The sequence below is a fragment of the Sander vitreus genome, unplaced genomic scaffold (genome assembly GCF_031162955.1).
Source record: "Sander vitreus isolate 19-12246 unplaced genomic scaffold, sanVit1 ctg129_0, whole genome shotgun sequence".
Taxonomy (NCBI): Eukaryota; Metazoa; Chordata; class Actinopteri; order Perciformes; family Percidae; genus Sander; species Sander vitreus.
Genome location: NW_027595401.1, coordinates 1 through 60,890, shown reverse-complemented (window position 1 = coordinate 60,890; position 60,890 = coordinate 1). Strand labels below are relative to the sequence as shown.

Sequence of the window (60,890 nt, the reverse complement as noted above, 5' to 3'; positions counted from 1 at the left end):
TTAAAATCTTGAAAGCTACATTCAATAGTGAAATAGGCCTGTAACTGCTAAAAAGAAGAGGGTCTTTGTCCTTTAACAATAAAGAAATAGAGGCCTCTGACAACTTGGGGGGTAGGTGCCCCTTCAATACCGCTTCATTAAAAACTCTGACCAAGTAAGGGGCAAGTACAGAAGAAAAAGCTTTATACAATTCTATGGTGTATTGGGTCCGGGTGATTTGTTACTTTGTAAGGATTTAATAGCTTCTTTTATTTCAGAAACAGTTAAGGGTGCACCAATAGTACCATCAAGCTCTTCATTAACCTGGGGATATATTAGATGATCAAGGGGGTTAGGCCAGTTACACACTGCCTGCGTGGCGTGAGCATGGCGTTTCTGTTGCGTGTCAGCTGCGTGACGGGTGTGTGGATTTTTGTCTGGACACATGTATGTTTCCCATTGATAAAATGAAATACCATGTTAAACATAAATATATACTGATTTGATTACAGCAAAGACAATGTCGGCAGTTTTGACGGAACTTCTACTACTACAGAATATTTCGTTCTGTATTGACAGGTGCAATATTAGAATTTTTTTTTTTATTACATTTATATCTGCATTTATATCAAAAGCTAGAGACTTTCAAACATCAACATGTCATTTATTAATATGTATTTGTGTCTAAGCGACATATAAACATCTTTTCCTATTCTATTTTGCCTGGAAACGCTTCCAACACGCTTGCGTGAAAAATAGGCATCGGTTCTATTTCTAGCAGGTCTCCCACAGTGTGTTGTTACCGATGTCTGGCGCGTCATTAACGTCGAAGAAAAACTGAAGAAAATAAGAGAATTTGGGCTTGCATAGCAAATGGGAGTTGAATCTCCAGAATTTAGAGGGCTGGCTGCCGTGAGGAAAATGGACTTCTATGGAAATAGGGGCATGATCGCAGGAAATTATGTTGTGCAGAAGCCTTTTGTCAATAAAAAAATAGTCAATTCGTGAATAAGTGTGATGGACGTGCGAGAAGAACAAAAACAATTTTCTGGTAGGGAATTTGGTCCTCCAGGGATCTGCTAGGCCCAGTTGTGCCGCATGGAACTTTAATGAGTTAGCGGCTTTTGACAGAGCCAGTCGTGATGTGGAGGATTTGTCAAGTTCATTGAAATCACCACTAAGAATGATGTTATGATCATTGAGATTAGGAATAGCAGCGACAAAAGTATTTATAAATTTCTCATCATCCCAAGTCGGGGCATATATCAAGGCCAGGACCACCAAAGTACTTTATAACTTGCCTGATACTATTACATATCGGCCGTTGGGATCAGTACGTCACCTGCCCCACTCAGGGGAACAGATTATTGGATCTCTGCTATGGCTCTATCAAGGGAGCCTATAAGTCTGTTGCAGGTCCCCCTATAGGATTTTCTGACCATAATGTGGTACATCTCCCCACATACAGACCTGTGCTGCATAGAGACAAAGTGCAGGCACGTGTGGTCCAGGTGTGGAATGAGGAGAGCACTTTGGCCCTACAGGGATGTGTTGACTGTACCGACTGGTTCGTATTTCAAGAATCATCCAACAACATTGATGAATTGACAGATGCTGTATGCAGTTACATCTTCTTTTGTGGACAGTGTGATCCCAACCAAGACTGTTGTTCCATATCCCTATATAACAATAAGCCTTGGGTATCTAAAGAACTGAAACATATGTTAAGAGAAAAGAGGACTATTTTCAATAGTGGCGAAAAGAGTGCATATGCTGAAATTAGGAAGGTTGTGCGAGCTGAAAGCGCAAAGGCTAAACTTCAGTATAAGAGGAAAATTGAGTCCAAATTCAGTGAGTCTGATCTTAGATCTGTGTGGAATGGCATGAAACTAATGACAGGTCTACATCTCTCACCTCATTGGTGATGAAGACCTTCGAGAAGCTGGTTAAGCAGGAGTTACTGAAGAGGGTGGAGCAACAGTTAGACCCTCTCCAGTTTGCTTACAGGGCTGGCAGAGGTTTAGAGAATGCAATACTTACAAAGTTAAATTCCCTTTACCAACATTTGGAATCCTCAAAAACTCATGCAAGGTTAATTTCTATTGGCTTTTCTTCAGCGTGCAATACCATTCAGCCCTACCTGTTGGCTGAGAAACTTCAGGCTATTTTTAACTTGAACGCTAACTTAATCGGCTGGATACTGGATTTTCTGTCGAATAGGTCGCAGTGTTAGGGTTAATGGTGTCTTATCTTCAAATGCCTTTTCGTCTACAGGCTCTCCACAGGCCTGTGTTCTTTCACCATTGCTTTTTATTTTATATACAAATGACTGTAGGAGTAAGTATGAGAATAGGCAGTGTGAAATTTGCAGATGACACTGTTATAGTGAGCCTTTTGAATAATGATGTGGTGGGACATGGTCCTGTTGTTGATGATTTCATTGTTTGGTGTGAAAACTCTTATCTGTCTATCAATGTTTAAGACGAAGGATATAATGATTAATTTCCGTAGATCACAGCACAATGTTTCACCAACTGTTATTCAGAAAATTAATGACAGTAGATGAATATAAATATTTAGGAACCATCATTGACAGCAAATTATCTTTTGAGAGCAACACAGATGCTGCCTGTAAAAAGGCCCAACAGAGACTTTTCTTCTTGAGGAAGATGAAATCATTCAGTGTGTGCAGACTCCATTGATTGATGTGTGTCCTGTGTTGTGTTTACAATGTTCTTGCCATCTGAGGATATATGTGTTTTAGACATCCTGCTGCACACTAAATTTCCTTTTTTAAGGATAAATAAAGTGGAACTAGAAATAACGGTGGAGGGTTCGAAAGCAATGTCCCTGTGTATAATAAGAGCCCCTCCTCTAGCCCTCTCGGAAAGTCTAGCATGAAAGAAGTGGCCCATCCATGGCTTTTTAATACGTGAGATTTCAGAAGTACGAAGGTGGGTCTCTTGTAAAAAGAGAATGTCCCCTTTAAGCTGCTGTAAGTGTGAAATGACCTTATTGGCTTTAGTGGTATTGTTTAAGCCTTTGACGTTCCAAGAAATGAAACGTACCGCCCTACCACTCACTGACATGGCATCCTACATTGTAGAGTAGTTGCCTGAGCTGGAAAAGAAAAGAAAAAGGAGGTGGGGGGAGAATAAATACACACACACACACACAAACACAAAATAAAAAATAAAAATATCCCTCCTGGGAACCTTAGACATTTGTATTTCCCTACATACATTCCTAAGTAGCAGAAAATTCTGTCCTTTCAAAAAACTACCGTCCCCAGAATAATAACCCAACTCCAACTTTATAAGAGAATGGAGATAAACAGAACTCACAAATTTACTGAATGAAACATACACAATACCCACACCTATCTCAAAAGAAGCAGTAGGGTGTAGCAGTTTGGAGGTGAATTTCCCTATAAGACTATATACATAAATACACAAAAAAAACAGCACCCCTAAAACAACAGGGTGGATGTGCATTCAAATATTGTAATACGGACACCTCAGAGATCCAAGGCCACTGTAAATAACAGTAGTAACCGCTATAGAGAGAAAAAGAAAAACTAAAAGAAAAAGAAGCGACTACTGAAATGAAAAATCTGCAGCCAGCTCTAGTTTAGAGGCATTACCCACCATGCTGCCACATTGGCCAAAAATACAATAAAACATGACTGTGGAGAACAACATGAGACCAATACGCAGCAGTGAAGTCCAAAGTCCAGGCTCTAATTCAGTTAGCCAGAGCTGGCAATACAGCTAGTTAGCATTCAAGCTGTTAAGTGTTACCCTGTCAGATCATGCTAGGTGTCTCGGGCGGAGAGAAACTTCTCGGCTTCTTTCATGGATGATAGCCGAACTCTGTCACCGTCCTCCGCCGTGATCACTAGCCTGGCAGGGTACTGGATGGCAGGTCTGAGTCCTCGCTGGTATAGCTTGGCCATGATATCTCGATAGGCTGCCCGTTGTTCCATAACTTCGGGTGTATAGTCCTCATAAAAGGCTATAGGTTTACCCTGATAGCGTAGCTCCGCTCTTCTCTTCCGCGCCTCACGAATTACTTTCTTTGGTCTGGTAGCTGTGGAACCGGATGATTACGTGCCTTGGCCTCTCGCCCTCCTTCGGTTTGGCTGTTAGTGACCTGTGTGCACGGTCTAGATCGGGAGGGGAGGGCAGTGTCTGCTCACCCAGAAGCTAGGGTAGAGGTGTGGAGAGAAAGGCAATTGGTTGAGGGCCCTGGATCGACTCCGGGAGTCCGACTATGTGAATGTTATTATGGCGGCTGCGGGCCTCCAGTTCCGATGCTTTGTTTTTCAACTTGGCGTTGCTAGCAGCTAGCTCAGCACACGTAGCTTCCACGGATGACAGCCTTTCGTCAAATAGGTCGGCGCTGGACTCCAGTGAAGTAATACGTTGCCTGTGATTACACACAGTCGCTTGCACCAGGTCAATTTTAGACTCAAGGGCAGAGATGGTTGTTGTAAATTCAGTGGAGAGATCTGCTTTGTGGCGCTCCAGCAAGTTGGTCAGTGCAGCCATGCTCACGTCGCTAGCGGCTACATTGTCCTTTGGCAAAATATCTTTTTTATTTTGTTTTGCAGCCTTAGAAGCCATATCTGCGAAGGTCATGCGATGTTCACAAGTTATATAAACTTGTTGCAAAAGCTGGATATGGGAATACGGATTTTTAGAGATGAAAGTATATGAAAGGGCTTGGGAACGGAAGTCAAACGCGTCTACTACTCGTCCGCCATCTTGTCTCCCTCCTATCCTTTTTTTTTTTTAAACGCCATTTAAAACATGCAGCGTATTCATTCAGCTGCATTTCCTGTCCCTCCCTTCCTTTCTCTCACACACACACACACACACACACACACACACACAGCCCCTGCCCTCCGTGCACGCCGTGTCTGTCTCCATGAAAACGAGATCATCCCGGGAAGCGTGGGAGCTTGGCCTATTTGGTGCAGATAGAACGGCTGGCGAAATTCACAAGTTCATGAAAGGTTGGTATCTTGTGAACACTTTTACACAATCACACATTAAAAAGTGCTATAAAACATATTTTATATATACAAACAAGTACAAACAAGCGAATGGCCTGCTTTAGAAAGTTAAGTAGTCACAAGTTTGCGGTAAAATGCAGCTGGGTTGTCGAGGTCAAAACACCATATGTAGCAGCTGTGAATCAAATAAACTTATTATAAATAATGTTATGTCATTTCGTACTCTCACACTGAACGTTTGCTGCTTCAATCCAGATGAGTATTGGAAAGTATTTTCCGCGACTGAAAAAGGCACGTGTTGAGGATGAGGACCAGCCTGAACCAGAGGTATCAGTCTGAAACAGAGCTCAACAGTCCGACTAGTGGAATTAGTTATGTTATTAATTTGTTTACAATATTTTCAGGCTTCAACCAGTGCTGCTCAAGCAGAAAGACAGGGTCAGGGAGAGAGAGAGATAGATTCCTTAGGCACTGAAGAAAGAGTAGGAGAGGTGGAGAGCATCCAACATGATTTTGTAGGTAAAGAAATTTGAATGGGTTGGCCGTGTGGATTTGGTGAAGGTGTGAAAGCATTTTTGATTAATTAATATAATAAAGTTCTGTGTAACAAATTATTAACGAAGGAATTATTGTGGACCCCCCCGGTCAGACACAGGGCGTTTTTGTTGTGTATTTTTGTATGTTGTTCGAAATAAAAACATTCATTCATTCATGTCTTTGATGGGCTTACCTGAGCAGGTGAGATTATGGAAGGAGTAAGAGGAATCTGATGTTGCACACTCCCTCAGAGCAGATCCAGACTCAACACAGTCAGACCAGATCACCCACACACATCTGCCTGAGGATGCTTCTCTCGCTACAGAAACAGCAGAGCCACAGTCTAACTCTCTGCAGGCAGCAGCTGCTATCTTCAGGCTCCAGCCAGAGTTATAATAATCCACTCGTCTCCACTCTCCGTTATGTTTCACCTCCAGTGATCCTCCACAGCGACTGGCTCCTCCCACCAACTTGACAGGCTCTAAACAGAAACCAAAGAGTCATCAGCAAAAGAACAAAGTGAGTTTCATTAGAACAGAAATGAACCAAATCAGAGCTGCAGCTCCTCTTCTACCTGAGCAGGTGAGTCCAACAGCTTTTGCACGTGAGCAGGTGTTTCTCACTTCTCCATAGAGTGCCCCCTGCAGGACTGAAGGAGCCCCACAGCCAAGCTCCCTACAGACCACCTCTGCATCCTGCTGGTCAAAGTCATCTTCACACACTGAGGACCAGCGCTGGGTAGACTGGTTAGTCTTCACCTCCAGTCTGCCTGAGCACAGACTGGTCCCATTCACCAGCCTGACAGAGTCTGGAGAGATGATAGAAGATACAATAGAGAGAGAGAAAAGACACCAGACATCATTAACAACAGAACTCATCTTTATACCGTGGTCACACCGCCCCGGTAAAGTGTGAATTCGGTGGCGTGAAAACATACAAACTCAATAGAAATACGCAAATAGACAAAATTTGTGTCATTCAAGCCGGTGCCGTGTATTTGTCCATCCATCCATCCATCTTCATCCGCTTATCCGGGTCGGGTCGCGGGGGTAGCAGCTCCAGCAGGGGACCCCAAACTTCCCTTTCCCGGGCCACATTAACCAGCTCCGACTGGGGGGATCCCGAGGCGCTCCCAGGCCAGGTTAGAGATATAATCCCTCCACCTAGTCCTGGGTCTCCCCGAGGCCTCCTCCCAGCTGGACGTGCCTGAACACCTCCCTAGGGAGGCGCCCAGGGGGCATCCTTACCAGATGCCCGAACCACCTCAACTGGCTCCTTTCGACGCAAAGGAGCAGTGGCTCTACTCCGAGCTCCTCACGGATAACTGAGCTTCTCACCCTATCTCTAAGGGAGACGCCAGCTACCCTCCTGAGGAAACCCATTTCGGCCGCTTGTACCCTGGATCTTGTTCTTCGGTCATGACCCAGCCTTCATGACCATAGGTGAGGGTAGGAACAAAAACTGACCGGGTAGATTGAGAGCTTTGCCTTCTGGCTCAGCTCTCTTTTCGTCACAACGGTGCAATAAATTGAATGTAATACCGCACCTGCTGTGCCGATTCTCCGACCAATCTCCCGCTCCATTGTCCCCTCACTCGCGAACAAGACCCCAAGGTACTTGAACTCCTTCACTTGGGGTAAGGACTCATTCCCTACCTGGAGAAGGCACTCCATCGGTTTCCTGCTGAGAACCATGGCCTCCGATTTAGAGGTGCTGATCCTCATCCCAGCCGCTTCACACTCGGCTGCGAACTGATCCAGTGAGTGCTGAAGGTCACAGGCCAATGATGCCATCAGGACCACATCATCTGCAAAAAGCAGCGATGAGATCCCCAGCCCACCGAACTGCAACCCCTCTCCACCCCGACTACGCTCGATATCCTGTCCATAAATACTACAAACAGGATTGGTGACAAAGCGCAGCCCTGGAGGCCAACTCTCACCTGAAACGAGTCCGACTTACTGCCGAGAACCCGGACACAGCTCTCGCTTTGGTCGTACAGAGATTGGATGGCCCTGAGAAGGGACCCTCACCCCGCACTCCCGCAGCACCTCCCACAGTATCTCCCGGGCACCCGGTCATACGCCTTCTCCAGATCCACAAAACACATGTAGACTGGTTGGGCATACTCCCAGGCTCCCTCCAGGATCCTTGCGAGAGTAAAGATCTGGTCCGTTGTTCCACGACCAGGACGGAATCCGCATTGTTCCTCTTCAACCTGAGATTCGACTATCGACCGAACCCTCCTTTCCAGCACCTTGGAGTAGACTTTACTGGGGAGGCTGAGAAGTGTGATACCCCTGTAATTGGCACACACCCTCTGGTCCCCCCTTTTTAAAAAGGGGAACCACCACCCCGGTCTGCCACTCCTTAGGCACCGTCCCAGACTTCCACGCAATGCCGTGTATTTGTGTGATTTGAAATATTTGAACTGGAGAAAGAAATGTGTGTGACGCTGTGTCTTGAAAGTGTTTAGATCCTCCTGATGTCCTCATATTGTTGAAGCAGAAATGGAGGAACAGATGATTGTAGCTGTCTGTAGCTCCTCATTATTTACAGAGAGCAGATGCAACAGGAGCTTTCTTTGGGAAGAGTAAAACTACCTATTAAGTTCTGAAATAATGTGTCTGTTGTGTTGATGGAGCAGCTGCAATGTTAGCATAGCTATGATCGATCCAAACTCCATTCAGAAAAACATTTTAAAAATTGTTTGCTTGTCATCTTGCAGACAGACCTGATGAAGAATGGATTCATACCTTTTACAAATTTGCCTCATTATCTTGTTATTTCGACAACATTTTATTTGTTTATTACAATTACAAAACAGGGAAATGTGAACCTCAAGTAGCGTCATCAACTATACCCTGGGCAATGACGACTGTAGTTTTTACGATAGAAAGTGACGCTATACTCCAATACAGTCAGTCTTCAGCTGTAATAACAGACAGGAAGCCTGAGGTGTTGATGCCTGCACAGGATGCTGTGTGTTGATGTCGACATGTATCAGGTGTGATCTAGCATATACTGATGATCTGGGCCACACGGGATCTTTAAAACAATTAAAAATCAAAGACAGAATGTTTGAAGCTTCTAGTAACAAGTCCACATCTCTACACTTTAAGATGTCATTGTCCTGGATAACTTTACAGTTCAATCCAATGGAAACCACTGACTGTCACTGGGACAGAGGAAGGAGCACACATGAGAGTATATAATGTAGGTCATTGTGAGCAAACTAATGTACTATTCTTCAATTCTGTCTGCTATGTCACCCTTTTGGGACAAATGAGCATCGTCAATTTGGTCCACTAAAAGTTCTGTTTTTTGCAGCTGACCGATTATTTTTCAGTGTCTGACAACATTATGGAAAGGATCCCTACAGAGATAGACCTTTAAAACCTCTTTAAGAACTTTCTGTTAAACCAGAAACAGCTCTGAGGTCGCTAACACTAAACCCACCAGACTCCATTTAGAAAAACAGTACTTTTAGCGTGTATAGAGCCAGACTATTTTCACATGTAAATCGGGTAAACTATGTGTTTCATTTCAACCAAAACTAGAGTTGTGATGGTTGGAAAAGTGGAAAGACGACCCAAAACGGGTTTTCATAGTTTTATTTTGTTTCTCTCGACTTTAAAAGCAGTGTATTTTACGATGACAATTACTGTTTATTTTCATGGAGTCTGGTGGGTTTATAGAACACAATTTTGTGGATGTTTTTATGTGTAAAAAAAAGAATCATAATCTTTAACATTAATCCTTTCCATAATGTTGTCAGAGACTTAGAATATTAATATGAGCCTGGCAGTGGTAAAAACAGAACTTTTGTGAAGGTACAATACAATACAAGCTGAACAGTTGTCCTATTAACTTACATTGTAGCTTGTTTCACCGCTGATGACTGCAGCGATCTCTCTTAATACTGGACCAATGTCAGATTATTGTTCCCATTAGTCACTTAGACACAAAAACAGTGTTTCCCACACAGACTAGTTTGTGGCGGTGCGCCACAGAATCATCACGGGCCGCCACATATTGCGTTTCGTTATTCTTTTTTGTTTTTTAAACACTATTTAAAAACACGCAGCGTATTCATTCAGCTGCATTTCCTTTCCTTGCTCTCCCTCCATCTCTCAGTCACTAACACATCTCTCTCACACACACACACACACACACACACACACACACACACACCATTTTAAAACAACACGTCTTCACTGTCTCCTCCTGCTCTGCATCTCTTCATTCTCGCTGTCAAGGCAACCCTTTACTAGAAAGAAAGTCGGAAATGTTCGTTGCATTGGTTTGTATCACTGCGGATTGTAGATTCACACAATTCACCGTCACCTGCAACTGGTCAACAGTGTGATATAGGGCTGCAACTAACAATTGTTTTCATTATCAATTCATCTGTTGATTATTTTCTTGATTAATGGATTAGATGCTTGGTCTATAAAATGTCAGAAATGGTAAAAATATGTGGATCAGTGTTTCCCAAAGTCCCAGATGTCGTCCCTCAAACGTCTTGTTTAGTCCACAACTCAAAGATATTCAGTTTACTGTCACAGACACTGAAAACCAGGAAAATATGGTTCAGGTTGAAAAACTGTAGTCACCCTTTAAAGTACAAAGTGAGAAATAATAAACTTCCTGGCAACATTAAAAAAAATGCTCCAGGACAGAGGAGGGGGCTATAATTTAAAAGGGAAACTTAAAACTTAATGTATAACAACTGTGTCGTCTTCGGTATTGCTCTATACACTGACAGCCAGCTAAACTCGCTCCTAACATCAAGACTCTAAAGACAAGTCAAAGACAGACAAAGTCGTTCCCACGTCCACAGGTTTAATGACGTTGCAAGGAAAGTGTGAAACTGTAACATACAAAGAAAGACTAATCAATTCTATGCTAGCTTTTAACATACATTATAGCCTAATGTTCAGAATGTAATTTCATCAATTCAAATATTTCCTGTCTACCATTACACCATATAATTCATGACTTTTAAACAAATAGTGAGTGTGATTATGCTGTACAAAGACATTTTTACATGTAAACAATATTACATTCATACGAGTGTAGCCTGTCCTATGACTTATAGTTGCCTAGCAACCATGCAACGTTAGTCACAGCACAAACGCCAGCGATCACGGACATTTCTAATATAAACTTAACACAAAATAACATTGACATCAAACTAATGATCTAATGAACCTATGTAATTATTTAAAAACAGTGAATGAATACATACCAACGATGCTACTCTAGGCATAAATGTAGGCAAATGTAACTGTAGTTGGCTTGCTACACTTACAACCATAAATCACTGAACCGTTTGTTTGTAGCATTCGCTTTACTTCCTAACTACGGCTCACTGTGGATTTCCGCTGGATGCGGAACATTTGAGGACCGGCTCTGCTGCGGAACGGCTGCGTGCTCCGCCATCCGTCAATACCCACTCGGTCCGGATTTGTTGCGGCACGGCTGTGGCCATGACTGACAGCTGTAGTCACGAGGACCCACAATATCTCGTGAATTCACGTAGAATAGAACCACAAAACCAACAACAATTTGTTTCCATCCAGAGGAGTAGAGGGAAACAACTCTGTGCAGTGTTTTCAAGGTGTAGTGCAGGGCAATATGATCCGCCGTGAGCACGGTGTATTTTACTTTGAAAATTAACCGGATTTTTTATTTAGTTTCTGTGCTCGACTTCCTGTCCCACACTATCTGCCCTGTGCTGAATTGCTGCGGAGCTCTCCGGCGTCCGGCAAAAATAAAAGCTCTGCGTATCTGCTCCGGAGGGCTGCGGACCGCCGGAGCTGGGACGGAGTAGGGACGCAGACGTTCCGCAGTCAGTGGAAATACACACATTGACTTTAATGGAAACCTAATGACTCCGTCGACGTTCCGAGCCGTTACGCAGCCGTTACGCAGCCAGTGGAAATTGCCGGTCACACGACAGAGCAGTTACCAGCTGAGAGTATTAAAGTGACAGCAACGTAAATAGAGAACTCATTAAGACTTGAGGCAAATTAACTTCTTACTTTTAACACTTTATTTATAACAAAACAACAACCGTATGCCCCCACTACTCTGTCAGTATTTACATTCTTCCTACTTTCTTTCACACTAAATCATTTATTCAACAGTTTTTATTTATTTTGCTTTTTATTTTTTACAGTGAAATACTTTGTGTCTTTTATTTTAAGTTGTTGTTGTGTATTTTTGTATGTTGTTCAAAATAAAAGCATTCATTCATTCATGTCTTTGATGGGGTTACCTGAGCAGGTGAGATGAAGGAAGGAGGAAGAGGAAGATGATTCAGCACACTCCCTCAGAGCAGATCCAGACTCAACACAGTCAGACCTGATCCTCCACACAGATCTGACTGAGGACTCTTTTCTCTCTACAGAAACAGCAGAGCCACAGCCTGACTCTCTGCAGGCAGCAGCTGCTGTCTTCAGGGTCCAGCCAGAGTAATCATCATTCACTGGTCTCCATTCTCCGTTATGTTTCACCTCCAGTGATCCTGCACAGCGACTGGCTCCTCCCACCAACCTGACAGCATCAGGCTCTGAACAGAAACCAGAGAGTCATCAGCAAAAGAACAAAGTGAGTTTCATTAGAACAGAAATGAACCAAATCAGAGCTGCAGCTCCTCTCCTACCTGAGCAGGTGAGTCCAACAGCTTTTCCAGGTGAGCAGGTGTTTCTATCTGAGCCTGAGCTTCTACAGTCCAGGAGAGCAGACTCATGGCCTCCACACTGGAACTCTTTGGTCCTCATTGGAGGCTCCACTTCTCCATAGAGCGCCCCCTGGAGGACTGAAGGAGCCCCACAGCCAAGCTCCCTACAGACCACCTCTGCATCCTGCTGGTCAAAGTCACCTTCACACACTGAGGACCAGCGCTGGATAGACTGGTTGGTCTTCACCTCCAGTCTGCCTGAGCACAGACTTGTCCCATCCACCAGCCTGACAGAGTCTGGAGAGATGATAGAAGATACAATAGAGAGAGAGAAAAGACACCAGACATCATTAACAACACAACTCATCTTCATACCGTGGTCACACCGCCCGGGTAAAGTGGCAATTTGGTGACGTGACAACATACAAAGTCAATAGAAATACGGAAACAGACGCAAAATCTTTGTCATCCAAACCGGCGCCGTGTATTTGTGAGTTGAAATATTTGAACTGGAGTAAGAAATATGTGTGACGCTGTGTCTTGAAAGTGTTTAGATCCTCCTGATGTCCTCACGTTGTTGAAGCAGAAATGGAGGAACAGATGATTGTAGCTGTCTGTAGCTCCTCATTATTTACAGACAGCAGATGCAAAAGGAGCTTTCTTTGGGAAGAGTGAAACTACCTATGAAGTTCTGAAATAATGTGTCTGTTGTGTTGATGGAGCAGCTACAATGTTAGCATAGCTCTGATCCATCCAAACTCCATTCAGAAAACAAACATTTTAAAAAGTTGTTTGCTTGTCGTCTTGCAGACAGACCTGATGAAGAATGGATTCATACTTCTTACAAATCTGCATCATTAACTTGTTATTTGGACTCACATTTTATTTGTTTATTACAATTACAAAACAGGGAAATCTGAACCTCAGGTAGTGCTGGAAGTGGCAGTCATCAACTACACCCTGGCCCCTGAAGACTGTAGTCTTTGGTCTAGATGTCCTTGTTGGTGATTTATACGGTAGAAAGTGACGCTATACTCCATTACAGTCAGTCTTCAGCTGTAATGACAGACAGGAAGCCTGAAGTGTTGACGCCTGAACAGGATGCTGTGTGTTGATGTTGACACGTGTATCAGGTGTGATCTAGCATCTACCGATGATCTGGGTACGGTGGCCGACAGGGGCAAACGCCCTGCAACTTAAGAAAACACACGCAAATAGACAAAACACAAGCAAATTAAAAAATCAACTTCATTAATTTGACAACACATGCAGCATTCAGCAAAAGGACTGCAAATACACACAACCAAATACATAAACGCGCTGCAAATACACACAACCAAATACATAAACGCGCTGCAAATACACACAACACAACCAAATAGATAAAGAGCGAGAGAGAGAGAGAGAGAGAGAGAGACACACTGCATAGACATATTGTGGAGCAATTCGCTCTTGAAATACAAAAAAACAGACAGGATTTACAGTCCCTCCCTGTTTAGTAAACCAGCCGACTTTACCGTGGGATTTATCAAACTGAATAAATCCCGCTCGCACATATAAACACAAAACTGCTTTGCTAACTCCAACGTGTTGTAAGTAAGACATCTGCTGAAAAAAGTTATTGTATTCATTAGCATGATTGCCGTACTGTTTAGTTCACAAACATCCAACACACCAAAGTACAAACACATAGCGGACCAGACGCAAGCTTTTTATTTTGAAAAGCCGAAGCTCGGGGACGGCACCAGCCGGGAGGGCATGAGACGGGAGCATAGACTGTATATTATTAATATATTATGTTATTAATAATAATAATATGAATGTAATATACAGTCTATGGAGTTCTCCAGGCTGCAGCCATACCCAACTCTAATAAAAAAGGCAGAGCGCCTCTCTCCCCCTTTGTCGAAAAATCCAGCTGTTCCACCAGGTGCTCCTCTAGAGGTCTGGAGAACTTCCGTTGTGTAATCTGGATGCTGCGTTTTTTTGTTGCATTTGTTTTCTGGGTTTGTGTGCTTCTCTTTTGCATCGTTTCATATTTGCAGCGTTTATGTATTTGGTTGTGTTGTGTGTATTTGCAGTGCGTTTGCTGAGTGCTGTGCATGTGTTGTCAAATTAATGAAGATGTTTTCTTAATTTGCTTGAGTTTTGTCTATTTGCGTGTGTTTTCTGAAGTTGCAGGGCGTTTGCCCTCTGTCGGCCACCGTATATGAGCCACACGGGATCTTTAAAACAATTAAAAATCAAAGACAGAATGTTTGAAGCTTCTAGTAACAAGTCCACATCTCTACACTTTAAGATGTCATTGTCCTGGATAACTTTACAGTTCAATCCAATGGAAACCACTGACTGTCACTGGGACAGAGGAAGGAGCACACATGAGAGTATATAATGTAGGTCATTGTGAGCAAACTAATGTACTATTCTTCAATTCTGTCTGCTATGTCACCCTTTGAGACAAATGTACAACGTCAATGTTGTTGTCAAGTGACAACATTATGGAAAGGATCCCTACAGAGATAGACCTTTAAAACCTCTTTAAGAACTTTCTGTTAAACCAGAAACAGCTCAGAGGTCGCTAGCGCTAAACCCACCATACTCTATTTAGAAAAACAGTACTTTTAGCGTGTATAGAGCCAGACTATTTTTACATGTAAATCGGTAAACTATGTGTTTATTTCAACCAAAACGAGTTGTGATAGTTGGAAAAGTGGAAAGACAACCCAAAACAGGTTTTCATAGTTTTATTTTGTTTCTCTCGACTTTAAAAGCAGTGTATTTTACGATGATAAAATTACTGTTTATTTACATGGAGTCTGGTGGGTTTACAGAACACAATTTTGCGGATGTTTTCATGTGTAAAAAAAGGATCATACTCTAACATTAATCCTTTCCATAATGTTCTCAGACACTTAGAATATTAATCTGAGTCTGTCAGCGGTAAAAACAACTTTTGTGAAGGTACAATACACAATACAATACAAGCTGAACAGTTGTCCTATTAACTTACATTGTAGCTTGTTTCGCTGCTGCCGACTGCAGCGATCTCTCTTAATACTGGACCAATGTCAAAGATTGTTGTTCTCATCAGTCACTTAGACACAAATACAGTGTTTCCCACACAGACGGCGGTGCGCCACAGTATCAACACCAGCTGCCACATATTCCATCCATCCATCCATCCATCTTCATCCGCTTATCCGGGTCGGGGTCGCGGGGGTAGCAGCTCCAGCAGGGGACCCCCAAACTTCCCTTTCCCGGGCCACATTAACCAGCTCCGACTGGGGGATCCCGAGCGTTCCCAGGCCAGGTTAGAGATATAATCCCTCCACCTAGTCCTGGGTCTCCCCCGAGGCCTCCTCCCAGCTGGACGTGCCTGGAACACCTCCCTAGGGAGGCGCCCAGGGGGCATCCTTACCAGATGCCCGAACCACCTCAACTGGCTCCTTTCGACGCAAAGGAGCAGCGGCTCTACTCCGAGCTCCTCACGGATAACTGAGCTTCTCACCCTATCTCTAAGGGAGACGCCAGCTACCCTCCTGAGGAAACCCATTTCGGCCGCTTGTACCCTGGATCTTGTTCTTTCGGTCATGACCCAGCCTTCATGACCATAGGTGAGGGTAGGAACAAAAACTGACCGGTAGATTGAGAGCTTTGCCTTCTGGCTCAGCTCTCTTTTCGTCACAACGGTGCGATAAATTGAATGTAATACCGCACCTGCTGTGCCGATTCTCCGACCAATCTCCCGCTCCATTGTCCCCTCACTCGCGAACAAGACCCCAAGGTACTTGAACTCCTTCACTTGGGGTAAGGACTCATTCCCTACCTGGAGAAGGCACTCCATCGGTTTCCTGCTGAGAACCATGGCCTCCGATTTAGAGGTGCTGATCCTCATCCCAGCCGCTTCACACTCGGCTGCGAACCGATCCAGTGAGTGCTGAAGGTCACAGGCCGATGATGCCATCAGGACCACATCATCTGCAAAAGCAGCGATGAGATCCCCAGCCCACCGAACTGCAACCCCTCTCCACCCCGACTACGCCTCGATATCCTGTCCATAAATACTACAAACAGGATTGGTGACAAAGCGCAGCCCTGGCGGAGGCCAACTCTCACCTGAAACGAGTCCGACTTACTGCCGAGAACCCGGACACAGCTTCTCGCTTTGGTCGTACAGAGATTGGATGGCCCTGAGAAGGGACCCCTCACCCTGTACTCCCGCAGCACCTCCCACAGTATCTCCCGGGCACCCGGTCATACGCCTTCTCCAGATCCACAAAACACATGTAGACTGGTTGGGCATACTCCCAGGCTCCCTCCAGGATCCTTGCGAGAGTAAAGATCTGGTCCGTTGAGCTGCCACATATTGCGTTTTGTTATTCTTTTTTTTTTAAACGCTGTTTAAAACACGCAATGTATTCGTTCAGCTGCATTTCCTTTCCCTCCCTTCCTTTCTCTGTCACTCACACGTCACACACACAAGCTGTGAATCAAGTAAACTTATTATAAATAATGTTATGTTATTTTTTACTCTTACACTGAACGTTTGCTGCTTCAATCCAGATGAGTATTGGAAAGTATTTTCCGCGACTGAAAAAGGCACGTGTTGAGGATGAGGACCAGCCTGAACCAGAGGTATCAGTCTGAAACAAAGCTCAACAGTCCGACTAGTGGAATTAGTTATGTTATTAATTTGTTTACAATATTTTCAGGCTTCAACCAGTGCTGCTCAAGCAGAAAGACAGGGTCAGGGAGAGAGAGAGAGATAGATTCCTTAGGCACTGAAGAAAGAATAGGAGAGGAGGAGAGCATCCAACATGATTTTGTAGGTAAAGAAATTTGAATGGGTTGGCCGTGTGGATTTTGTGAAGGTTTGAAATATTTTTTCATTAATATAATAAAGTTCTGTGTAACAAATTATTAACGAAGGATCAGACACAGACACAGGGTGACCCCCCCGCCACCAGAAATTGCTTTCTAATCTTTGGGAAACACTGACAAACAGGAAAATATGGTCCAGGTTGAAAAATGGTAGTTAACCTTAGTAGAAAGTAGAAAGTGAGAAATAATTAACTTCCTGGCAACATTCTGTTCCAGGACAGAAGTGTGTGTGGGGGGCTATGATTTAAAGGGAAACTTAATGTATAACATCCGTATGCCCCCACTACTCTGTAAGTATTTAGATTCTTCCTACTTTCTTTCAGACAAAATTATTTATTTAACAGTTTTTATTTATTTTGCTTTTTCTTTTTTACAGTGAAATACATTGTGTCTTTTATTTTAAGTTTTTGTTTTGTATTTTTGTATGTTGTTCGAAATAAAAGTATTCATTCATGTCTTTGATGGGCTTACCTGAGCAGGTGAGATTATGGAAGGAGTAAGAGGAATCTGATGTTGCACACTCCCTCAGAGCAGATCCAGACTTAACACAGTCAGACCTGATCACCCACATAGATCTGCCTGAGGACTCTTTTCTCTCTACAGAAACAGCAGAGCCACAGTCTAACTCTCTGCAGGCAGCAGCTGCTATCTTCAGGGTCAAGTCAGGGTAACCAATCACTGGTCTCCATTCTCCGTTATGTTTCACCTCCAGTGTTCCTCCACAGCGACTGGCTCCTCTCACCAACGTGACAGACTCTGAACAGAAACCAGAGAGTCATCAGCAGAATGAGTGAAAAGATCAGAAACTGAGCAGAAAAGATGAAACTGTAAATTATGTTTCTTCATTTGTCTTTTCTGTCTCTGTGTACCTGTTGAGGTGAGTTCTCCTTCAGCCTGGAGTCCTGAGGATAAATCAGAAGGTAAACATCAGTAGAAAGCAGCATGATTGGATCACACACACTGAGACACAGAGACACATACGGACACACAGTCACTCACACACACACACAGAGAGAGACACACACACACAGAGAGACACACACACACACACACACACACACACACACAGAGAGACACACACACACTTAAATGCTTTTATTTGGATCTGATAGGCATCACAAGAAAAGAACAAGATCCAGAGCCTGTGGGAAGAGTGATTGACGAGGTGACAGGTCTACATGGCTCACATACTTTTACAGCTCTTTCCATTCTCATAATAACACATTAAGGATAAACTAAGCATCTCCATATTTACATGCTCCCTATGATGGCTGAAACAGAGCAACATTTTGCAAGTCTTTTTTGCCTCCTTTCTGCAGCCCCCCCTAGCTGCTCCCCCCTTACGACATTCTTATGGACATGGGCTAAACTTCCAAATACCAGAGTTATTAGTTTACAGGTGTAGCCAAGTTGGTGACTGTACAAAAATGAATGGAAGCCATTGGCTGCCTGTAAGGTGAGGAAAACTACATTTCACAAACACAATATATTGCAGCATGGTTTGCTAAATGGTTCACTGTACTGTTAAAAACGGACTGGCGTGCTGACGTTTACGGTAAGCGTATTGTGTCACTTCCGATGTTCCTGTATACAGACGCTAGTTTGCTGCTCCAGCAAAAACATACTCAACTCTACTTTATTGTTTAAAATTATTTGCCTGGATTGCAATTAAACTACAGTTGCTTTGCTTAAAGCCTGCATCAACGGGGCATAAGCGTAAGCATTTGTTTAATTTAGCATTCAATTTAAACAGCGTTTAATTTAGCGGCTATAGCTAAATTTAAGGAAGATATTCCAACAGCATTTAACTCAATGTCATGCCTTAATAATACAGAGGACCTCTGTGTTAACTTTAGTCCCCCCCAAACTGAGAAATTTGTAGACGGTGTTGCGGCCTGCCTACGGACGACTTTAGACTGTTGCTCCCCTCAAAAAGAAGATGATGAAGCAAAGGAAACTAGCACCTTGGTATAACTCCCAAACTCGCATATTAAAACAAATCTCGCGAAAAGTAAATGGCGTTCCACCAAACTGGAAGAATCTCGTTTAGATTGGCAAGACAGTCTGAAAACCTATAGGAAAGGAAAAATACACTTAAAATCAGCTCATTCACAGAGTGTTGAACCTCCAGCAAACACGAGTCCTGAAAGTACTTTGTTAAAGTGGTACTAGTACTGCTAGTTTAGTTTAGTTTTTATTCTGTCATAAACATGTTCTTATGTTTCCCCTTCTCTCCCCCAGCTGAACAAACTAAAGACGTGTTTAGACCAGACTGTTTCCTGTGACTGCTTCACAATAAAAGCCTCCTGTGTTTGTCCAGTTGAGGTTGTTTTAATGTGAAGCAGCAGCAGGAAGTGTTGTGTTAGCGTTAATATTCAGATAACAATCAGCTGTAATACGGCTGAAGGAGAGAGAACCAGAAACACAGATATCAACCTGATCAACTCCCACTCAGTAACACTGATCACACGCTGCAGCGGTTCCTATAAAGCTGTCATGATGAGGCGTCACCGCAAAACATTCTGCACAATTTCCCGCTTATCGATGAAAACCACACAGATGATTACTGATTATCAGCAGCATCACACAAAATTTGTCTACGCAGAATTTTCCACAGACTTATTTTAAACAAATTAAAAACATTAAAACAAAAAAAGTATTAAATCTCCACCCCAAACAGAAAAACACTTGGCTAAATTCTGCAGATTTTCATTCTGGATCATCTCTGATAACTGTTAAATAATCTGCAGATTCTGTTTGGTTCTGATGATGAGTAAAGTTATAATTTATGATATGTTATCATTAGTTCAGTGTTTTGTTAAATAATTAGGGTTAAGGTTGGATATTACAGAAATAACAACGGACTAAAAATAGAATCAGAAACATGGTTTGATTTGATGAAAATCTGAAGTATTATAACGATTTGACTAAATCCATTTTCCCTTTTTGTCTTTTCTTTTTCTGTCTCTGATTTAAAGATTGACATGTGAATATGAAATGTTTTAACACTGCAATATGAAACTTTGGTTTGTTATAAAGCCACGAGGCACTTTGTGTGGAAATAAAGAATCAATGAATGATAAGAAGAGACAATGTTTAAAGCAGAGTGGTACCTGAGCTCCACAGCAGCAGCAGCAGCAGCAGCAGCAGCAGCAGGTGATCCATTTCCATGTGGAGCGTCTCTCTGCGTCCGTCTTCCCATCTGTCTGCTCTCTGCTCTGATCATCACATGTGCTGTCCTCAGGTTGGATCTGCATACAGGAAGAGGCGGAGCTTTACTGGAATACATCTCATTTATAGTGCGTTCCATTTGTACTCGGAACTCGGATATTCCGAGGTCAAAGTTGGAAACGCCCCACTGACCTCGGATTTAACTATAGGCTACTTGTCTTGCATGTGTGTGTGAACATATAACAAAATAAAAGCACTACATTTCTGTCTCTGTCTCTGCCTCGTTAAACTCCAGTCACCTGCTGGATTGCTGGCAGCTGGCTATCACTATGCTGACCTGGGTGTTGTAGTTTTAGGCTAGAGGCCATCTTGGTTGTAGGCTGTTGCAGCCACCTTGGCCTGATGTTCCTTCCATCCAGCTCACAGCTTCTCAGGATGAAGTTTGACAGAACTAAAGAAGTAGGAAAAAGAGTGTGATTGCGTGTGAGGCTGTTGTGTGTCTGTGTGTCTGATGGCTCCATTAAAGATGATGTTTCCACTCTGTGGACTGAAGGGAACTTCTCTGAACTGAATATCTGTGAAACTGATGCTATGATAAGGAGCTGCACACAGATGACAGATTGTAGGACTGTGGTTTCTGACATGTTCCATCAGATTAACGCTAGCACAGTCTCGTTGCCATGTGAACATCAGCAGACAGTCTTTTACACGCAACTCAACTACAGCTCGACTAAACTTTATATTGATTGGTGAACCATTGATTTTTTCAGGGATCAGCAACCTTTACTATCAAGAGACTTTTTAGAGATCCAGCATGTTGCTCTGCTTCTTCAATCTATTGGTTATTCTTTTTGTTAATTAACAGCAACTCACTGATAAAATAAGTTACTGTTTTGATATATTTTTTTAATAATTCAAATCTGACCACATTGCTTCATTAATAAACAAGTTGTTCTACTGTGGTATCTGAAGATTTACAACTTTGACTTAAGGTTTGCCATATAAGGGAATTCCTATGAACTTTATCCTACTGTTGCTGAAACATTTGGAAACTGTTAACATTAGAAGGGGCCCCCTAAGACAGAAGATATTTTGTTGGAGCTATACCATGTATGGGGCCTTAAATGGTCAGTTCCCTACTCCAAGCATATACTCACACCCCCACTAAATGCACAGAATATATACAATGAAGAGAACTTCAGAGCGACAATATTTGAAGATTGGGTTGGTCGTCTCTCCGAGCTCCTGCAGAAGCTTGTAAATTGATGCTGGAATCTTTGATGTAATAAACCTTTTTATAATCAAGAACAGTGTCAACGAAGTTCCTTCTCCACACATCGGCAACGCAGCGCTGCAACTTAAATATACCACAATACTATTGTTGCTGACATTAAAGTATTGATTCAGGCACCATTTAGGGAAAATAAACAACCGATACCCAACCTGTGTAAAGACACAGAACAATTAGTTCCACAGAAACACACAGAAACAACACACATGAAATGTCCTGAAGCTGTCACAGTGACCACAATTTGATCCCACACAGCTGACAGACCGTCGTCTTTATTAGAACTACAGTACACATGAGCCTCAGCTGGAGCTCCAGCTGTCACAATCAGGGCTGAAAATCGCTGCTGATTTCTTGAATCGATTCAATTCTGATTCACACAATCCCTATTTGATTACATTTCTGATCCCAATGTTAATTCTTGATTCTTCATATTTCAGTTGCAAAACCAACTTAGTTTGGATATAAAAGAGATTCTACAATTGTACAAGGTTCCCTCTATTCTGCTGCATTATTAAAAGTATCAATCTTTAGAGAAAAGCAGATACATTTATGTACCTTTTATTAATGGGGATTTAACAAACATGAACACAAAATAAAGTTAAACTGCAGACTTTACAGTATGTGAGTTTTGTGACATTTCATTCAGATATCTGGTGGTCAGAGGTCAATGGAGCCCTTTGAAAATGCCTCACCAAAATAAAAGCCTAACTTTGGAGCCTATTTTGATCACTTCCCAACAAACTAGCATGACATAGTTGATACCAATTGGTTCCTTAAGTTTTCTACACTGCAAAAAGCAGCATCTTATCAAGTATAATCCTCTTATTTCTAGTAGATACATTACACAGCAGCATCTAAAGTAATCTCAATTGAGGATAAAATTTAGTCAAGCAGTTTAACCACCATTTGTTGTCGCATTTTGCTGTCCCAAGTCTCTGAAGTTCCTGTCTTCATGAAGGAGTATTTACATGCTGCTTAGCTCAAACACAACAGGCTTTCTGAGGACATTTTACACACAATGTAACAGTTTCTTGTCGGGACCAGTTTGGTCCAAAATGTTTCACACACAGTTTCTACTCAGACACTGACCAAATGTGTGCTGTTGGGACATTGTCAGTGTCCATAAAACAGTAATGTGCAACATACTTGTGTTCTTCACCTCCATAGTCACACGTAATTTCCTCTCTTTTAATGTTGAAATGACCGATCTTCTCTCGAAGCATTAATACTTAAAATAGAAACATGAGAAAGGAGGAAATACATACATCACAAAATATCACCACAAAATCAGTGCCTCACTTAGAGAGTATAGTATAGGTACAAGTTGACGTCTTACCACCATGTTTTCCCTTTCCACTTAAACACAAACATAAAAACAGCACAGTGGATGGTAAAGTTTTCGTATTCCCTGAGATTCTGCGCCATTTATATCTCCCCTGTATTCCTAAACTTAATCTCCTTTGCAAATAGAGGATTCTGCAAATATGCCACGTCCTGTGAAAGACAACAAAAGCATTTTCAACAGAACAGGAAAACCTATACATTCTTTCATATTAGTCTAGACCTTAACATATAGTAGCAAATTTGAGATCATCAATTTACCCTGACATTCTGCATTAGATGTTCATCAAATAATTATTGTATACATTATAATGATTATCTGATAAATCACATCAGACACCATCTTACCTTTAACTGCATTCATATACTTCACCTCTAATGCGGATGTCTTTTCAGACATCGAAAGAACATAGGGATGCCACAGGAAGTGACATCCTTAAGGGGGCTGATCCGTGGTGCCAATTTTATACTGCAGGAAAAAGGTTTAAAATTGCATTAAATTAAGTTTCAGTAATTGTATGAATGCTGATTCAACAGCATTCACAGTATTGTTATTGTTTTCATTATTCTTATTATTATTCCACTTCTTCTCCCGTATGTTTTTGGTCTTCAACAACCTCAGCATACTTTCAGCTAGAAAAACCCTTCAAATATCAAAATGTTCAGCTCTTTCAGCACATGATGGGAATTCTTCAACTTTTGTTCTGCTATTTATATTTTTAAATATTAAGCTTTTAAACACGCAAACCTAGCTTCAATGTAATCTAATAAAGGGAAGTATGCCGTCTAGCTTTTTATGCACTAAAAGTGATATTTTTGTTTTTGCTGCTGGCAGGCTGATTGTTACTAAAAGTGTCTGACAACATTATTGATCTCAGGACATGACTTTTTGTCTGAAGACAGCGGTGTGGAGAGTGGAACACAACTCAAGAAAAAGGCATTCAGGAGGTCTGTTTTTTCGGAGTAGGCTACAGAAATCATAGGCTCCTGTTAATAAAAGTTTGTCAGTGCCATGGGGGGTGAAGCAGCGGCTGGAGGGCTGCGGGGCTTGGGATACTGGTAGTGCTCCGGTGGGTGCTGTGCCCTGTCTGTTATCACACAACAGGCCTTGTGGGGACATTTTACACACATGTGTAACACATGTTAGCCTACAGTTTATTGTGGGGACCAGTTTTGTCCAATGCTTCACACACAGTTTCTACTCAGACACTGACAAAAGGTGTACTGTGGGGAAAAAAGACCCTTAGTTGATTAAGACAACAAAAAAACCCAAAACCTGAAAACAAAAAGAGACTGTAGAATGAAATCTGAAGTAATGAACATGAATGCACAAATCCAATCTGATCACTAACAAATAACAGTGCAGGAACTCTGGTTAAACATATCTGATTTGCCTGGAGTCTGAACATAGCCTTAGATTGATATCTTCTAACATATGCTAATAGCAGTGCTACAGTACAGCAATGTAACGTGTATACATTTATTTATTGTGGGTGGTGATGGCACAGTGGATATGACACATTCCTTTGGTGTGGGAGACCTGGGTTCAATTCCCACTGCATTACATCAACCAATGTGTTCCTGAGCAAGATACTTAACCCATAGTTGCTTCAGAGGCATGTGGCCTCTGACCTATGTAGCAATTGTAAGTCGCTTTAGATAAAAGTGTCAGCTAAATGACATGTAATTGTTATGAATACTCTTGTTTTCTTTACAGGTGCTTGCAGCCACTATCCACCTGAGCACATGTCTGTAACGCAGCTCGGACGAGGGAAAACACACTGCAACAACAAAGAAATTAATAAATTTAACTCAGTTAAACCCTCGGAGTGTTCATTTAACTTTATCAATAACTGTCACCACTCTTTAGCAACGCACTGGTTGGATGCATTCCTCCATTAGCCTCAATTCCATCAGCATGCTTTGACGGAAGCTAACTGTTAAGGTTCCCTAAGTGAAGGTACATTTTACTTCCTTTGGGATTTCAAATTAAAAGCCCCAAAACGAAAGTCAGTCACACTTTTGTATTTTCGTGTAAAATAGTGCCGCTATTTTAATCTGCCCTGTGAAATTTTGTCATTTAAAATTACTTCAAATTTTTCTTTAAAGCACCTTGGTTAAGTTTAAGTTTATTACTTTATACATTAACTTAAATATACCATCATTGCAAATATTGATCAGGAATACATCACAGCAAAATAATAAAACACACATTCATAAAAGCTAGAATATTATCATAAAATCAATTTAACACAATAATCAGTAATCAATTAGACTAAATAATTAGCAGTGTCTTTTTAGTTTGCATTCAACAACTTAACAATAAATTGTTTACAAAAAAATTGAGGCTTATAATCTTTGTCTACAGTAAGCCTAATCATAACTAGCTATTATGCAAACTATTTAGAGTTAATTAACCTATTTTGAACAATAAACACTGGTGGTTATATTGGTTTGTCTTATGCCTACAAATATCCCACTACCACTAATACATGCACTTACCTTACTTTAGTTTCTCTGTACAAATCATTAGCCCATTATATATATATATATATATATATATATATATATATATATATATATACAGTCATGTGAAAAAATTAGGACACCCATGCTAAAGTTGACTAAAAAGAGGAATAACAAAATCATCTTTTGCAAATTGATCTTAATGCCTTAATTAAAAAAATGAGGAAAAATCAAATCTTTAAGGACACCAATTTTCTTTGTGAATGATTAATGTATCGTAAATAAATAAATGTTCTTCCTTAAAATACAGGGGGCATAAGTAAGTACACCCCTATGTTAAATTCCCATAGAGGCAGGCAGATTTTTATTTTTAAAGGCCAGTTATTTCATGGATCCAGGATACTATGCATCCTGATTAAGTTCCCTTGGTCTTTGGAATTAAAATAGCCCCACATCATCACATACCGTTCACCATACCTAGAGATTGGCATGGGGTACTTTCCATAAAATCATCTCTGAATGCAAATCAAACCAGCTATTAGGCTAAATGAAATAAAACCATGCCAATCTCTAGGTATGGTGAAGGGTATGTGATGATGTGGGGCTATTTTAATTCCAAAGGCCAAAGGAACTTTATCAGGATGCATAGTATCCTGGATCCATGAAATAACTGTCCTTTAAAAATAAAAATCTGCCTGCCTCTATGGGAATTTAACATAGGGGTGTACTTACTTATGCCCCCTGTATTTTAAGGAAGAACATTTATTTATTTACGATACATTATTCATTCACAAACAAAATTGGTGTCCTTAAAGGTTGGATATTTCCTCATTTTTTTAATTAAGGCATTAAGATCAATTTCCAAAAGATGATTTTTGTATTCCTCTTTTTAGTCACCTTTAGCATGGGTGTCCTAATTTTTTCACATGACTGTATATATATAAAAATCTGAAAATAAAATAACAATATAACCCTATAGAAAAGCTTTAGCATTAGCTGGCATCTTCTGCAAACAATCTTCCTCGTCCACCATGTGAATTGTGAGCTTTTACAATGATAATTACTTTTTGCTGCTGGAATCTTTCCCAAGGAGGACCAGGAAGTGGGCGGTAAATAACCATATTTGGAATATGTGTGTGTGAAGCAATGAGTGCATTACCAATCTGAAAGTACAGGGGCGCTAGTGAGCACACCACACACACACACACACACACACACACACACACACACACACACTGATTGAAAAACATGTTTTATGGGCCAATGCTAAAAATCACACAGGCTTCTTCAGAATAACTTCAGCATTTATATAAAAGGGTTTCCCTTATGGGGACTTCATTTTTTGTCACCCACACGCAAGAGGTCCCCATGACGTGACTGTGTAAACAGACTTTTGTCCCCACAACATGATGATTACCAGAACACACACACAAACACAGACACACACACACACACACACACACACACACACACACACATACGGGTCTATGTGGATTAGCTGGACTTTTTCTCCAAACAGGCCCGGTGGTGGTTTAGATGGACTACCCTTTCCTGAGGTCCTAGAGCTATGGGAGTTAGATTAAAACACTCCAAAAAATCTGAAAAAAATTCAGGTCACTTTAGACTTCAGATACACCCTTCAGAGCGTGATACACACCACCCTAAAACTATTGTGGTTTATAGAGACAGTTCTCCTTTTGAAAAATATGTGACTTATAAGGTCCAAATAAACATTATTGGGACTTTAAAGGGACAATGACGTCACTGCTCATTAACATAAATACACATTAACCTGACACCACCAAGCATTAATGGGACTTAATTATTATTTTATTGTACAACTCAAATATCACCATTGTTAGACTAACAGACTAACAGCCAGATAGCAGCCTGGAACAGCTAAACAATAGATTGTCACACAACACAAGTGCCATGACAATAACTTATTTTAGATTTTTTGCTTGATTCTCATTCTTACCCAACTTCAAAAGACCCATGGTTGCTCATAACAAAAATAAATTAATAACATGTAAAAAAAATAAAAGTGTTGGTTTACAGTTTGTTGTTGTGATGGCCTCTTTGTATAATTCAACCTTCTATTTTTGTACTGAACCTTTAAAATGTCATTATTACAACCTATAACAGGCAGATAACTTGTAACACAAGAGCCACACTTTTTAAAACATTAACACAAACACCACCACAACTGTCAGTGTATTTAAACCTTTTCTTTTTGTGACTGCCTCTTTGCAGTTATTCCTCTATTTCTAACAAAGTCCCGTATATTTTGCACTGTTCTTTGTGCCAACGCGGGGTCTTCCACCAGTTTGCAGTGACTGCATTCAGTTTTGGTGGCCAGTTTTCCCCTGCTTATATGATCTTTGAAGTGTCGCATTACTGCGGCGACCTCAGCCTTAGACCACACTTTCTTTGCCACTCTTCTGGATCCATGTTCTTCATCAGCATAATTCCCTGGAAGATAGGCAAACAAGAACAAAATATATCACAAACAAAATGTGTTTTTTGCTTAATAATTCACTTTGGGTATCAGTTGATTGCTGACTCGATGTGATTTCACCAACTTTACTAGCCCACATTAGAGTGGGACAATATGGAGGGTATTAAAGTCATCAGCATTAAAACAACATTTTTAGAATCAGTTCATCTATTTAAGGGGCTAAACCTTTTGATATTTGAATTAATTAAAGTACAGTTAGTAATACTACAATTAGTAACATGTCTTAAGTTGTTTTGGCATTGTACTTCAACACACCTTATTTTAAATGAAACAGACTGGGGGTTTAAGGTCTGATTCTCAGTTTAAATCTGATTTCATAGAGTTAGCTGAAATAGTGTAGGAACTTGGTCTGAAAGTTTAGTCTTGATATTGAAACATAACACAAAGTACGTAACAATCAGCCTAGTACTACTTTTAACCTCTTAATCTTCCAGATTTTGTGGCATTTTGTGACTCATTCATTTTTAGTCTTTTAACCAACTTGCCAATAAGAGAATGAATAGAAAGTACTCATGGGCAATCCAGAGAACATATGAAGAGAAGGAGGTAACTTTACTTTTATCTCAAATTCAGTATACATTTCCTGATTATAAATTAAGTGTATATGCTCCCTTGCAGACAAGATGTTTTGTACAAATGCAGTACAGTTAAATTTAGGGCTATTTATTTATATCCCTTTCTTTAAGATTACTCTCTTTCTGATAGTTGAAAACTTCAGAGACAGGAAACATCACAGAGACGTGCATAAATATCCTTGGATGGAGTCAAACTGTGGATGTTGCAGTTTTGTGGCATGTGTAGAATACACTGCAAAGTCATTTTTTGGTCTTTGTTTTTTTTTCCTATACTTAATTTTATTCTTTTTAAAATGGTATGAGTTTTTATTTAGCTTTTTCTTCCTTTCATACCTGGCCTAAAAAGGATGCATCTTATTCAAGGCACATTAAGGTGCTTCACAATTCAACGTGGTGCCCACAGTGGACTTGGTGTTTGCTTCGCTCTCCCGACACTGACGCAACTTTGTTTATTTTGTTATTCATCTTCATCTTACACGCACAGCTTGTGTGTGCGACACTAAGATACAGCAGGGAAGAACTTCTGGACATTGGCAATGTCAACACGAGCTTACAACACCGCCTCTTGAACTTTGACTTTCTCCTACGCCTGGACCAAGCCCACTCCAGCTGGCAGGACACAGCAACACCGGTGCGCCCACAGCGGAGACGAGGCAAGAGAGGTAGGCTCCATGCTAGGCTGAGCTACAGGACCATGCTCGCTAATGTCCGCCCTCTTGACAAATAAGATAGACGAGCCAAGAACTAGGACTACAACTCAGCGTGAGATAAGGGAATGTTGTGCTCTTATTCTCACTGAGATGTGGCTCTCTGACAGCACGCCAAACTCGGTTCTCCTGCTCCACACACACTCCATCCGCCACGGAGACTGCACAGAGGCCTCGAGAGAGACCAGGGGAGGCGGTGTGTGTACATTAACAAAAGATGGTGTGGGAATGTGCAAGATGTTGAAAAGCACGGTTCACCAGACATTGAACTTTTAATGCTAAAGTGCACCTTTATCTACTAAAGACCCTTTTGTCTACCAAGCGAGTTCAGCACTGTGCCTCTGCTCGCTGTTTACATTCCGCCACGGGCCAATCACGTGACGGCGAGGGGATGCTACAGGACCTCATCAGCAAGCTGGAGACTGCACACCCAGATGCCGTCCTTCATCGTGGCCGGTGATTTTAACTACTGCAACCTTAGGGAGCGTCCTACCAAAGTACCATCAACACATGAGCTTTCCTTCGAGGGAGAAGAATACCAAGTGTACAGCAACGTGAAGAACACTTACAAGGCTGTGCCTCAGCTGCACTTTGGACTATCAGACCACATCTCAGTGTTCCTCTACCCAGTCTACAGGCAACTCCTCAAATGAGCTCCCCCAGTAAGTAAAATTATTAAAGTGTGGAATGAAGGATCTGAACTAGTGCTTCAGGACTGCTTTAACAGTACAGACCAGGGGTGTGTTTAAAACTCCTGCTCTGAGAGGGGACTGTACTGTGTACCTATAGGAATATGCTGCAGCTGTAACTGGCTACATTCGCAAATACACTGAGAAAATGATCCCCACTAAACGCTGCAAGACCTACGCCAACGATAAACCCTGGATTAACTGAAGTGTGGTCCATGCTATGTGCGTGCTCTACTGCATGTGTCTCGGGTGACACTGAGGACTAGAGAAAGGCCAGATATGACCTGCGTAGATCAATCAGACAGGCCAAGAGACAATACAGACTGAAGCTGGAGGGATATTACACCACTGCTTATCCCAGGAGCATGTGGTAAGGTCTGCAACACATCACAAACTGCAAACAGAAAACAAACCGCTCACTTCGAAGCCCTCAACACCAGCTGAAAGGGAGGGGCTACGGCCAACAAGGGCATACTGGACACACCACTCTGTGTCAGTGTGTCACCATTCGGTCCCCACCTGCTTCAAGTCCACCACCATCGTGCCCCTCCCAAAGAAGGACACTGTGACTTGTCTGAATGACCATCGGCATCTTAACTGTGAGGCACAGAGCACCTTATTCAACTCAGGTTTCTTTTTTTCTTTTAATTCCAACTTAGGTTTACTGTACACTGTAAGTTACAGTTTAATTTTATATATATTTTTTAACTTTATTCTATTTGTGTTGTGTATTTGTCTTATTATTGAACTGTTCTGTTAAGGGACTTGGGTAAAGTAAGAATTTCATTGTATGGTATAAACCACTGTTTCTTCTGTGCATAAGACAATAAACCTCTTGAATCTGAATCTTACCTTCAGAGGGAGGTACACACTCATTTACTGTGGACGACACAAATGACACTGATCCTGTTGAACACACAATTTAACAAAAGTTACTTTTGTCACAGGAAAAAATACATTTTATCAGCAGTGACTATGAAGTGAGTTAACATACCAAAGCCTCCAATGTCATGGTCTTGCTCTGTGGTTGTAGAGTCAAAATCCACAGTTCCAAACTCTGATGTTGTGACTTCTGTGTTGCTGTTATCAGATTTGCTCCCACTGTCTTCAGCGTCACTTAACGCAATCTCATCTGGAAAATGGCATTAGTAAAACTCACATAAATAGCTGGACATACAAATCTGTGGTTGAAATAGCCACATCAAATAAAAAGACCTAGGGAAAAAAATAGTAGGCCTGTGGTTTTGTACTTGCCACTTTTTGCAAAGTAACTATTTTTACTTGAGTAGTTTTGAGCTATTATACCTGTGTTTATGTTTAATGTGGTCCATGAGCACATAAGATAAAACAATCCATGTAAAATGATTACACAATATATTATGTTAATATTTAACGTAATTCGACTGCACCTCCACAAACATAATTTTGAATTACTGTCCAGCCATACTGTAGACTTATGCTTATATTTCTGAATAGTAGTCCTCAACCATATTTGGACATGAAAGGTGATTTTTTTTTTTCTTGGAAAAGGATGCTGACTACGCCAAGTCTAGATGTTTAGAAATTAACAGTCAAAGGAAAAAACAAACACTCAGATAATATCTACAAGGGCTAATTTCTGTACAAACCTTCAATTTCAGTCTCATCCAGTGACTTCCCCTGCATGCTGGAAAGGTGTCCTTTCTCCACTGACAAAAGCAGTTTGGAAATCTTAGCCAGTTGTGTTGTGGGAAATCTGCAACCTGATCAAGTTCATTGTTTTTTAAATTAAGGACTTGTGAGAGTGTGGCAACATGTTTCCTGAGTTGTGTTGACCTGAGGTACTCTGGGTGCTTTGCTCCACACTGGCTTGCATGAACACACAAACAGTCCTGTCGTCTGTAGTGGCTCATTGACGTTGGTCTTGCAAACAGGAAGACATTTGTGGCACAAACGCCACATTCAGTTCTTCTACTGGCAAGTAGTGACAAAGCATCCACCACACTTGGTGTGAGCAGAACTGCAACCTTTCTGCCCCTTTTCCCCATTATTTCAATTTGGGCTGAAATAGTTGCAGAGCTTCTGTTCAGTCTTCGAGAACCCCATGGCAACATCTTCATGGAGCTTTGTGTTGTCCCTTTCATGAAAACTTTTGAGGCGCATTTTTGAAACTTCCCCAGCACGTCTTCGATTGAACACCATGATTTGTGCAAGTGTGAGTTTTGCAAGTTGAGCATAGTTCTGAGAGGTGGCCTCTTCCTTCAAGCTGCAGGAGGCACTTTCTGCTGATTTCTCAAGGTACTGATGAAGGCTCTGAACATCTTCAGTGAAGGGCAATGTTGATGGTTTGTTGTATTTTGCATCACTCAGTGTTTTCAGGGCACTGTGAGACACCAACTCAGACCACCTGGAGGTGTACAACTTCTTGAATATGTCAGTGTACCTGATCAACTCTTCATCTTCTGCCATGAGTGCCCTACAATGAATAATGTCAGCGATTTTCTGCAGTGTATGCCCCAGTTACAGCGCAAGCCTTGATTTCTGGTACGATTGTTTTTCTTCATCAAAACCTGAAACTTTCTTTACTGCTTGCACAACTCTCTGGAAGTTAGCAGGTTTAACAGCCTCCTCTAGGGTTATGTACTGAGAATTCTGTACGCAGGCATAACAACAAACGCCCCACTTCACGGAGCTTCTGTCGAATGTATTCATATTTTGTAGGGTCTTGTCCATGTTTGTTGTAGAGTGACTGGGCAAACTGAATAATAGAGAGGTCATTTCGCACAACTGAGGCCACCTCATCTTGTTTCATGACACTAAGGAGCTTCCACACTCCACTTGAGATCTGCTGACAGAATGTAGACTGCAGAGCTACAGCCAAGCCCAGTACTTTGGTTCTCCCAGGTTTATCATCCAAATCTTCGTTTTTTGGCTTAAAGGGGCATCTGCGGACATGTCTCCAAAGCTCCTTACGTATGTACATCCCTTGACAATACATACTGTGAATAAACTTTCCTGCCAGTGTTTTAGCTTTTGGCTTTCTCTTCACTTTCAGTGATCCGGTTCCATCTTGCAAAACTGCAGTGTTATGTTTAAAATTTCCCTTATTCCTCATTTTTTCTAATAATATCTTGCGCTCTTTTGAGTCCTCAGGAAGGGAAAATGCATGGACAATTTCAGCATGTGTCTTGTGTGTTTTCAAGTGGCGGGAAATTTTGCTTTGTGGCTTACCACGAACATAACAGTAATTGTTTTTTACTGATAATCAGATGTGGTAATTCTTGTTCATGAGTCACAGCTTCATCCTCTGGCTTTTCCTTTGATGAGTCTTTGATAGAATACGCTGAATTAGATGTGTCAGCAGCATTGGGAATCATCTTATTTTTAAGGGGTGGCCAACATTTTGATGTACTGGGCACAACTGGGGCCTCTGTGTCTGACCCATAAGATGTTCCAACATCAGGTATTACGGGTTTTACTTGAATATGTGCAGCTCTTGCCTGACTTGAGATTAAGGGTATGCTGGCATCTGAATCATATTCATCATCCTCCGAGTCAGGTATGTATTCCTTGTCAGACATGTCCTCAGCATCATCAGATGATATTTGGTCCAATTCTGGATGTGGAATTTTGTCCTGATCTGACAGCAGTTCATCCTCAGAAGCCTCAGAAGACTGCTGCGCCTGAATTGGTGAGAAAGCAAATTATTTTACAGGGTGATTGAATCTTATAGACAGTTCAAGTTCAACACTCACTCAGTAGATACTCACCTGTGCTGTGCTGTGAAAGTAATCTCCTGTAATTTGCTTTAGGCAGGATTTATGCCAGACCCCTGAACAAACTGTAACACATTTTGAGTAAAATAATGTTGACACTGCAGGTCTATTTAAGTGGTTAGAGCACAACACATGTACACTCTATACTAATTCACTAAATATCTAACCTGTGCATCGATAGCCAAGCCACTTGAAGGAAGATACGGGTCCCACACAATTAACACACTTGTCCAAGGAGGATACTGTTGCGCACACCAGGCGGTGTTTCTGACACTGTTGGCGAAAAATGTAATTGTAATATTTATTATTTATGCCACATAGTTTGGACAGAAAGATATTTCATATTTACATGTTGATATCTAATCACTTTAAATCCAATACCAATGTGACATTTAATTTACTTCATACATATTATTACCCTTTTATTGCATTGTTTTTTATTGTTATTTATAGTGTAACTTATTTATACCTGCTTATTTATAGCGTATCCTATATGAAGATATACCTTCTTCATATTTTTGAATTGTAGATGGGGAATTTGTGGTTAGCCTCAGTGCCAGGAGCTGACTTGTTGTAGCCCAGTATAACTAATAGGATGCCTATCCATTACATGTAACCAAACAACTTACCATTCACATTAAACCAACATACAGATCAAATGCAGGCAGTCCAAGTGTTCTTAAAAACCAAAGTGATGTCTCTGGTGACAGGACCCTCTAAACTGTATGGACCTCCCAAGTCATATTTGGGTGGGGTTCACCGTTTGATACACATACACTCAGATATTATACTGACTGAAGCTTGAAAAAGCATGTTTAGACAATGTCCTTCCAAATCATTGTCCACATAAAGCATGTTCTACTCAGGCGACTGCACACACACACACACACACACACACTTGAAATAGGTCGGTAGATTTAACATTTTGCCACAAATAACTTCACTAAGTTGTACATGAGATTTAATTTACCTCTCCAACCTTGGTGAGTGGGCCGAGCTCTGGACTGGTCTGATTCGGGTGGCTGATGGCTGTATGGATGCACTTGCTCTCAGTGGTCAGCTGTAGAAGATGAAACAGAGACAAAGGACAATAAAGAGAAAGTCCTGGGAACGTACTACTAGAGAGGATATTTGACATCTGAATAAAAAAAAGAAACCATTCTACTGGTGACAGACAGACAGAGGAAAACCTTGTTTAAAACTCACTGACAACATTTCTAAGATATTAACAATCAGAGCAAGATATTTATAAAAATATATCTTTTGTGAATATATACCTCTTCAGTATCATCAACTGTGGATGGGGGATTTGTGGCACCACAAATCTTTGGAGCCATTTCATCATCAAGAGCCTGTAAAAAGGAAAAAAACAAAAAATATATATTATCATAAATATCTTGAAGACAAGATGTTCCCTATGTAGCATTCTGTGAAAAGATATCATGGCTGTATTTCTGTGAGTGTTTTGTGGAAAACACGTAGTCTCTGAAATGGTTATTTAATCACTGAACAGGCCACATGACTACAGTCTGTAGACTATGTAAACTATACTCTGATGAATACAGCATTTGATTACTTCGTTGTTTATCTATTGCCAGCCCACTTGCTAGAATGATCGCACTCCTTGAATAAGTGGCTGTAAGCTTTTACATGGAGTGACTTTTTAGTCTTTTTATATTTCTTAGATCTGCTATGATTCTTTTTAAATGACATCTTGTCATGAATTTTTGTCAGTGCTGTTGAGCGAGTGCTCATCCACTAGATGTACCTAAAAAAACGTATCATTCACATTAAACCAACATACAGATCAAATGCAGGGAGTCCAAGTGTTCTTAAAAACCAAAGTGATGTCTCTGGTGACAGGACCCTCTAAACTGTATGGACCTCCCAAGTCATATTTGGGTGGGGTTCACCGTTTGATACACATACACTCAGATATTATACTGACTGAAGCTTGAAAAAGCATGTTTAGACAATGTCCTTCCATTTCATTGTCCACATAAAGCATGTTCTACTCAACATTGTCCACATAAAGCAGGTTCTACTCAGGCGACTGCACACACACACACACACACACACACACACACACACTTGAAATAGGTCGGTACATTTAACATTTTGCCACAAATAACTTCACTAAGTTGTACATGAGATTTAATTTACCTCTCCAACCTTGGTGAGTGGGCCGAGCTCTGGACTGGTCTGATTCGGGTGGCTGATGGCTGTATGGATGCACTTGCTCTCAGTGGTCAGCTGTAGAAGATGAAACAGAGACAAAGGACAATAAAGAGAAAGTCCTGGGAACGTACTACTAGAGAGGATATTTGACATCTGAATAAAAAAAAGAAACCATTCTACTGGTGACAGACAGACAGAGGAAAACCTTGTTTAAAACTCACTGACAACATTTCTAAGATATTAACAATCAGAGCAAGATATTTATAAAAATATATCTTTTGTGAATATATACCTCTTCAGTATCATCAACTGTGGATGGGGGATTTGTGGCACCACAAATCTTTGGAGCCATTTCATCATCAAGAGCCTGTAAAAAGGAAAAAAAAAATCAAAAAATATTTTAGACCGTGGTCTATGAAAACTATACTATACTATACTCTGATTACATTACATTACATTTGACGACTTCTTTGTTTTTGTTCTACCAGTCTGTAGTGGTCAGTATCATCTTTGCTATGGTGTGCTGGGCAGGTGGCATCGCGACTGGTGGTGCTAATGAACTGCTAACAAAAGCTATAAAAATCATGTTCTACCTGAAGCTAGATGGAAAAATGTACAGTGTTTTGGTATATGAAATGTTCTATGGTTAAAGCAGTTCTTATATGAGAACTATCAATTTCACAAAGTCAAATTTTGACCACCTTGCATCTCCACGGCCAGTCTGAGTCACCATAATTATAGGTGATCTCCTCTCCTGGACTTATGTCTCGAACTGCAAACAAACAGAGATGGGGCTTCCCTTGCACAGTGAGGTACTTCATCTTGGCATTAGGGTTTATATGGTCGTCATTTACAAGTCTGCCAAGTGACCCATTCTCTGTTGCTGCATCAACACTACAAAAACACAAGTAACATTTTCAAAACAATCAGTTTTTATACTAATGCAATGTAAATTAACCTGACGTGAGAAAAAAGAGTCATATAACTCTGATTAGATTAACCAGCGACATATATACGTACCACCACAGTTTTCCATTAAAATGGAACTCAAACATAAACAGTTTGAGGAGGTCATGGTAAATTATCTGTCTCCGCTCACATTCTTCATTGCTTATTAGATCACCTCTGTATTCCAATAGAAAGTCTCCCTTTTCAAATGGAACAGAGGTGAAGATGCCACGACCTAATTCATCAAAGACAAAACAACAAATAAGTGACAAAAAGTGATATGTATTAAAGTTGAATCATGATTAAACAGTCAGAAGATTCAACTTACCTTTTACAGCATTGATGTACTTGATGTCAAGTCCCACTTTGTCACTTTCAGCAGTAACATAAAATCTTGCATCATCCTTTGGATTAATGCGTCTACGCCGCTGCATGTTTACTGTTTACAGGTGTCACAGCCTAAATTACCAAAAGTGATTGTCAGGATTACAATGTTCACTGGGACAAGCATGATCAGAAAACAAAAGCCTGGGTAAATTAGTAATGTACAAGCCACATCTGGACAGAAGCCAAATGATGTGCTCATAACTGCAACATGCATATTTTATTGATTCTTTTAAGAATACATTAAAAAGTGTAACAACATCTTTCTCACAAAGTAACAGGGTGGTGGGAGTCTGTACTACATAACAGGAGGAGGATGACAGTTGCTTTAATCTCCAGCTGTGCTGGACCACATTCAGACTAAACTTCATCCTGCCTCCAACTGACTTTGTTTTCTGATTTATTAGAAAGTCACTGACCACATAATATAATTTCTCTAGTCAAAAACCAAATCGAGCGAATCTCTAGTAGGCTTCATAGACCATGTTGCTCAGTGTTATCATCCAAAAATAACAGACAGGTAGCAACAGCAGCTGTGTTTAGTTTTCCAGTATAAAATCTTAGATTGATACATATTCTGTCTGATTCTCTTCTCTTTATATCATACTCTCTACATTTTCTCTTTCTTCATGCGACAGTAATGGGATTTACATTGTGTTTTGGGGTTCAAAGTCCTTTAAAATTTGGTTTCTTTGGTCAATATGAATTACAGATTATTATGACATTAAAAAGAACCAGGGCATGACATGTTATCACTGTGATGCTTCTGACATTAGATCTGTTTTAGAATAATTCAAATTAACATGCACCTGTCAAAGAATGGTCAAAAGTATGTAAAACTACAAGAGAAAAGGCATTCCCATCCCCTCTACAAGTTTACTAGATTCAACATAGTCATATCTTTGGAAAGTAGTCTAAACCCAGACATTTGCAGGAGGCTCAGTAAGCAGCTAACTAAATGAACAGTGTGAAGATCTATATGAAATAACACTACACACTGCACCAGATACCTATTAATGATATATCTTCCAGCCTTCCTGTGTCACTGCAACTTCATATTTAAACAAAAATGTTGGGCTACTAAGAAAATATTAAAATTCTCTAAAACAAACACAATGTCTGTGGTAAAAGTTAAGGCTACCAGGTCCAGACCTCAGCAATTACAAAGGCTACAGGTGGATACAGACAGGCAGTTACATAAACTTGTTAATCAACTTAGTACTTACAGACCAGGAAAACCAAAGATGATATCAATACATCCTCTTAGTTCTTTTTTGTTCCAATTCCAAAAAACAGAGCTGCCAACTAGCTGCTTTCTAGTCCTCCTCTCCTGTCCTCTCTGCAGGCATCCACTTCACGTAAAAGCTAAACGAGGCTTAACGAGCAGGGCATGTGGCTACGCTCTGCTAGTGAAGCCATGCCGTAGCCACAGCTCAACTTAACCTAGCTAGCTTTCATTTTAAAAACAAAACTACCAAATTTGCCCGACGAGGAAGCGGAGGAACAAGTATATTCAGGAATAAACAAACGTCCAGTAATCAAAGTCACATGATATTAAAATATAAATGATTTCTGGATCTCAGCCACAGTTCATATTTCATTCTTTATGAAGTGTTTCTAAATCAGAATAAAATACTGTTTTTTTTTGAAAGATTATTGTTCTTGATCTGACCTGAGAGTCTCCAGTGTGCAGTGTGGACTCTTCAGTCCAACAGAGATCAGCTTCCCTCCTGAATCCTGCAGGTCGTTGTTACTCAGGTCCAGCTCTCTCAGACTAGAGGACTGGGAGCTGAGAACTGAGGACAGAGCTTCACAGCTTCTCTCTGACAGGTTACAGCCACTCAGTCTGGAGAGACAACAGGAAGGAAACAAGTTATTTATATTTAACTCCTGTTGAAAGAGAGTATTTAATGATGAATAAATTACACTTACAGAGCTTTGTTGGAGGGATGGTAATGAAGAAGACACATAACGATTGTGTTTAAATGTTAAGTCTGAACTGTTGGTGATACAGAATATAAAATCCATTTTCTAAACAAGTTGGAAACATGTTAACTAATTGTGAATGAGGAGTAAAAAGACATTCAGTCTTCAAATTCATTTAAGATAAAAAAAAGCCATAGTTCATACTTTGTTTTTACAACATCTTATAAATAACAATAAAATGCTTTGAAAACATTTAAAGATTTCCGAGTTGCTAAATTTTAATTCCTGACATGAGAAGGGCGGTTTAAATTGAATAAAGCTTAAAGTTTAGAGAAATGTCATATAAGAAGACAAATAACGATTGTGTTCATATGTTGAGTCTGGACTTTTGGTGATACAGCATATGAAATCCCTTCTCAGCTTGTTTAAAGTGCCCATATTATGAAAAAAAACACTTTTTCTGGGATTTGGGGAGTTATTTTGTGTCTCTGGTGCTTCCACACGCATACCAACTTTGTAAAAAATCCATTCATGCTGTTCTGAGTGAGATACGGTTTCTGAATGTGTCCTGCCTTCAGTCTCCGGGTGAGCTGTTCAAAATCGGCACGGCTTGTGATGTCACAAGCCGAAACGAGCTGGCTTACCGCAACCATTAGCTCATAACGCTAGCATGCTACCTCGTTCTCAATAGCAAAGCACTGCTACAACACACACAAGTTCACCATAATCTACTAAAGAACTACTTCCATGTGCGCCCTCATTTAGAAGAAGTCTCCCAGCTAATCCTGCCTTGTAACTGACTGAAGTTGTAGAAACAGCCTTTCTTTTACTGTCTATGGAGCTAGCTAGCTGACATGATCTACATCTGAGCTACTGCGCATGTGCGAGTGCAATCAAAGATAGTACAGAAGAAGAAGAAGAAAAGAGGTCTCACTCTGTAGCTAAAACAGAGACCAGCTGAAAAGAGGATCTGCAGCAGTGAGAGAGAGCTGTGCAGTACAACAAAAATATGGTGTTTTTTGAAAATGAAACCCATGTAAACCTATTCTGGTACAACCTTAAAATACAATTATGAACCTGAAAATGAGCATAATATGGGTGCTTTAAATATCTGCTGCTCTACTCTAAACAAGTTGGAAACATGATAATTAATCGTGACTGAATTAAGCAATATTACACGAGAGGGTTTGATTTAACGTCATTATGATGAATAAATCACACTTACAGAGCTTTTTTGGAGGCTTTGACCACTGGCAGCAGCCTCAGAAGAGCCTCCTCTGAAGCAGAGTATTTCTTCAGGTCAAACACGTCCAGATCTTTTTCAGATGACAGTAAGATGAAGACCAGAGCTGACCACTGAGCAGGAGATAGTTTATCTGTGGAGAGACTTCCTGAACTCAGGGACTTTTGGATCTCCTCCACTAGAGAACAATCATTCAGTTCATTCAGACAGTGGAACAGATTGATGCTTCTCTCTGAAGACAGATCCTCACTGAACTTCTTCTTGATGTACTTCGACTGATTCCTGATTGGTCTCTGAGGTACTTCCTGTCTGTGTCATCAGACCTCGTAGGAGACTCTGATTAGTCTGCAGTGAAAGACCCAGGAGGAAGCGGAGGAACAAGTCCAGGTGTCCATTTGGACTCTCTAAGGCCTTGTCCACAGCACTCTGATGGAGACATTTTAGTTCAGGTTTGAGTCTGAAGACATTAGGCAACCAGGAGGTTGTTTGTTCTTCTGACAGCAGATTGACTCCAGAGTTGATGAATGTCAGATGAACATGAAGAGCAGCCAGGAACTCCTGAACACTCAGATGGACGAAGCAGAACACCTTGTCCTGGTACAGTCCACTCTCCTCTTTAAAGATCTGTGTGAACACTCCTGAGTAAACTGAGGCTGAGCTGATATCGATGCCACACTCTGTCAGGTCAGATTCATAGAAGATCAGGTTGCCTTTCTGCAGCTGCTCAAAAGCCAGTTTTCCCAGAGACTCGACCATCTTCTTTGTCTCTTTATTCCAGTTTGAATCGGTCCCAGCTCCTCCACCGTATTTTATGTTCTTCAGTTTGGACTGAACCACCAGGAAGTGGATGTACATCTCAGTCAGGGTCTTTGGCAGCTCTCGTCCCTCTCTGATCTTCAACATGTCCTCCAGAACTGTAGCAGTGATCCAGCAGAAGACTGGGATGTGGCACATGATGTGGAGGCTTCGTGATGTCTTGATGTGGGAGATGATTCTGCTTTCCTGCTTCTTGTCTCTGAATCTCTTCCTGAAGTACTCCTCCTTCTGTGGGTCAGTGAAGCCTCTGACCTCTGACACCATGTCAACACACTCAGGAGGGATCTGATTGGCTGCAGCAGGTCGTGTGGTTATCCAGAGGCGAGCAGAGGGAAGCAAATTCCCTCTGATAAGGTTTGTCAGCAGCACATCCACTGAGGCGGACTCTGTAACATCAGTCAGGATCTCAGTGTTGAGGAAGTCCAGAGGAAGTCGACACTCATCCAGACCGTCAAAGATAAAGACAACCTGGAACTCGTCAAACCTGCAGATTCCTGCTTCTTTGGTTTCACTGAAGAAGTGATCAACAAGTTCCACCAAGCTGTACTTTTTCTCTTTCAGCACGTTCAGCTCTCTGAAAGTGAATGGAAATATGAACTGGATGTCCTTGTTGGCTTTGCCTTCAGCCCAGTCCAGAGTGAACTTCTGTGTTAAGACTGTTTTCCCGATGCCAGCCACTCCCTTAGTCATCACTGTTCTGATTGGTTCCTCTCTTCCAGGTGGGGCTTTAAAGATGTCTTCTTGTCTGATTATTGTTTCTGGTCTGTTTGGTTTTCTGGACGCTGTTTCAATCTGTCTGACCTCATGTTCATCATTGACCTCCGCAGTCCCTCCCTCCATGATGTAGATCTCTGTGAACATCTGATGCAGACGGGTTTGGTTTCCTGCTTTAGCAATCCCCTCAAACACACACTGGAACTTCTTGTTTAGGTTAGTCTTGAGTTTACGTTTACAAACTCCAGAAGAGCTTCCTGAATGAATACATAATAAAAAAGCTCATTAAGTAATTTTGTAAAGAAAACAGAACATATTTTCGTCCATCTCTGGAGACATTAGTAAACGTCCCATTAGTCCAGTAAGTTAAATCTTTAGAGAAATCCTCTTACTGCGCTGCAGACAGTCAGCCAGCTCCTCCTGCTTCATTCTCCTCAGGAAGTGCAGTGTGATCCTCAGAAATGCCTCTCTGCTGCTCCTCTGCTCTTCATCCTCATCCTCACCCTCCCTCTGACTCTCTGAGCATTCTGGGTAATCTGGATTCAGAACCTTCTGGATCTTCTTCAGCTCATTCTTCACAAAAGTGACGATGTTCTCCTCCAACAGCTGCAACAAAATATTATAGGAATGACACAATCAAACTAAAATCATTAAAGCAAACATCAGATACTTGTTGGACAGACTGACAATCCACTGGTCTGAAAAGTGCAGCATGGAGATGATTGTGAACAGAATATATGTAAAAGTAGTTGTTGTACATGTACAGACCATAAATATGGAGTCCAGGTGTGTTTGATGCTGCTGGGCAGACTGACCATTGGGAACCTCTGAGTTCTCCTGGTCCACTCTGTGGAGGAATCAGAAGAATTAGCTCACATCATGTCTGTCCACACAGAGACAAACACAAGATAAAGGTCCTGTGACTTAAAGTGTTGATTACAACACAGAATCAGATGGTTTCCCTTGACATGAAAGTGTTGGTGGTGCTGCTGACCCCAAAGTGAATCAACAGAAAGAACTAAGAAGTAAACAAGGGCTACAACATGGTTGGTCTAAAGGTCTCCTGAAGCAGCAGACTGGTATCATGATGCCAGGAGGTCTGCAGCTTCTGTGGTCATGGAGCCAAACATTTGTAGGTAGAAGGAGTTTGGGGAGTATCTGGTCATGAATCCACTCACTGAAACTTGGCCTTAAGTGTCCAGACTCAAATGGCAGAAGTCTTCTCATGGTAAATAGTGTCCTGACATTGAACATTTTAACAGCTTATTAACGTGTGCTTGTTGCCCCGTGTGCGCTGATGCCTCATCTGTTGACATTTCCGAATGCCTTCCTACAGTTGCTTAATAAAAGCGGGCTTTCCACACAAAAACGTAGCCTACATGTGTCATTAGTATGAGAAAAAATGAGATTTTAACTGTGTCGGGCTCGGACACAAATTTCTTAAAGTGCCCATATTATGAAAAAAACACTTTTTCTGGGATTTGGGGTGTTCTTTTGTGTCTCTGGTACTTCCACACGCATACAAACTTAGAAAACAACCATCCATGCTGTTCTGAGTGAGATACGGTTTCTGAATGTGTCCTGCCTTCAGTCTCTGGGTCAGCTGGTCAAAATCGGCACGGCTTGTGATGTCACAAGCCGAAACGAGCTGGCTAACTGCAACCGTTAGCTCGTAGCTAACGCTAGTATGTTACCTCGTTCTCAATAGCAAAGCACTGCTACAACACACACAAGTTCACCATAATCTACTAAAGAACTACTTCCATGTGCGCCCTCCTTTAGAAGAAGTCTCCCAGCTAATCCGGCCTTGTAACTGACTGAAGTTGTAGAAACAGCCTTTCTTTTACTGTCTATGGAGCTAGCTAGCTGACATGATCTACATCTGAGCTACTGAGCATGTGCGAGTGCAATCAAAGATAGTACAGAAGAAGAAGAAGAAAAGAGGTCTCACTCTGTAGCTAAATCAGAGACCAGCTGAAAGAGGATCTGCAGCAGTGAGAGAGAGCTGTGCAGTACAACAACAATATGGTGTTTTTTGAAAATGAAACCATGTAAACCTATTCTGGTACAACCTTAAAATACAATTATGAAGCATAATATGGGCGCTTTAATGCCTGTCGGACGCGGGCCGGGCTCGTAGAGAATAATTCGGCCTGATCTGGACTCCATTGAGATCTACAGTTGAAGACTGGTCTCACTGGACAGCTTTCAGATGTGAGAATATAAATATATGTGAAGAAGAAAGATGCTGAAAATAAACTTAAAACTTTTCTGGAAACATAAAAGTTGAAACATGAATCAGCAATATTATAATATTATTAACAGATTACCTCTTTTCAGCAGAGGTTTGTTGACCTTTAAAGTCAATGAGGCGATCATGTGACCAGTCGCTCTTGAAGGACACACAGCTGGGTTCAGGTTCAGCAGAGTCTGGTCTTTGATGGATCCTGTTACACAAAGAGAGTAAGACCAACAGGGATGGAAATTCACTTTTTAGTATTCAGACACAAAAACAGCTGGAGATACAAGCAGCAACTAAAACAAGATTAACACAAAGAAGTTAAAAAAACTACACAAAAAACTGGGTTAAAAAGCTGAAACACCAGAGAATATATTGGACCAAACCAGATCCAATATTTACCTAAAGTCAAGAGTTGAAGACTGGTTTAACTGGACAGCTTTCAGATGTGAGAATATAAATTTATATGAAGAAGAAAGATGCTAAAAATAAACTTAAAACTTTTAGTAATTTCCAGTTTCAAAAATTGTTGCTTTTTAATACTTTAAGTACATATTTTTATGATACTTTTCTTACTTAGGTAATATTCTTTAATTAGTACTTTTACTTAGGCAAAGGATTTGAATTCTTCTTCCACTATGACGGTCTGACATTAATGAATTGCCTATCTCTAATGTAGCAACATTTTAAAATCAATGATGACATACAGTAGATCAGACGTAGAAAAGCAGTGTGTTTCATGCAAAATGGAGAAATGCTCCTTTCTTTACAGAGGCTCAGAGAATTGAAACTGATTCAGGTTGATATGAGATTTCATTCTATGAGTAGTTCAATTAGTGAGTTTTTCAGTAAAGCTGCACTATAGACTTTGTTTATATAGTGAGTTGCTGTATGACAAATTGTTTAATCTATTAATTTATGTTGATGTTGCAAACATTTTATTTATTTTGGTAATATTTTTTTCTTTAAAAAAATGATTTATTGAACTTTTTGATGCTTTTATACAGGTTTTGCTGTTGTAACACAGAATAGTGTTAATGGTTAAACCACTGAACTGTTTATTTATATATGCTGCGTTATTGAGTCATGAGCTTTGTTATGTCTCAACAGGAGGGATATGGTGGCAACAATAAATAAAGTGTTAACAGCATATGGATTTTCAAATTACTCTAAAAAAAACATTTTTACAGCGTTTCCTTTTCAGCACATTTGTATGGATTTAATAAAGTTAAATAAGTATGAAGGAGGGAAATGCTGTTTGGTAATTTTTGTGAATCAAGAAAGCTAAAAAACTATGTCCTAACTAAAGTAATTAGATTGATTAAAGAGCAGATAATGCTTCTCGGAGTTCTGTTTTGTGCCACACAGTGCCTCGATGTGCCAGTAAGGGTCCATCTCACTCCCCCCACAAGCTGCAGGACCGTTGACAAACTTTACCAGAACCTGAACTACGACCAGAAGATCAAGAACGACTAACAACACCTTGGGAGACCGCAACATGGGCTCCCTTCCCCACACACTCGCACCAGAAAGACATCTGGAGCTAGGAGGACAGAAGGAGGGAGGGCTGTTGACAACTGTCCATGGTTAAAGTGGCTGAAAGCCTGGGGACGCATGGTTTTCAGGGCATGATCAGAGACTGACATTAAAGAAGCAATGTCCACATGCCCTACCCAAAGCCTTGGTGAACATTCTCTGATGAACTGATGACACTGAAATGAGAAGGCTTCGGAGCGGTCAACCATATGACCCTGAGGCCTGCTTCGCCACAAAAAAAAGACACTGAATCCTTTCTGGAGGTACGGACCAACGGCTAGAAGATGGACTGTGAAAAAGAGGGAGGGAGCGAGAGACCGTCCTGATCTGGCACATCTGACGCATTGTGAAGGGAAGTAGTGCACCGACACAGACTCACATTCTGAAAAATACACTCACTATTAACAGAAGCTAATTAGAAGTACTTACTTTTTACTTTTAAAATCTCATGTACAAATTCAAATTAGATTGATGAAAAGTTGATACAAACAGCAGATTGAGAGTGCTGTTCTCAGAATTTCGTTAAAAATAACTTAGAACAATTGTGTGTGTTATCAGTGGAAATAGCCTGACATAAACATCAGTAAACTATTTTTGGGTGAATTCAGGCATAAATTATCCATTCAAAGACTCCTAGAAACCTGGTTTGAAAAGGGGAGCACCTTAATTAGTATTTGTCTAGTCTTTTGTAGTTGCTGCACCTCTCCTGGTGACCTGTGGATGTTGTGTGAGGTGTAGTGCTGAGATGGTTTCAAACCATGATGACTAAAACCACGTATCAACAACTTTAACATGGAGATTATGAGGAGAGCAACATGTAATTAAAAAATGTTTAGTGTTGATGTAAATGCTTAATAATGTACATTATGAAAGTCGAAAAAAGAGTAATGCACTGAGAAAATTGCAGAAATATACAATGTTATACTCATATTCATATACTCATTTAATATTTACTCACATATTCATATGCTTATATATACCTATTGAAGTTACGAAACGTTTACTCATTTAATATTGTATTATTGAAGATGCAACAGGAGGGAATGTTAGAAAAGTTATGATTTACATACTTTTGTCTTGTTATTATTAAAACTGCTTGCATAACAATACCATATTATACTGATTCACTCTTACAAGATAACATGGAGCCACCGACTAATCTGCCCTTGTCTAAAGCATGGAAAGATGCTGAGGGAAGAACATGTCCTCCCTGACTGAGATAAAGAAGGGACATCGACTTTTATTATGACTACATGTATATTCCACTTTGTATAAAAAAGCTAATGTTTGTGGCTTACGTTAGTCATTATCTGTACTATGCTGTAGTACTGAAACTGGCTCCTTGAGTTTGCAAGGAAAATCAAACATTTAACAGATCTTCAATGTTTCTGTCTATTCTTTGATAATGTAATTATCCTAACAATACTGTTGGATGGTGGTTACCTTTTTATTTGCTTCTCCTTATTGACTTCTGATCTGACATCCAACTGGCAAACCCAGATCCAACATTTGGGAAGAATTTTGCATTTTGACCAATTTGGGTCAGTAGACTTGGGGGGAAAAAAAATCTGGTCATGAACCCACTCACTGAGACTTGGCCTTAAGTGTCCAGACTCAAATGGCAGAAGTCTTCTCATGGTAAATAGTGTCCCGACCCAGGTGACACAAACACAAAGGGTTGCTGGTTCTCCAGGGGGGATGTGCAGATGAAGTTACCCTGGAAGAGGCCCTCTGAGGCGCATACATCCCAACCATCCCCCTGGTATTCCCAGTTGGAGAAGAATATTTGGGAAGAATTTTGCCATTCATGATTTTTAGCCTACCCTATGGCTATGGGAGATTAAAAATGCTTTTTAATGAGGCTAAAACACCAGATAATATTGGACCAAACCAGGTCCAGTATTGAATTGAGATCTACAGTTGAAGACTGGTCTCACTGGACAGCTTTCAGATGTGAGAACATAAATATATATGAAGAAGAAAGATGCTGAAAATAAAGTTAAAACTTCTCTGGAAACATAAAAGATGAAACATGAATCAGCAATGTTATAATATTATTAACAGCTTACCTCTTTTCAGCAGAGGGTTGTTGACCTTTAAAGTTAATAGAGCGATCATATGACCAGTCGCTCTTGAAGGACACACAGCTGGGTTCAGGTTCAGCAGAGTCTGGTCTTTGATGGATCCTGTTACACAGAGAGTAAGACCAACAGGGATGGAAATTCACTTTTTAGTATTCAGACACAAAAACAGCTGGAGATACAAGCAGCAACTAAAACAAGATTAACACAAAGAAGTTCAATAAACTACACAAAAAAACTGGGTTAAAAAGCTGAAACACCAGAGAATATATTGGACCAAACCAGATCCAATATTTACCTAAAGTCAAGAGTTGAAGACTGGTTTAACTGGACAGCTTTCAGATGTGAGAATATAAATTTATACGAAGAAGAAAGATGCTGAAAATATACTTAAAACTTTTAGTAATTTCCAGTTTCAAAAATTGTTGCTTTTTAATACTTTAAGTACATATTTTTATGATACTTTTCTTACTTAGGTAATATTCTTTAATTAGTACTTTTACTTAGGCAAAGGATTTGAATTCTTCTTCCACTATGACGGTCTGACATTAATGAATTGCCTATCTCTAATGTAGCAACATTTTAAAATCAATGATGACATACAGTAGATCAGACGTAGAAAAGCAGTGTGTTTCATGCAAAATGGAGAAATGCTCCTTTCTTTACAGAGGCTCAGAGAATTGAAACTGATTCAGGTTCATATGAGATTTCATTCTATGAGTAGTTCAATTAGTGAGTTTTTCAGTAAAGCTGCACTATAGACTTTGTTTGTATAGTGAGTTGCTGTATGACAAATTGTTTAATCTATTAATTTCATGTTGATGTTGCAAACATTTTATTTATTTTGGTGATATTTTTTTTCTTTAAAAAAAATGATTTATTGAACTTTTGTTGCTTTTATACAGGTTTTGCTGTTGTAACACAGAATAGTGTTAATGGTTAAACCACTGAACTGTTTATTTATATATGCTGCGTTATTGAGTCATGAGCTTTGTTATGTCTCAACAGGAGGGATATGGTGGCAATAATAAATAAAGTGTTAACAGCATATGGATTTTCAAATTACTCTAAAAAAAAACATTTTTTACAGCGTTTCCTTTTCAGCACATTTGTATGGATTTAATAAAGTTAAATAAGTATGAAGGAGGGAAATGCTGTTTGGTAATTTTTGTGAATCAAGAAAGCTAAAAAACGATGTCCTAACTAAAGTAATTAGATTGATTAAAGAGCAGATAATGCTTCTCGGAGTTCTGTTTTGTGCCACACAGTGCCTCGATGTGCCAGTAAGGGTCCATCTCACTCCCCCCACAAGCTGCAGGACCGCTGACAAACTTTACCAGAACCTGAACTACGACCAGAAGATCAAGAACGACTAACAACACCTTGGGAGACAGCAACATGGGCTCCCTCCCCCACACACTCGCACCAGAAAGACATCTGGAGCTAGGAGGACAGAAGGAGGGAGGGCTGTTGACAACTGCCCATGGTTAAAGTGGCTGAAAGCCTGGGGGACGCATGGTTTTCAGGGCATGATCAGAGACTGACATTAAAGAAGCAATGTCCACATGCCCTACCCAAAGCCTTGGTGAACATTCTCTGATGAACTGATGACACTGAAATGAGAAGGCTTCGGAGCGGTCAACCATATGACCCTGAGGCCTGCTTCGCCACAAAAAAAAGACACTGAATCCTTTCTGGAGGTACGGACCAACGGCTAGAAGATGGACTGTGAAAAAGAGGGAGGGAGCGAGAGACCGTCCTGATCTGGCACATCTGACGCATTGTGAAGGGAAGTAGTGCACCGACACAGACTCACATTCTGAAAAATACACTCACTATTAAGAGAAGCTAATTAGAAGTACTTATTTTTACTTTTAAAATCTCATGTACAAATTCAAATTAGATTGATGAAAAGTTGATACAAACAGCAGATTGAGAGTGCTGTTCTCAGAATTTCGTTAAAAATAACTTAGAACAATTGTGTGTGTTATCAGTGGAAATAGCCTGACATAAACATCAGTAAACTATTTTTGGGTGAATTCAGGCATAAATTATCCATTCAAAGACTCCTAGAAACCTGGTTTGAAAAGGGGAGCACCTTAATTAGTATTTGTCTAGTCTTTTGTAGTTGCTGCACCTCTCCTGGTGACCTGTGGATGTTGTGTGAGGTGTAGTGCTGAGATGGTTTCAAACCATGATGACTAAAACCACGTATCAACAACTTTAACATGGAGATTATGAGGAGAGCAACATGTAATTAAAAAATGTTTAGTGTTGATGTAAATGCTTAATAATGTACATTATGAAAGTCGAAAGAAGAGTAATGCACTGAGAAAATTGCAGAAATATACAATGTTATACTCATATTCATATACTCATTTAATATTTACTCACATATTCATATGCTTATATATACCTATTGAAGTTACGAAACGTTTCATCATCTAATATTGTATTATTGAAGATGCAAAAGTTTAAACAGGAGGGAATGTTAGAAAAGTTATGATTTACATACTTTTGTCTTGTTATTATTAAAACTGCTTGCATAACAATACCATATTATACTGATTCACTCTTACAAGATAACATGGAGCCACCAACTAATCTGCCCTTGTCTAAAGCATGGAAAGATGCTGAGGGAAGAACATGTCCTCCCTGACTGAGATAAAGAAGGGACATCGACTTTATTATGACTACATGTATATTCCACTTTGTATAAAAAGCTAATGTTTGTGGCTTACGTTAGTCATTATCTGTACTATGCTGTAGTACTGAAACTGGCTCCTTGAGTTCGCAAGTAAAATCAAACTTTAACAGATCTTCAATGTTTCTGTCTATTCTTTGATAATGTAATTATCCTAATAATACTGTTGGATGGTGGTTCCCTTTTTATTTGCTTCCCCTTATTGACTTCTGATCTGACATCCAACTGGCAAACCCACATCTAACATTTGGGAAGGATTTTGCGTTTTGACCAATTTGGGTCAGTAGACTTGGGGGGAAAAAAATCTGGTCATGAACCCACTCACTGAAACTTGGCCTTAAGTGTCCAGACTCAAATAGCAGAAGTCTTCTCATGGCAAAGTGTCCTGACCCAGGTGACACAAACACAAAGGGTTGCTGGTTCTCCAGGGGGGATGTGCAGATGAAGTTACCCTAGAAGAGGCCCTCTGAGGCGCATACATCCCAAACATCCCCCTGGTATTCCCAGTTGGAGAAGAATATTTGGGAAGAATTTTGCCATTCATGATTTTTAGCCTACCCTATGGCTATGGGAGATTAAAAATGCTTTTAATGAGGCTAAAACACCAGATAATATTGGACCAAACCAGGTCCAGTATTAAATTGAGATATACAGTTGAAGACTGGTGTCACTGGACAGCTTTCAGATGTGAGAATATAAACATATGTGAAGAAGAAAGATGCTGAAAATGAACTTAAAACTCCTCTGGAAACATACAAGTTGAAACATGATTCAGTAATATTATAATATTATTAACAGATTACCTCTTCTCAGCAGAGGGTTGTTGGCCTTTAATGTCAATATAGCGATCATGTGACCAGTCGCTCTTGAAGGACACACAGCTGGGTTCAGGTTCAGCACAGTCTGGTCTTTGATGGATCCTGTTACACAGAGTAAGACCAACAGGGATGGAAATTCACTTTTTAGTATTCAGACACAAAAACAGCTGGAGATACAAGCAGCAACTAAAACAAGATTAACACAAAGAAGTTCAATAAACTACACAAAAAAACTGGGTTAAAAAGCTGAAACACCAGAGAATATATTGGACCAAACCAGATCCAATATTTACCTAAAGTCAAGAGTTGAAGACTGGTTTAACTGGACAGCTTTCAGATGTGAGAATATAAATTTATACGAAGAAGAAAGATGCTGAAAATATACTTAAAACTTTTAGTAATTTCCAGTTTCAAAAATTGTTGCTTTTTAATACTTTAAGTACATATTTTTATGATACTTTTCTTACTTAGGTAATATTCTTTAATTAGTACTTTTACTTAGGCAAAGGATTTGAATTCTTCTTCCACTATGACGGTCTGACATTAATGAATTGCCTATCTCTAATGTAGCAACATTTTAAAAATCAATGATGACATACAGTAGATCAGACGTAGAAAAGCAGTGTGTTTCATGCAAAATGGAGAAATGCTCCTTTCTTTACAGAGGCTCAGAGAATTGAAACTGATTCAGGTTCATATGAGATTTCATTCTATGAGTAGTTCAATTAGTGAGTTTTTCAGTAAAGCTGCACTATAGACTTTGTTTGTATAGTGAGTTGCTGTATGACAAATTGTTTAATCTATTAATTTCATGTTGATGTTGCAAACATTTTATTTATTTTGGTGATATTTTTTTTCTTTAAAAAAAATGATTTATTGAACTTTTTGTTGCTTTTATACAGGTTTTGCTGTTGTAACACAGAATAGTGTTAATGGTTAAACCACTGAACTGTTTATTTATATATGCTGCGTTATTGAGTCATGAGCTTTGTTATGTCTCAACAGGAGGGATATGGTGGCAATAATAAATAAAGTGTTAACAGCATATGGATTTTCAAATTACTCTAAAAAAAAACATTTTTTACAGCGTTTCCTTTTCAGCACATTTGTATGGATTTAATAAAGTTAAATAAGTATGAAGGAGGGAAATGCTGTTTGGTAATTTTTGTGAATCAAGAAAGCTAAAAAAACGATGTCCTAACTAAAGTAATTAGATTGATTAAAGAGCAGATAATGCTTCTCGGAGTTCTGTTTTGTGCCACACAGTGCCTCGATGTGCCAGTAAGGGTCCATCTCACTCCCCCCACAAGCTGCAGGACCGCTGACAAACTTTACCAGAACCTGAACTACGACCAGAAGATCAAGAACGACTAACAACACCTTGGGAGACAGCAACATGGGCTCCCTCCCCCACACACTCGCACCAGAAAGACATCTGGAGCTAGGAGGACAGAAGGAGGGAGGGCTGTTGACAACTGTCCATGGTTAAAGTGGCTGAAAGCCTGGGGACGCATGGTTTTCAGGGCATGATCAGAGACTGACATTAAAGAAGCAATGTCCACATGCCCTACCCAAAGCCTTGGTGAACATTCTCTGATGAACTGATGACACTGAAATGAGAAGGCTTCGGAGAGGTCAACCATATGACCCTGAGGCCTGCTTCGCCACAAAAAAAGACACTGAATCCTTTCTGGAGGTACGGACCAACGGCTAGAAGATGGATTGTGAAAAAGAGGGAGGGAGCGAGAGACCGTCCTGATCTGGCACATCTGACGCATTGTGAAGGGAAGTAGTGCACCGACACAGACTCACATTCCGAAAATACACTCACTATTAACAGAAGCTAATTAGAAGTACTTATTTTTACTTTTAAAATCTCATGTACAAATTAAAATTGGATTGATGAAAAGTTGATACAAACAGCAGATTGAGAGTGCTGTTCTCAGAATTTCGTTAAAAATAACTTAGAACAATTGTGTGTCTTATCAGTGGAAATAGCCTGACATAAACATCAGTAAACTATTTTTGGGCGAATTCAGGCATAAATTATCCATTCAAAGACTCCTAGAAACCTGGTTTGAAAAGGGGAGCACCTTAATTAGTATTTGTCTAGTCTTTTGTAGTTGCTGCACCTCTCCTGGTGACCTGTGGATGTTGTGTGAGGTGTAGTGCTGAGATGGTTTGAAACCATGATGACTAAAACCACGTATCAACAACTTTAACATGGAGATTATGAGGAGAGCAACATGTAATTAAAAATGTTTAGTGTTGATGTAAATGCTTAATAATGTACATTATGAAAGTCGAAAGAAGAGTAATGCACTGAGAAAATTGCAGAAATATACAATGTTATACTCATATTCATATACTCATTTAATATTTACTCACATATTCATATGCTTATATATACCTATTGAAGTTACGAAACGTTTCATCATCTAATATTGTATTATTGAAGATGCAAAAGTTTAAACAGGAGGGAATGTTAGAAAAGTTATGATTTACATACTTTTGTCTTGTTATTATTAAAACTGCTTGCATAACAATACCATATTATACTGATTCACTCTTACAAGATAACATGGAGCCACCAACTAATCTGCCCTTGTCTAAAGCATGGAAAGATGCTGAGGGAAGAACATGTCCTCCCATCCATCCATCCATCCATCTTCATCCGCTTATCCGGGTCGGGTCGCGGGGGTAGCAGCTCCAGCAGGGGACCCCCAAACTTCCCTTTCCCGGGCCACATTAACCAGCTCCGACTGGGGGATCCCGAGGCGTTCCCAGGCCAGGTTAGAGATATAATCCCTCCACCTATTCCTGGGTCTCCCCCCGAGGCCTCCTCCCAGCTGGACGTGCCTGGAACACCTCCCAGGGAGGCGCCCCAGGGGGCATCCTTACCAGATGCCCGAACCACCTCAACTGGCTCCTTTCGACGCGGCAGGAGCAGCGGCTCTACTCCGAGCTCCTCACGGATAACTGAGCTTCTCACCCTATCTCTAAGGGAGACGCCAGCTACCCTCCTGAGGAAACCCATTTCGGCCGCTTGTACCCTGGATCTTGTTCTTTCGGTCATGACCCAGCCTTCATGACCATAGGTGAGGGTAGGAACAAAAACTGACCGGTAGATTGAGAGCTTTGCCTTCTGGCTCAGCTCTTTTTCGTCACAACGTGCGATAAATTGAATGTAATACCGCACCTGCTGTGCCGATTCTCCGACCAATCTCCCGCTCCATTATCCCCTCACTCGCGAACAAGACCCCAAGGTACTTGAACTCCTTCACTTGGGGGTAAGGACTCATTCCCCTACCTGGAGAAGGCACTCCATTGGTTTCCTGCTGAGAACCATGGCCTCCGATTTAGAGGTGCTGATCCTCATCCCAGCCGCTTCACACTCGGGCTGCGAACCCGATCCAGTGAGTGCTGAAGGTCACAGGCCGATGATGCCATCAGGACCACATCATCTGCAAAAAGCAGCGATGAGATCCCCAGCCCACCGAACTGCAACCCCTCTCCACCCCGACTACGCCTCGATATCCTGTCCATAAATACTACAAACAGGATTGGTGACAAAGCGCAGCCCTGGCGGAGGCCAACTTTCACCTGAAACGAGTCCGACTTACTGCCGAGAACCCGGACACAGCTCTTGCTTTGGTCAGTACAGAGATTGGATGGCCCTGAGAAGGGACCCCTCACCCCGTACTCCCGCAGCACCTCCCACAGTATCTCCCGGGCACCCGGTCATACGCTTCTCCAGATCCACAAAACACATGTAGACCGGTTGGGCATACTCCCAGGCTCCCTCCAGGATCCTTGCGAGAGTAAAGATCTGGTCCGTTGTTCCACGACCAGGACGGAATCCGCATTGTTCCTCTTCAACCTGAGATTCGACTCATCGACCGAACCCCTCCTTTCCAGCACCTTGGAGTAGACTTTACCGGGAGGCTGAGAAGTGTGATACCCCTGTAATTGGCACACCCTCTGGTCCCCTTTTAAAAAAGGGGAACCACCACACATGTCCTCCCTGACTGAGATAAAGAAGGGACATCGACTTTATTATGACTACATGTATATTCCACTTTGTATAAAAAGCTAATGTTTGTGGCTTACGTTAGTCATTATCTGTACTATGCTGTAGTACTGAAACTGGCTCCTTGAGTTCGCAAGTAAAATCAAACTTTAACAGATCTTCAATGTTTCTGTCTATTCTTTGATAATGTAATTATCCTAATAATACTGTTGGATGGTGGTTCCCTTTTTTTTTTGCTTCCCCTTATTGACTTCTGATCTGACATCCAACTGGCAAACCCAGATCCAACATTTGGGAAGAATTTTGCATTTTGACCAATTTGGTCAGTAGACGGGGAAAAAAAATCTGGTCATGAACCCACTCACTGAGACTTGGCCTTAAGTGTCCAGACTCAAATGGCAGAAGTCTTCTCATGGAAAATAGTGTCCTGACCCAGGTGACACAAACACCAAGAGTCGCTGGTTCTCCAGGGGGGATGTGCAGATGAAGTTACCCTGGAAGAGGCCCTCTGAGGCGCATACATCCCAACCATCCCCCTGGTATTCCCAGTTGGAGAAGAATATTTGGGAAGAATTTTGCCATTCATGATTTTTAGCCTACCCTATGGCTATGGGAGATTAAAAATGCTTTTTAATGAGGCTAAAACACCAGATAATATTGGACCAAACCAGGTCCAGTATTAAATTGAGATATACAGTTGAAGACTGGTCTTACTGGACAGCTTCCAGATGTGAGAATATAAATCTAGTGAAGAAGAAAGATGCTGAAAATGAAGTTAAAACTCCTCTGGAAACATACAAGTTGAAACATGATTCAGTAATATTATAATATTATTAACAGATTACCTCTTTTCAGCAGAGGGTTGTTGGCCTTTAAAGTTAATGGGGTGTCCCTTTGACCAGTCGCTCTTGAAAGGACACACAGCTGGGTTCAGGTTCAGGTTCAGGTTCAGGAGACTCTGGTCTCTTCTGGGTCCTGATAGAAAAACACATTTATTGAGGATCACATATTCAGTTAAAGTCTCCGTGCATAAAATATAATATTAATTAATGAATATGTCTGTAGGCCTAATTATTAACAATTAAATGCCAATAATGCTTTACTTTCTGTCCAGAAATCAATAACAATATCTTTTGAAATCAGAATTTAAAAAAATCTAAATATCATATTTCTAAATGTTGTCTAAACAGAAAGATATTTTGAGTGAGACAGGAAATTATTTTGCAAAAATATTCTCATTTCATTCATCAACTACAATAATTACAAAAAAGCACTTAATTTGAAGGAGTGTGCATGAGACGGACACAAAACAACCCAGACGGGACGTAGTTCCATCCAATGAGACTCGTTCCAGTTTGCTGGATGTTCACAACTCACCTCAATCTTCTTCTTAACATTTCATTTTCCCTTTCCATTGCAGTTCTCTCCTTCTGCCATTCAAGTCTCTCCATCAATCCTCTCTCCTCCATTTCTATTCTCCTCTCCCTTACAGGTCTTTTCTTAAAGTAGCGTTGGCTCCATGGACCGGTGACTCTTCATGGACACACAGCTGGGTTCAGGTTCAGGTTCAGGTTCAGGTTCAGGTGCAGGTTCAGCAGGGTCTGGTCTCTGACGGGTCCTGTTAGAAAGAGAGGAAGACCACGTTTTAATCTCCAGAAACAGAAGCTGCTGGAGAAACTAGAAGCTATCAAGCAGAAAATAAAGTCTGAAGCTCTTCACTGAATGATTTCTGCTCTCTGCTCATCCTGCTCTGTCATTCATTATCTTTCTGGGAGAACAGGAACATTGGAAAGACTCCAGGACTTCCTCCCTCCTACTTCCTCCCTCCTTCTTCCTCCCTCCTACTTCCTCCCCCCTACTTCCTCCTCCCTACTTCCTCCCCTCCTACTTCCTCCCTCCTACTTCCTCCCCTCCTACTTCCTCCCTACTACTTCCTCCCTCCTACTTCCTCCCTCCTACTTCCTCCCTCCTACTTCCTCCCCCCTTGCTCTGACCCCACCCATCTTCAAACTCGGCCTTCATTTAGATCTCAGCTACACAGCTGTAAAGTTTCCTGACTGCAGCCTCACGGTTGTGACAGACAGACGTATGAACACCTGGCAAAGTATTTCAAACCTCCTCTGTAGTAGTTCATGTTACAACATGGAGATTTATCTTCAACACAAGAGTCGTCCAAACTTTCTCAGGAAATAAGAAGTGAAGTAGAAACATTATATTTAACATCACAGAGCCAGAAACTAACCCTGAAGAGACCAAAGACTAACGTGTTGTTAACGTATCAAACAGCAACTTACAGTTACACACACACACACACACACACACACACACACACACACACACACACACACACACACACACACACACACACACACACACACACACAAAGACAATAAAAAGAAACTTGTTTTTTACCGCCTTTAGAAATGAGTTCAAACACTTTCATTATGTTTAACTTTCTCTGAAACAAAACGGAATTTAAACGGTGCCAGATGATGTTAGTTTAAAATAAAGTATATTTAAACTCTGGGGATCTATGAAATAAAGGATCTATAAGACAGAAATAAAGGATCTATGAGACAGAAATAAAGGATCTATAAGACAGAAATAAAGGATCTATGAGACAGAAATAAAGGATCTATAAGACAGAAATAAAGGATCTATAAGACAGAAATAAAGGATCTATGAGACAGAAATAAAGGATCTATAAGACAGAAATAAAGGATCTATAAGACAGTAACTCGGCCAGACAACATGGCGGCGGATCTTCGTGAATAAGACGCCAGTTTTAATTCATCACAAGTCCAGCTGTGTTGGTTTCTCTGCAGCTTTCTGCTCTTAAACTAAACTAACCACAGCTTTTAATGTGTGAATATGTTTGGTGGAGCTCTGCTTGTAGTTCCTGCTGATGTCCACCAGAGGACGCCATGACGTCACCACCAGCTCAGAGATCCTGTTTCTGAATTAGATTAAACTTTACTGTCATGGTGCAGAGTACAAGTACAAAGACTACGAAATGCAGTTTGCGACCAACCAGAATTGCAAAAAAAGCAATGTTGCACTGTTAAAAGAGCTAAATATGTCATATGAACAATGTATGAACAACATGTACAGATATGTGCAAAGTAGTAGCAGTGACATTATACTAGTAGTAAGAATAATATAGATATACGCAGTGTATGAACAGAATATATTATAAGATAATAAGAAAAACAGAATAAATATGGATATTCTGAATGACCCATAGAGACAGAATGGAGTTCAGTGGTCTGTTTTTTCTTGTGTAAAAGTAAATAGTTAAACGTTTACCGTGTGGTCCTGTGGATTTTTGAATGTGGATTAAGACGAGGAGATTTAGAAGAGCGTCGAGCTACGGCTTCATTCTGAGGAAACCTACAACATTTTGTCACTTAAATTCATGCATACTAATATATCTTTTAGTAAATACATGAATATTTTTTTTTAAAGATTATTTTTTGGGCTTTACTTGACAGGACGGCTAGTTGAGAAAGAGAGAGAGAGACGGGGGGGGGAGGGGCAATATGCAGGAAATCATCACAAGTCGGATTTGAACCCTGGACCTCTGCGTCGGGGCATAAACCTCCCAGTATATGTGCGCCTGCTCTACCCACTGAACCAACCCAGCCACCTTTTTGTTTCTCTCGCTGCAGAGATTCAACACAAAAAATGAATGACCGTCTCAGAGTAGCTTTATAGAATGTAAGGTCTATGAAAATAAGAAAACAGAGACAGGATTGTCCTGGTACTCCTCTTCCTCTCCCTCGTGAAGGCATTTTTCTTATTTTCTGTGTTCATCTACAGTATATCGTTCAAATAGGTCCTCTTTTACTGTCTGTACTACTGTAACATATGATCATGCGACTGAAAGCACCTCAACACCTGAGTGTGTTTCCTAGAAGGGAATCAGCTGTGAGTGATCTATTTGCATAGTTTCAATCAGCTGTTTCTCAGTAGCAATGGAATAAAATGCAGGGGATCTATTGGTGTTTATTTGTGATCAGCTGTTCACTTTGACTTTAGTCTATAAGTTAGGTTCATAACATGTTATTATCTGTTCTGACATTCAGAGTGAAAGCATTTATAAATTGGTCAGTAAAGATCCATTGTTTTGGTCTTGGTGGAGCTTGTGTGTAAAAGAAGTTCAAGCATTTTAAATGTGTGTTAACTGTATGTATTTTGTGTCAAAGCAACAAGAAATGTGTTAAATGTATAGCCTACACAGACAGATGTTGTGCTAACTGTGTTAAGAGTTTAGGAACGCTGTTAAAAGTATTGAAAAAAATGTCATAGCAATCGTAAAAACCGAGTTGATTTAGTTAGAGAATAAAAGAGCTGAGTCATGTTGTCTCCACATCAGTCCTGTCAGTGAATAGACCGACCGACACTAACTGCTGCAGACAGCTTTCTGATCTTCAACACAAGAGTCCTGAACACGTTCTCAGGAAATAAGAAGTAGAAACATTATATTTAACATCACAGAGCCACAAACTAACCCTGAAGACACCAAAGACTAACACGGCAGAAAAATCACCATTAGATATTTTCCCCACATGGTTGAGCCCTAATGCCCAGATAACTAACGTGGAGACAAAACTATGTAACATAGGCAGGACTTATGGGGGCTTTTTAGAAGTTTTTGTTCCTTTCTTTAAGGTTTTTGTCACGTTTTCAGACATTTTTGCTGCTTTTTTTCTGTTTTTGTTGCTTTTTTCAGAGTTTTAGTCGCATTTTTGGAATATTGTTTGACAACTTTTGACTTTTTTAACGATATTTTAGCCCAAAGTCCACAGAGGCAGCCTGGCTGGTAACTTATCTTGATCAGAGCAGCTGTAAATGATGATCACATTTCATTGGACAATTGTGTTGTATAATGACAATAAAGACGGACCTTGAACCTTTGAGGAGAAACGTTAGAGGTGTGTCACACACACACACACACACACACACACACGCACACACACACACACACACACACACACACAGACACACAGACACACACACACAGACACACACACACACACACACACACACACACACACCTAGAACCTGTTAGCAGAAACATCAGAGTTGTGTCTGACTTTACTCTGATGGAGACGACCGTTTGTTTTCTGACAGCTGGAGAAAGGAAATAAAGATCAGCTGTTTGATTCCACTAAATCACCAACATGGAGATTCATCTTCAACACAAGAGACGTCCAAACTTTCTCAGGAAATAAGAAGTGAAGTAGAAACATTATATTTAACATCACAGAGCCAGAAACTAACCCTGAAGAGACCAAAGACTAACGTGTTGTTAACGTATCAAACAGCAACTTACAGTTTCTTCAAACAGTCCAAAGAGTTGATGAAGAAGAGTTGATGAAGACGAGGGTCACTCTCCACCTTCGCCACTGTCGCACCAAATGATTGCTGAGAGTGGTCTACACCTCCTCTAACTGGAGAGTGTCCTGATTAGGACTGGACACTACTTCCTGTTGGAGCAGTGCCAGCTCATAGTCACGCAGTTCCATATTACAGTTTCTTATGATCGCTATGACAATTCTTTCAATACTTTTAACAACTTTCCTAAAACTCTCAGAGCAGCTTTTTTCAGAGTTTTAGTCGCATTTTTTGAATATTGTTTGACAACTTTTGACTTTT

The 60,890-nt window shown here is 40.7% G+C and overlaps 3 protein-coding genes across 6 annotated transcripts; all 3 read right to left on the bottom strand.

Annotated features, from left to right (window-relative positions):
• Window positions 1-5,661: 5,661 nt before the first annotated feature.
• On the bottom strand, window positions 5,662-17,855 carry LOC144513206 (scavenger receptor cysteine-rich type 1 protein M130-like). Its single transcript, XM_078244201.1, has 5 exons — window positions 17,574-17,855; window positions 12,204-12,518; window positions 11,817-12,110; window positions 6,108-6,341; window positions 5,662-6,014 (listed from the first exon to the last, which is right to left on the bottom strand). The coding sequence occupies exons 1-5, from the start codon at window positions 17,671-17,673 to the stop codon at window positions 5,698-5,700; spliced, it is 1,260 nt and encodes a 419-aa protein (XP_078100327.1). The 5' UTR covers window positions 17,674-17,855; the 3' UTR covers window positions 5,662-5,697.
• Window positions 17,856-27,179: 9,324 nt separating this feature from the next.
• Window positions 27,180-38,098, bottom strand: LOC144513205 (uncharacterized). 4 transcript variants are annotated; one of them, XM_078244199.1, is made up of 11 exons: window positions 37,070-38,098; window positions 36,814-36,976; window positions 36,495-36,687; window positions 36,086-36,160; window positions 35,779-35,868; window positions 34,893-34,967; window positions 34,595-34,675; window positions 33,783-33,888; window positions 30,855-30,992; window positions 30,713-30,766; window positions 27,180-27,843 (listed from the first exon to the last, which is right to left on the bottom strand). In XM_078244199.1, exons 1-11 carry the CDS (start codon window positions 37,173-37,175, stop codon window positions 27,590-27,592), a joined length of 1,335 nt encoding a protein of 444 aa, XP_078100325.1. In that variant the 5' UTR covers window positions 37,176-38,098; the 3' UTR covers window positions 27,180-27,589. The 4 variants fall into 4 exon arrangements, with proteins under 4 accessions (XP_078100325.1, XP_078100324.1, XP_078100323.1 ...); XM_078244198.1 differs by having other exon boundaries at window positions 34,586-34,675; window positions 35,788-35,868; window positions 37,070-38,097; XM_078244197.1 differs by having other exon boundaries at window positions 34,586-34,675; window positions 37,070-38,096.
• Window positions 38,099-38,650: 552 nt separating this feature from the next.
• Window positions 38,651-56,850, bottom strand: LOC144513204 (NLR family CARD domain-containing protein 3-like). The gene is given in 9 exon segments (XM_078244196.1): window positions 38,651-38,971; window positions 40,277-40,563; window positions 40,565-42,081; window positions 42,217-42,430; window positions 42,593-42,671; window positions 44,155-44,271; window positions 47,669-47,756; window positions 56,167-56,207; window positions 56,610-56,850. Coding segments are annotated over 9 exon segments (2,628 nt in total). The 5' UTR covers window positions 56,702-56,850; the 3' UTR covers window positions 38,651-38,778.
• Between the last annotated feature and the right edge of the window lie 4,040 nt (window positions 56,851-60,890).

What these genes read in the sequence shown, in the direction of transcription:
- LOC144513206 (XM_078244201.1), bottom strand. Translation starts at nt 17,673, where the DNA reads ATGTGGGTGATCAGGTCTGACTGTGTTAAGTCTGGATCTGCTCTGAGG. An exon ending in TGTTGGACTCACCTGCTCAG is followed by an intron (nt 12,111 to 12,203) that starts GTAGGAGAGGAG and finishes GTTTCTGTTCAG; the next exon opens with AGCCTGATGCTGTCAGGTTG. An exon ending in CCTTCATCTCACCTGCTCAG is followed by an intron (nt 6,342 to 11,816) that starts GTAACCCCATCA and finishes TCATCTCTCCAG; the next exon opens with ACTCTGTCAGGCTGGTGAAT.
- LOC144513205 (XM_078244197.1), bottom strand. Translation starts at nt 37,175, where the DNA reads ATGCAGCGGCGTAGACGCATTAATCCAAAGGATGATGCAAGATTTTAT. An exon ending in GCTTGGCTATCGATGCACAG is followed by an intron (nt 30,993 to 33,782) that starts GTTAGATATTTA and finishes GCCATTTTCCAG; the next exon opens with ATGAGATTGCGTTAAGTGAC. An exon ending in CCATGACATTGGAGGCTTTG is followed by an intron (nt 30,767 to 30,854) that starts GTATGTTAACTC and finishes TGTGTTCAACAG; the next exon opens with GATCAGTGTCATTTGTGTCG.